Genomic DNA, 69,574 nt, shown 5'->3' with positions numbered 1-69,574 from the left:
CATGGCACAAAACCCACCCAAGGCCCCCTCCTGCTGCCAGCTGCCCCCCCCCAAGGGACACTTTAACACAGCATCACCTGACTAAGTGCTCTGATCTGTTCTTTGCTCTCACCCCTCCTACTGACAATATCTCCATCATTATGCAAGACCTTGTTTACACTTTTTAATCTTCGTAATTATACTCTGGCAAGGAGTGATGGTTAAACACCAAGCAGAAAGAAAGAGGGGAAGGGAAGCAAAAGAGGGAGAAAACAAAAAGGGGAAGAGAGGGAAAAGGTATAAAGGTGCTCTATTATCTCACTAGGAAACAAAACCTTTTTCATTTTGACTGGATTACACAGAGAGCAGGGGAGATGCAAGATGCTTTCTCCCTAGGAAAAAAAAAAAAAAAAAAGAGGGATAAGAGCCTAACTGGAATTGCTGTGTTTGGGAGAGAAGTGGATTGAGCCCAGCAGCAGTGCTCCAGGGAGCGTGAAGGGTGCAGAGGTGGGCTCTCAGCCTGAGGACCCCATCTCTTTTACTTCTGTTGATCTTCTCTAGATGATTAAAAATGCTTGGCCGAGCCTTATCTGAGCAGTCTCTATATGCAGAAAAATACCATGAAGCAGGTAAAACATACCAGTCCCCAGATATTCCAAATTGTCCAAAGGCACTGGGTCCTCTGCCCCAAAATCAAGTCTGACTCCCTGAAGACTATGGAGCTCCAATGAACAGTAACATCTATCCTGCATGCTGGCTTTGCCTGTCATCCCACGTCACGTTTAATTCATCTCCCAGCACAGTTCTGGTGCCAAGTCCCTCTCCACATCCTCCCCAAACTGAAATGTTCACAGTTCTGGGCTCTGGCTTGGTGCCAAAAGAGAAGGAAGCCAAATTCCCTGAGCCTTTAGTGAAAATTGGAAGTGATGCCCAGTCGTGGCAGATTCTGGCCCACGGAACTGAAAGCTGGATGTGACCAGGAGGGTCGGAGCGCTGAGTTGGGAGGCAGTGGAGGGAGGAAGGCCAGCAGCACCCAGCAGGATGGGGCTGTGACACTGGGACTGTGTCCACAGTGCTGCATCACCCTGCTGGAACCCACAGGAAGAATATTACACAGATGCACAGGGGAAAACAAGGGCTACGGAGAACAGGTAACATCTTTTATTAAACAAGTTTTCAACACCCAAGTCTCTTAAGCCCAGAGGCTGAGCCACCATTCCTACAAGCAGCAGCAGTCAAGTTAATAAAAGATGATCCTTCTGCAAACCTTTTTTTGCTCAGAGCCCAACAGCATCACAGCACTGCTGAACTGATGCTCAGCCGTGGGCATCCTCTTCCACAAAGGGGACCAGAGTGAACTCTCTTACTGATCAATGTTATATCACATGGAAAGCCCAGCTTTGGTTTCCAGCTGGCAAACTTGCCTGAACTCCCCAAGTTCTACAAAACCAAGAGCTGGGTGAGCTGGATCAGGGCTCCACAGTGAATTCGTGACTAAATGTGGCACCACGAAACACGCACGGAGAGATGTGCTCTCCCTTCCCTTCCCCTTTGCTGCAGGAGCTCTCGCAGCTCAGGGCTTTGCACTGCTTTGCTAAGCGTGTCTGGAGGGTGGTTAATGAAATGTTTTGGTGCAAAGGATCAGGTTTCCTGTTCGCTGTTTGTCGACAGCAGGGCTGCCAGGAGTCTACACCAGGCAGGGGATCGCACCCCGGGATTCCCCGGAGCAGCGAGGCTTTGCCCAGCCAGCAGCAAGGAACCGATTTACATCCTGATTGTCACAATCTACTCGCACTCCTGTAGGTGATCCACATCAGCTGAGAACGTGAGTGCTGATTTTAGGGCAGGGGGTGCTGATTTGTGCCAGGTTACTGCTGGAGCGGGGTAGTGCCAACACTTGCCCACGCTGGGCTGGGAGCAGGGTGACACAGGACTGTGGCATGGGGGGGGTGTCACACTCAGCATGACAGCAGCATGGAGGAGGTGCAGAGGTCCTGGACATTGTGGGACAGCAAAGAGATGGTCCTGAGAATTTCTCCTCTTACACAGGGAAAGCCTGATTTTTAACAAAGGCAACCCTACTGGTTCCCATGGAACCGATACTGGTCTGTAATGGTTTGAGAGTAGAAACTGGCCCAGGGCACACAGACAGGATGGTGCAGGTCCTCCACACTGCTACAGACACCAGGGACCCTCCAGCCACCACAGAACTCTCATCCACACACATCCTCATCTCCAGTGGGACCTTCTGATCACCTTGTGACACGCTCCCTGTGCTCCCCCATCCTGATTCCAGGTCTCTGCTGAAGAGGGGTTCCCCTGCTCCAGGGGTGATGTCCAGGGGACAGGGATGCCGCAGTCACTTCTTCATAATGGACTCCAAACACAGTTAAGAAAGCAAATAGCCAAGTGAAGAGCTCCGGGCATGTGCGTCCTTCCCATCTCTCTCACAATCGTTCCCCACTCCACACTCAGAGCAAACCTGAGCCGTGGGGACCCTTACACCTCTGCCACCGCTTTCTGACATCCCCTTGGCCAAGTTCCCCAGTCCCAGGGCACTGCTGCGGGATCCAGCAGCAGGAATCCCTCCAGGCAAGCACTGCAGAGCCAGGCAGCTCCCGGGGACAGGCAGTCAGCACCTCCAGAGCGCAAAAGAGAGGCACAGCCGGTCCTCCCTGAAGCTCCGGGCGATAGCCTGGGCTAAGGAAAAAGGCAGCGACCAGATCCCTCCAGTGATCCCAGACCTTCAAACACAGCGGGGAGCGCCGGCAACCGCCGGGCTGGGCTGACCCCACCTTGAGCTTCGTCCCACGGCACCAGCCCCTCTGTGGGTTTTTGGTGCCTCTCCCCATAGAAAAACTCAGGAACTACCAGCGTCTCCCATGTGTCTCCAGCCTGGGAGTAACCCAAGAGCATCTACAGCGAAGCAAAAAAGCTGGAGAGCAAGGACTGGAGAGCGGAAGCGAATGCATGACGGCAAACACGAGGAGTTACACCAAGAGGAAAAAAGCAATGGGTCGGTAACGGGTGTTCTGGAGCCGGAGGGTTTCAGGTTTGGATATCGACCCCAGCCCCGCTGCCCGTTCAGGGTGGGTTTCAAAATCCTCGTCCGCACCAGCAGGTTTAAACCAGAGGAACCAAAACCCCCGAGCGCCAACATCTCTGAGGACGGTATCAAAGAAGCCAGCGGCGAACAGCCCTGTGATAACCCCAAAGACACCGGCGGGAGGGGTGAACCGGGGGCCGCCAGCCTGCGAGAGCTGCAGGACCCGCAGGTTGACCCGCGGGCAAACCCGCCTGGATCCCTGACATCCTCCTCTGCGCCGAACCCACACGAACACCCCCCGTCCAGCCGCAGCCCCCCACGATCCTCCACCCGCTTCCCACCCGCAGGAGCCGGGCGAGGCGGGAGCAAGGGAGAGAAGGAAAACACACCAACTTTACCTAAAGGGTCTCAAGGTGACGAGGCATCTTCTGACCATTATCTTCCCATCCGCGTTGACTGTGATCATCGTTCAAAGTTGCGGGGAGCGGAGGGCGGCCCCCGCACACACCCCCCCCCCCCGACACGCTCCGAGGGGCTCAGCGGGCGGAGCGCGGGGCTCCGCGGGGGCGCATGGCGGGGTGCGGGTGGGGGGCACCTCCCCGCCCGCCCTACCCCTGCCCCTGCCCGGGGCCGGCCGAGCCCATGGCCGGGCCGCTCCGCTCCGCGCAGCCCCGCGCAGCGGCTCCGCTCCGCCCCGCACCGCCCCGCACCGCCCCGCGGAGCCTCCGCCGGGCGCCGCGTGCCATCTAGCGGCAACCCGGCCCCGCGGAGGGGGTGCCCGGGCCGGGGGGTGCCCGGGGAGGGGGTGCGGCAGCCCCTCGAGGAGCGGGGATGGCGCTCTGGGGGGAGGATGGCCGGTTTTCGGCGGAGAGCGCGGCCGCATCCCGGTGCGGGTGACCCCCGGCGTGGGGACCTCGGGCGGTGGGGATGGCCCTTTTTGGCAAAATGGGGTAGGGGAGTCAAACCAGAAATGCCACTCCCGCGGGTCCTGTTTGCTTTTGTAGGCTTTAGGAGCGGGGCAAACCTCTTTTCTTAGGAATGGGGGTTCTGGACTCTGGCTCTGACAGCATCAGCCTGCGGCTTTGCAGCCCCATCACCCTCTTTTTCTTTCCGGGGGGCAACAGTCACAGTCCATGATGTGGCTTCCCAAAGTCCCCAGACACTCCTGGTTGCTGCCAAAAGGAACAGGGTGGTGTCCTTGGGAAAGACAAAGGGGCCGTGAGAGCTGAGGCGGGAGGAGCAGCTGCTGAGCTCAGCAGAGGTGTTCCCAGCTCTCCCGTGAAAGGTGACAGGCACAAAAAGCTTCCCAAAGCTTGGGACTTAAAGGAGCAGAATGTGCCCAGAGCTTATAGAAACATCCCCGTCACCAGGGGTGAGGGAGGGGATGCAGCACCCTGGGGGGAGCACAGGATTGCAGAAAGCTGGGAGGACGACACGGTTCCTGGTGTGCTCATCTGGCCACGCTCCAGGACAGGACCGGAGGGAAGGCTGTGGTCTGGGGGGGCTGTGGTGCCAACAGGGCCCCCTCATGCCATGCTGACCCCATGGCTGGCTGTCCCTCTCTGCCCACCACCACAAAGCACAGGCTGACACTGAGGGAAAGCTGCCCCTTTGCCTTTCCTATTGCAGACACTCTCCTCCCGTGGTCTTTCCCAGCACTTCTCCATCTGTTCTTCCCAGGGCAAGAAACATTCCTCTCCAGCCCCACCTGCCTGGAATGGCTCAGCAATCTACCCCCCAAGTGCTGAGCAATTTCAACACCCTCCCGTCTCCAACAATCCCCTCCATGTAAACTAACCGTGGGCTCCTTTGCTTGTGCACAATCCTAGTGTTTTCCCATGAGGCTGATGAAGGGGAAATGCTGCCGTCATGCTCTGATTTCCATAGGGATCCCAGACACTCACACTGCTTCCTTCTCCCTGATGGAAACCGGGGGGGGCTTCGGTCATCAGGGCTCTGGGGAGCACATGCTTCAACATCATCAGCCACAGCTGGAAATGTACCACGAAACAGCACTTTCTCCTCATGAAACAGCAATTTTTTTTTCAAGCAGAAGTGAGAAGTAAAACCGTATTCTTTAGGGCTTCATAAATACAGAAGGATTTTTGTGTTCCCCCACATTGCCACGCTGGGTCTGAGCAGGATAATAGTGGATTGGCAGGAAATGTGGCTCAAGAACAGCAGCCAGCCAAATCCAAACCCTCAGGTCAGCTCTCCCTAAGCTTCAATATGGGCAGCCCAACCTCTTAGCAAGGACACCCTTCTCTGAAGCCCATCCTGTGTGGACCTGATGGATGCGACCACTGCATGGACAGATCCAGCTGGTGTGTTCAGTCCTTGCCATTTTAGGTGCAGTTGGGAGCATCTGGCCTTCTCTGCAAAAACCACCTGGTTTTCTTCACCCGGTCATTGGGCAAGGAGAGGAGCAGCAGGCTGATGAAGGGCTGTGGGGATCCTGCCACCCCTGATCTCCTTGCTCCTGACTGCTCCCCTGCTTTCCAGCTCCTGCTGCTCTGACAGGACACTGTTAGTCCCCATCTGAGCTGTAAATCACCTAAAACCTGGTGTTTCCTTACTTGCTGCCCTCGAGAGCCCAGCTCCAGCTGGCAGCAGGAGGCAGAGCCCTTCATTCTGAGATCAGCTCAGCTCAATGGGGCTGGAAACCTTCCAAATGCACATAAACACACTGCATGGAGTGGTCAATGGAGCAGCCAAATCGCTTCCCCCCGTGTGCCAGGAGCCAGCTGCACCTTCCCAAGAGGCTGAGAGGAAAAAATATCATCCCATCCCAGGGAATGCAGAGCAGGGGGCTACCAGAGTTCCAGCGTGGGATGAATTCTGTGGGGTGAGATCCCCCCCACTCAGCTCCTTAAGGATAATGCTGAGGTCCTTCTGTGCATCCCACAGGTTCTGGATCGTGCCAACCAGCAGCTCTTCCCCGAGGCAAATTGCAGGAAAAGGCTGGGCTGTGGCAAGTACTACACACAGATTTTTTAAGGTTTAGGGGCGAGTGATATTGAGGGGGAGAAGGGACCGTGGAGGAAATGGTGTCTCCCCATTCCTCCCTCCAGGGCTGATCCTGGGCTGGAAATGGCCCCCTGAGGGCTGTTTCTTGGCCAGCAGAAAGCATGTCAGCTACCTTGGCTTCCTCCAGGTGCCTCCTGCAGCATCAGCCAGGAAACAATATCAAATAAAGTAACATAACAAAAAAAAAAAGTAAAATACAGAAATATGCTCTTGGCAATCTCCAGGCACATCCTGGCAGGGTGCTGGGGCCAGCAGGGAGCAATGGCACTTGCAGTGCTGGCCAGGGAGCCAGGCAGGGTTACCTCTGCTGCTCCTGACACCTGCCAGAATCATCCATGCAGGATCCATCACCCATGGACGGGAATGTGGCATTTACTGCACCCCCAGGGCCCTCGTCCCTGAGGAGAAGTGCTGCAGCAGACAGTCCTTTCCCTGTGCTGCTGCTTGAAACAAAAGCTTAATTAACTACCAGCTCACTGTCTGTTTAGAGGGATAAATCTAAAATCCAAGGATGGTAATAAAGCAGTGAATTATCTTCTTCAGCAGCTGAGAAGCAATGGCCCCAAAAATCAATATGCTGAAGTTATACTACGCACACAAACACAACACACACACACACACTACACACACACACACATGTTTGTTATTCCAAATTCAGCAGCAGCAGGGAATGGAGAGAACCAGCTCAGCAGCCAGCTGGTACAAAAGAAACCAGTGTTCCACCAGTTAGAGCCCCTGCCCAGCCAGAGGTAGACCTGGAGCATCTCCAGTACGGGCTCCAGCACTGCCTGTAACTGGGGCAGGCCAGAGTTCCAGCTCTGACACTGGAGCACCCGCTGGCAGCCAGGACTCACCGGCACCACTGGCCCAGCAGAAGACCTGGGGAAATTTTCAACTGATCTTGAGTAGCCGTGTTACCATGAGTCCCAAAGCTCCCTAAGGAGACATCGCTGGGCAGAACACAAAGGCTGAGATCACCACAGCTGGAGAAAAGAGGTTATGAATGCAGGGTGGGCTGTAACCCATCAGAAATAAAGCTTAAAATATCATAGTCCTGCAAAGGGCACAGACAGACACTCGTTGCTGCTCAGCTGTGGGCACCTCCAGACAAACCACACTGACAGGATTTATGTTGGCTTTTGGTGAGTGATGCCCATGTGCCAGGGCTCCAAAGTCATCCTGGGACCCTCCAGAGACTCCCCACTCCAGCCTGGGAGTCCAGCTGGGGAGCACTTCTTCAGTGCTTTCCAAAGCCTGGGGGATGGATCTGCCCAAGTTTCTTCTTGGAGCCTCCTCTCAAGCCTCAAGGCACTTGGTCTTCGTGGAAAAATAATGATCCTGGAGGGGGAGAATCACAGCAAACCACCAACTGTAATGTGCTACGACAAGCCACTTCCTTAAGTTCTCCTCGCACACAATCTTGCCCTTGAGGTAAGAGATATAATTTGATTGCAGGAGCTGCAATGCCCAAATGCTCTGGGCGTAAGATGACTTAGTCACCACAACTTCTCCGTGCCCCTCGAGCGACATTGCTGGGGACAAGGAGCTCTTTATTGATATAGAGCAACTTCTCTCCGTCACTGGCTCACCCTCAATTCCTGCATTCATGCCTCTGCCCATCTCTGTAGCAACGAGGCGGAAAAGCTCCAAGTCTGGTACTGACCTCCCTCACTGCTGAGCATCACCAACCACTTTTGGCTGTGCTGGGGGCTCCCACAGGCACTGGAGGGCTGGTACAGGCAGCCCTGCTCCACCTCTGCTTTCTGCCTGTTCCCAGTGGCAGGAAAAACAGCCCTAAATTTGCTCATAGGTTGGGATTTGGAGAGAGCACCGAGCAAAGGGCAGGGAGGGGGTGGCAGTGTCCTGAAGCCACCTTTGCACCCCCATGCATGGGATAATCAGGAGCTCTCCAAGACTGCAGAAAGGGACCAAGAGAAACCAGGAGGGACTGTGGCTGATGGGGCATCTCCAGCAGAAAGCAGACAAATGGCCTTGCTGCTGCTAGAGCACTGAACCAGCAGGTAGTGAAGACCCATCCATGGGCTTGGAGTCCCTGTGACGGCAGCCTCCAGAAGATGCTAAAAGGCAGTGGTGAGAGGGCACTTGGCACTACACCGAGGAGTGTTTTACCCACTGTGAGGATCCCCAGGGCACTCCTCTGGTGCCTGGGGCTGTTTTCTGGTCCCTGGGGCTGTTCCCTAGTCCCCAGGGCTGTCTGCATGGCTGAGGTGTCAGCGGGCTACAAGGTAACCCCAAGCAGAACTGATCTCTACCCCCTCCTTCCCTGGGACAGCAGTTGGGGAGCCAGTGGTGATGTACAGCATGTCTGCACTGCCTGAAGGTCAGAGCCAGCAGCATCCCCTGGGTACAGGGTTAGAGGCTGGTTGCAGCCCTCAGAAGCCAGGCTGGATTCTCGGAGCTCACCGGATTGTCTGTGGCACTTGGGGAGCAGGAGGAGTGTTTCCAGCCCTCAGATCACCATGGATGCTGCAGCCCATGGTGCTGGCAGCACAGCACAGGATACATGGTTCCAGTGCTCAGGTACCTGCTGGAGGTGCACAGCCAGGTCAGGTGTCAAACATGGGACTCTACAGCTCCCATCAGCACAGGGCCATGTCAGCACAGCCTCTCATGGGGAATTTGGGAAGCTCTTGCCCTTGCAAGCCTGTCAGCACTGTGAATCCTTCGCTTCCATTAGCTGCTAATTCACTTAGAGCAAAGGAAAATACTCCTCAGCTCCCAATGGGACGATGTGAGAGCAGCGAGGAAGCTGAATTTCCCTTTCTCTTCTTGGTTAAAGAAACTGATGCATTTTTCTTACCGTGTTAATTAAACCCACTGACCACCCTGGCTTCACCAAGAAGAAAACACAAAAGGTGAAAGGAGAGCCTGAACCAGCTTTATCAGTCAGAAAGGGCTCCTGGCTGCCCTGCTGCAAAGGGAGATGCTCAGAGGAAACAAGAGCAGCAATTAAAAATTAAAGAGAGAGGAAGATCTGTGCAGCAGAGAATGGAGATGCATTTGTATTGCTGCAGTGCATTAAGGGGGGGAACTCCTGACCCCCTCAGCTCCTGATAACAGCTCCCTCCGTGGGCAGCTCTGCCCAGCTCAATCCAGGCAGGGAACAGGGAACAAAGAAGGGACCAAGCCCGGGGTAAAGGGCAGGGTGGGAGATGCTGAGCCATTCCTCCTGAAGGGAAGAGAGCATACTTTCTCCCTCTGGGTGAGGTTATTTGAGGCAAACCCTCCAGCGAGCCCCCACAGGGAAGGGCAGCGGGGGAAAAAATCAGGGAAGGAGTCAGCCCCGAGGGCTGGATCTGTCCCTTTGCCGGGCAGACTTCTCAGAGCTGCCAGTTCAGGTTTACCTCCCTCTCTGCCTCGCTGTCACACTCAGCTGAGCAGCAGTTCCCAGCCTGGCGCAGTCCCAGGAGGACACTCCGTTGCTCAGCCATTGAATTAGCATCGAAAGGGCAAGAAAATCCAGCTGGAGGAGACTTCCAGGCTTGTTACCACATTATTCTGAGCTCCTGCAACTGCCTCCCCAGACCGAGAGTGTCCCGGTGCTCCCTCATCCACCCCACTGGATGGATTTTGTATCCCCCGTGTCCCTCAGCTGAACAAGCTCACTGACCTGGTGGCATCACCGTGCACAGTGTGGAGACGTGTTTGAGCTCAAGATGAAAAGTGCTGCACCACAGGGCTGGGAAGAAGGGAGAGGTTATAACCCCCCTGACAGGCTCCCACATGCACACGGGGCACAGGGCTCATATCAGCATCCCAAAGTGAGCCTGGCAGGACATTTATACCCCCTGCAACATGTCTGGGAAGCACCAGAGCTGGGAGTCACCACAGTCAGCAGTGGGATGCTGGAGGAAGGCTTGCACCACCATTAGCCAAATTAAGAGGGAGAAGACATGTCAAGCTTCAGCTGTAATTAAAGAAAATCATGTCAGGGGTCAGAAGAGCAAGAACTCTCCAGCCTTTTAATTACTGCAGGAGAGCCGCCTCTGTTGCACGGCACTCACAGCCCTTCCTGGTGGGGTCTGTAAGGAGTTTGCTGCCTCAGCCCCACGTGCAGGGTGTCCCTGAGCCCAGCAGCCACAGCCCACGGGGAGCTGAGGGTCTGTGTGTCCCCCACCCCATCCCTTGCATCCCATCAGAGGGGACAGAAGTTGTCTCAGCTCCCCCCAAACTCTGGCATACCCCAGGCAAAGCCCTTCTGCTGACACACAAGCACATGATGGGAGCCACACATCTTCATCTCACGCTCCACAAACCCATCCAGCTCCTTCTCTTGGTCCTTGGCTAGCAAAGCTCCAGCTCTCCACCAGCGCTGCCTTGGCTGAGGGAATGCAATGCTGGGATGCCCCATGGCAGCTCCCATTCCTCTCACCTTGGCTGTCCCCAGGGAAGGAGCCAGGGAGGGCATAGAGCCCACCTCGTTATAACTGAGAGGTGGCACAGACCAGCTGGCAGCCAGGGCTCTGTAGGCTCATTTTGCAGCCCCACCTCCGCCAAAAGACTTCAAAAATCACCCAGGAAATCATATATTGTCCTGACTTATCCAAATTCATGACACAACAAATGGAAACCCTCCCAGCTATGGGTTGAGATCATGCAATTAGATTGTTAAAAAATAAACCTCTGAAACCCTCAGACGTTCAGACCTGAGAGGCCAGATGAAGAAAAATGTTTGCTTTTCACATACAATGAGTGGAAATAATTTTAGATTTTTATTATTATTATTATTTTAGAAGGGAAATAAGCATATTTCAATCCAGTCAAGAGTGAAATTGAGTTTAACAACAAAGCAATTTCTATTAGTGGAGACCCAGGGAAAAAAAGTACAGATGAATAGGAAACTCACAAAGAAATGTGTCAGACAATGGTGGAATTAGGAATTCAAAGCAACTTTGCTTTACTGCTGATAATATAAGCACATAATGATCTACCTCACCGCTAATGTGCTCCCTTCCCATATAAACACTGTAAAACCACAACAGTGGAAAAGATTGGGATTTAATTCTGCCCTCCATCCAGCAGGGAGGGGAAAGGGGTTTTGCAAAGGTGCTTTGCCGACATTAGGGCCGGTCCCCATCTCCTGGAGAGCACCTACTCGTCCCACCCTCCCCTTCTTCACCTGCTCTACTCACTGCTGATGCTCCTGGGGACAGGCAGCATCCGGCTCTCTCACGTCCCCCACCACCACTGGGCCGGGAGGGACCCTGAGGGTCCCCATCCAGGGCACACCGTGTCACCAGGGGTTCTCCCCAGGATGACAAGGTGTCACTGCTCCTCACCTCGCATCATCTGCATTGCCAAGGACCGAGATCCTTGGGTTAAAAATTTAAAGTCTGAATAGTCTTAAGTAGCAAACCTTAAAGCAATTACGCTGCCCTAAATCTTTACTTGTTTTGGAGATTAATTTCTCATCTCCAATGAGACAGCTCCGCTTGTTTCTCCTCAGCAGGATCTGAATAGGATTTGGGTATGGAGACAAAGGAATATTGATCACACCCTATAATGCTGAACAGAATTTTTTGTACCCTTTTCCTTCATTTTTCTTTTTTTTCTATTGTTCTTCTCCCACAGACAAGCCAGTGAAGGTGAACTACTGCAGGAGCTGAGGATGGAGCCACCAGGTGCTCTGTCACAGAGAAAGAGAGGAATGCAAAACTCAATTTTAAGTCCTGTTCCCTTTGAAATCAATTAGGTGACTCCCGAGGCCCTTGGATGAAAGGAGACAGACGGAGGCAATCAAGGGTAGAAGCACTTGAGTAAAAGAACAGTAAAAGCACGGAGCAATTCCCTAAAATGCTGCTGATCCATCAGCTAAGAGGGTCTATGAAGGAAGACAGGATTTTTAACAGCTGATTTTATACCAACCCTTCTTCCCAGAGCATGGCTGGAACACGGGGTCCCAATAGGTGGGACAGCTGTGACACAGCACACGGTGGGTTTCCCTGGGGTCAGATCCAGCCATGGATTAGGGACAGAAATGTGTCCATTAGGGAGACCTCAGCCAGCCTCAGAGGGCACTTGTCCCATTCCTGCCCTTGCCTCAGGCTCAGCATCCCCCTGGAATGATAGGCATCCAAAAAGTGACACCACAAGGCATTCGTGTGATCCAGAGGGGCCCTGGCAGGGATGGAAAGTCAAACAAGAACAGGCAGTTCCTCAGGGCAGGAGGGTTTACGTTTTTACCTCTGCATTTCCTTACTCAGGAGGGAAGAGCACGCTGCTGGCAGAGCTTGTTCCCACATTTACCCACATCAAAGCTGTCTTGGAGCCCTTCTCTTCTGAATTTCCAAAGTGAAGAGGAGAAAATCAGAATTAGCAAACTGAGGAGCAATCAGAGCTGCACTTGGCCTTCCTGAGGATTGATAAATCTCTTCCAACACCAGTAAATAACCAGACTTTGCTCCTTGCCTGGAGGAGGGAGCATCCCCCCTCCAAACACCTGCAATAAGACACTTGCAATTACTGCTTTGTCTCCTGGAAACTAGTAAATAATTCAAACAACTATCTTTTTTTTTTCCCTTTTGTTTTCCATTTTAATTAATCCACCTAGAATTTTGTCCTCCAAACACAATCACAGCAGCCCAGGAACAGCAGGTAGAGAATCTCATTACCCAGCTTCCCAGCCATATCCTAGAGCCATTATTAATAGAGACTTCACCAAGTGAGGAATTAATAAAACCCAATGGCAAGGGGGAAGGGAAACACTTCTGGAGCACATCACCCTCTCTACCTCGTCCCTGGGATGGGACCTCTGATGGTTAGAGGTGCCAGGGGCCTTAGGCAGAGCCAGCATCCTGACTCCTTCAGCCCCCAGGTGCTTGGTCCTGCAGCCAAGTGTTACCCTTCTGTCAGTTCTTGTGGTCCAGGAGGAGATGCTGGGTTCAGAACAAGGTGAAGAGATCAGGACAGCCACCTCAGCACACACAGGTCACTGCACAGCCTCTTGCCCAGCCGCTGGCAGGAGGCAGAGTCCAAGCATGTGTTTTCACAGTGCTCTGTTAATCCTTCCTTTTTCTCCTTACACCAGCAGCAGCATCTTCAGAGCACTGCCTTGGCACCAGGAATTGCTTTCAAGGAGGGGGTGGCATTATGGAATTCAAACACACAGGCCCCTCCAAGTACCTGCACTGGGAGGAGAGAGCAGGATCATGGCCCCCAGCACCCCAGTTTTGGGGGTAAAACCTTGTGTCAAGCTGATTTCAGGGGTTTGGATCCTGCCCCAGTGCTCAAACCCACACTCCCTGTGCTCGTGGGTGTCCTGCAGCAAGCACAAACCCACCCACCCACTCATCCCTCCCTCCACAGATGCTGGGTCCACTCTCTGGGTGACCCCACTGGGGGGGTGTTTCAGAAGAAGGAAACGTCTCCTCCTTGGATCACCCACTGTTCCAATGCAGTTTTCCTGACACAAGGCATTCCTGACAGGGCAACACTGACCACAGGACACAAGGGACACCCTTCTCCCGAGGGGTGCTGTACACACAGCACACTCACGTGAGGACCAGAGAGGAAAATGCCAGTACCTGGAGTCCCTTGCACAGAGACCAGGCAGGCAGCACACGCTTGTTCTGCACGGTTTTTTCCTATCTGGATGCTTTTCTCCTTGTTCCCTCAGACCCGGGAAGCGCCGTGCTGGGCGTGCAGGCTGCAGGGAGGTGCGATTTCACTTCGGCTCGGAGGCTTCCCTGCCTTGATCAGCTGCACTTAGATAAACAGCAGTACATCAATAAGCAGCTCTAATTAGAGGTGTTAATAGCGCTGGGAGCTGGGGGAAAGCACATCGAGGCAGGAGGGAGAGCAGTGGGCAATCTGAGGAGAGCGAGGGGAGGAGCTGGGAGACCTGGGGTGCTCAGGACCTTCCCTTTCTGCTCCGGGGGGGGGTTGCACACACCCCGCGGGTGGGACAATCAAGCTCCAGGAGCCCGCATGAAATTGCCGGGGAAATATCCCCCGTGCTGATTATCCTGAATAATTTATGCAGATGCTCTCGTGCATTCATATTTTATGGAAGTCTTGCAAAGCTGTGATCGTGGTTATTCACAGCTCACTCCCTTCCAGAAATCTCCATCGGTGGTGGGTGTGGGAAGCTGGAGGGCAAGTTACACCTCGGGGACCTCAGCTCTCCATGGCACTGGGGACAGGGCACGGAGCTGCATCAGGGCAGCAATGTTCCCAAGGCTGGCTTGTGCTCCTCCGTCCCAGCACCCATCCCCCCAGTACCTCCAGGGGACACTGACTCCCACCATGACCCTGCCCCTGCACCCACCACCTCACAGCACTCCCCAGCCTTGATCTTGCAAAGCAAAGAGAGTCAATGGCCCCAGGGAGGGACTCGGGACCGGCTCAGCTCCCACAGCACCATTCCCTCTGTGCAGAAAGTTATCCCACAGGAATGCAGGAGCTGGTCCCAGGGGTCCCTCTGTCCCCTGATGGGTGGGATACAGGCTGGGGCAGAGAAGACACTTGAGGTACCCGCTAGCTGGTGGTGGGCTGTGCATTCCTGCCAGCTCCAGCACTTCCACTGCTTTCCCAGTGGCTGTCTCCCTGGAAACTGGAGCAGAGGTGGGATGCAGGAAGGGACATTGCTTCCCTTTAGGGAAGGTGGGTGGACAAGCTGTGCAGGAATTCCTTCCAGCAAGGGGGTTGGATGAAAGACCATGGCTCCTCTGCTGCACAGCTCAAGGTGTGCCAGGCAGGATCCTTCCTTCCTGGTGCTCCCCAAGGCTGTGGAGGGACACGAGCCACCCACACACCTCCCCCTTGCTCCACATCTCTATCTGTTTTAGGGTCAGGAAGACTCAGTGCCTTGACTCAAAGCCACAGAGGGAAGGGGTGATGGTCACTGCAGGAAAGGCAAAGGCCTGTAGGGAGCCAAAAGAGCAGAAGGAGGAAGGGGCAGGTGATGGATAGAGTGGAGGAGAAAAGATGGGAGTAAGGGGAAAAATTTGAGGAAACCTAGAAGAGATGCTCAGAGCATACTGGAGGAGGATGTGGCCACAGGGAAGCCTGCCAGCACCCAGCAGAGCAGAAAGTCAACGATATTAAAGATAAGACACTGGATATTTTCATTCCCTGCAGTTCCCTCTCCTCAGAGGAGAGCGAGGATGTCTGAAACACAAGCAGAAATTAAACAAGAGGCGCCTCAGCCTGCTTGTTCAGCCTGTAAAAGGTTTGGGGAGCAGAGCAGAGACACAGCTCAGAGGGGGCAGAAAGGACTGGCCCCCGTGTCACACACCACCACACTCTGGGTTTTGCTGTTTTCTTTCCCTTTGGGGACACCCGGGGAAGCTTTTGCTCAAGCCTGGCTGCCTCTGCCTGCAGCAACATCCATCCATTTCAATTAGAGATTCTTCCCTAAAAAGGGACCAGAAACTCCAGCCCTTGTGAGGCAGAAAGGGGGGGGGACACAGACAAACAGCCTCTGCCACGCTTGGGCTGCTGCTCTGAGCCTCATTCATCATCTACTGACCCCACGGGCGTGTCCAGCTCGCTGGGCAGGGGACGAGCAGCACCCCATCACTGGCAGGTTAATCAAGTTTGGCCTCTGCCAGCAACATCCCCCAGCCCAGGGAAGGAGCATGCTGTGGATCTGAAGGCAAGGAGGCACCTGGGGACTCACCCAGAACCGAATTTCCTCCAGGAGTTTGCATCAAGCTCAGTTAGAGCACTAGTGATTTATTAGGAGAGCTGCTCCTGGGAGCAGCTGTGAGCTGTAAGGCTGTAGGACAGGAATCTGCTGCACCAGGGAGGGCTTGGGAGCAACACAGGGGGATTTCTGGGGCAAAACCTGCTGTTTTGGCACTGGGTTTGTAGCACAGGGTCACCCTCGGGGCAGGAGAGCTGCAAAGGAGGCTACAAGCCCTGCTGCCAGCAAGTTGAGAAACAGGAGGCAGGGAGACCACAGCTCAGCTCCAAACCTACAAATGAGCCTCTCTTTTTCATCTTTTCCATGGAAATGGCTTCTCCAGTTTTTGTCTAGAGCAGCCAATCAAACCCAAAGAGTTGCATCCGACTGTGAGGGGAAAAAAGAAATCCAGGTCAATTAAAATTGATGAAAGACACCTTGACAGTGTCCCCTTAATGTAATTAAAAACGTATTTAAAGGCATGCCAAATGTTTACTAATTAAACGAGCACTTCATTCTTTAGTCATAATGAAAAAAGTAATTGGGATACCTTGAGCAAATCCTGGGTTTTTAAAGAAATAATTACTTTATAGAAAATTAGTTACTAAATTAAACCATTCTTTACCTGCTGTTACTTTGGCTCTTTTTCTCCTTTTTGTGCAGTTGAATCCTGAAATTACCCGGGACAGATTTTTATCCTGGATAATGAGTATTTCAAGGGAAAGAGGAAAAAAGAAGGAAAGTAGGAACTGCTAGTGGGTCCCCAAACTTTAACGTGTGGCTGGTGGGGAAAACACAACAGGGTTGGAACAGACTGGAACGTGGGCACGTGGCTGCACACCTGGTGCTGTGCTGACAGGTCTCCCTCACACCGTCCCACTGCTGCTCCAGCACTGCCACCAAGGCAAATGAGGGTCACCAGCTGGGGCACAAAGGTGGGCCAGCCCTCTGAGCAGGCCTGCTGTGCTGCTCATGGAGTGTGCTCATCCCCTGAGGAGGGGGGAGGCGCTGGGTTTTCATCCTCGGAGATATCCAAAAGCCAACTGGAATAGACCTGGTCAGCCTGGTGGTCCTGCTTGAGCAGGGGGTTGGACCAGATGACATCCAGAGGTCCCTTCCACCCTCAGGCACTCTGGGACTCTCTGGTGACCAACCTGAGGAGCAGGAGAGTAGGAAAAGGTGGTCCTGTAGGACCATACCACAGCCCTGCCTGCAAATCTCAGCTCCATGCTCAGGTGCCACCAAGAAGTCAGGTCACATCTTTGTGCCCTCCCTGCAAAATAGGGTCCTCAGTTAGGCTGTGAGTTCTTCCAAGGCAGGACTCTCCCCTCAGGGACCATCTGCAGACCTGACATGCTGGAGCCACACATCCCAGGGCTCCCAGACACTGACAGTGTTCCAGCTCTGAACAGGTCTGAGGTCAACATGTTCAAGGCCAGGTTGGATGGGGCTCTGAACAGCCTGGTCTAGTGGAAGGTGTCCCTGCCCATGGCAGGGGGTTGGAACGAGATGATCTTTAAGGTCCTTTCCAAACCAAACCATTCTGTGATTCCATGATTCACACAGAGGGAGGGGGAGGGAAACCAAGCACTCCCACTCATGTCATTAATAAATACTCATCACAAGAGCTTCTCTCTGTCTCTTCCACCTGCAGACACTCTCCAGAGCAATCCTGGCCAAGACAGGGCTCTTATTTCCATACCAGAGCACACAGCACTCAATTTAACGTGGCTCTGTAAACCACTCAGTGCTTGCTTTGCAGCCAAGGTGTGTGTGCTTGCTTCATCCTGTCAGCTTTACCTGGCTCTTCTCGAGAGCAGACACAGACTCTGAACACGAACCCACTAATCTGAGATGACACCAGGCTGAATCCAGAGAGAGGCAGTGAAGGCACGTGGTGACCAAGCATCTGTGCAGGAGGCAGTGGGCGGCTGTGGCTCCCAGTTGTGGGGCTGCAGGGGCCTGTGATAGCAGATGGAGAGTCTGATTGCATTTGCTGATAATGGATTAGGAGGCTTTTCTTGGATCTCCACTTTCTCCTGCTTAGCCAGTTCCTTGAGGGGCTCTGCAGGGAGGTGTTACAGGAGATTTATTAACAAGATGAACTGCAATGCCAGGAGAAGTGACTCCTGAAAAATGCACTTTCCCTCTCACATGTACACAGGCTTAAACCCACCTCGTCTGAAAGCACTCAGCATCCTTCCTCCTCTCCTCAGGGAACTCCAGCAGATCTGCTCCTTCCCTCACAGCTGGCAGTTTCACCAATGCAATGGGAAGCTGCTGCACTCCTTGCCCATCCAACTTCCAAAATGTCCTTATTTGCCAACAACAGTAAATGTAAGCCCCTTAATAGCAAGGCACCCACGTCAGGAGAACCTGTGGGTAGAGGTGGTGTGTCCCCAGCAGCACCACAGCCTTTCCCCAGGGCCAAACTCCTCTTGGCTGCTCTTACAACAGGGCACAGCCCCCAGCTCTTCCCAAGGCTGGGGAACAGGCAGCTCCTCCAAACATGTCCTGGTAAGGTGAAAGGTTGGTTTAAACACCCACAGGGAAGTACTGGAGAGCTGGATCTGACTGGCAGGCCAGTTTCTTGGCTCAGCTTCTGCAGAAGAGATGGGTGCAAGGAGCTTACCTTACAGCCTCCAAAAAGAACTGAGTGCTTCCAGCAGCACCACCTGCTCCCAGCTGTCCTTCAGGCAGAGGGGACATAGACACACACTGCCCTCCTGGGTGCAAGGCAGCTTATTTGGGCTTCCTGAAGCCAGGTGTCACATCTGGAAGCCCTACCTGGCCCCCAGTGTGCCCATATACAGCCCAAAGCAGGGCTGTTCCTGCAGGGATGGCTCCCAGCCCAGGGAAGAGCGAACTGAAGGGACGTGTTGCTGGCCAGCAAGTCTGAGTAATTCTTTTTCACCTGCTTCCCCTTGGACCTGATCCACCAAGAACACTTCATGCTGCCCCAGATGTGGGCTGCTTTAGCAACAATCCCATCCTGCAGGTGAGGAAGCCAAGACCTGCCCTAAGGCACCTGTCTAAGGCCAGCAAAGGAGCCAGGATTAGAAATCCAAAGCTCAGCTCACTAGACTGGCTGACCTGTATCACACATGGACGTGGCCTGAAATGACACTGCTGAACCTTGGAGACAGAGGTGAGCACAGCTCCCTGCCAAGCAGGAGCTACAGGGGAAGGGGGGAGTGAGGAGAAATGAGATGCAGTGAAGGGGGAGGCAGACAAGAAGCAGGGAAAGTAAAGGAGAGAGAGGAAAGCAGGGAGCTAAGTGAGCACAGGGGTAGAGGAACAGGAGTCTCCCAGCTGCGTTGGTTCATCTTATGCTTCACTACAAGTGAAATAAATTGCCTTTTTCTGCAAAGATGGATGCAGTGCACACCATCACTGTGCCTGGGAGCCTGACAGCACCTCAGAACCAATGTCCAGGGTGAGCTGTGGGATTAACAAGTGCCAGATCAGAGCAGTTGTGCTGCCTTTTAGCAGCCTGATTGCTCCATGAGAATTAACCCCTTATCTCGTAACCCTGTCTCTCTGGGGAGTGATGTCAGACTGTCTGGTCCCTGAATGCCATTGCAACACCCCAGCACAGATAATCCCCAGGGATACAGCCCAACAAGCCTTGGCTCTCCATCAGCATGTGGGATATTTGCAACAAATGAGGCCACGGCCAGAGGGCTGTGGTAAGTTACAGCCCAGGCTGCACAGGAGCTATTCTTGTGTCTGCCTTCAGACCCAAAGATGAAAAATGAATTCAGCAACTCAGCCACAATTCATCTCAGCTGGCTGAGCTCTGCCTTTGCAGCTAGAATTCAAGCACAGGCACCACTTAGCCTGTCCAATTTCCTGTGTCTATGCTTCACCCAAGACCCTGGAAGAACAGAGCCATTAATTACAGAGGCTGGAATTGTCTCTCCTCCACATAAGAGGGAACCAAATACAGGTCAGGAGCTGGACGTGCCCAACAGAGGAATGAACTGCTACAAGCCAGCCCAGCAGGGATGACATGAGTGCTGAGTGCTCAGCTAAACCCCAGCCAGGGCTGCCCCAGCTACAGGTCCTGCCTGGTGGGTGGAATACAATGCCTTGGGGAGGAGATGCTGCCAGCTCAGGACTTTATTGCCAGCTGTAGCCAGTGAGAAGAGGCTTCTCCACTCCCCTCAGGCTCTTTGCAGCTGCTTGTTCCCACCCACTCAGCTGCAGGTGCTTTGCAAAAGAGGTCAGGAGATCCCAGAGGTGCCGTGTCCGTGGTCAGCCAGCAGCCACAGGGACAGGATTCATTCCCACCTCCCAGCTGTGACACATCCCCAAAACAGGGCAGGTAGGTGGGATCTCACCTCCTGCAGCCAAGCCCAGCACAGACCCTGTAACCCCTTTGCTCCAAGGCTGGCTGTGCCATCACACTGGAGAGTGAAGGGGCTATGGAGGTCACACACAACACCCACCCCAGCCAGGCTTCTGATGATTCCCTTAACTCCAAAACCATCACAGGGTGCCTCCCATTCCACACAATATCCTCAGAGGATAATACTCAGAGGCTCTTACCTTCCTGAACCAACAGGATGAAGCTGCCACAGCACAAAGAACAGAGGAATTTCCCAGGATGAGCCTCACCCTCAAATGCCCGACCAGACCAGCATCCCGTCCACCAGCTGGCTGTGAATTTCCCATCAGCACCACATCATCTCCCCCTCCTTTCCTGCGTTCTTCTTACACTTCCCCCTTCCAAGACTCCCTCCTCCACAGCTACAAGCATTTGCTCCAAAATCCAGCCCTTCCCAGTGGAGAGGTCAGCCCCACACTTCTCCCAGTTCCTCCCTTGATTTCCCACTGGAGCTGACCCTGCAGCCATTCAAGCAGGGGCAGTGGCTCCTGCTGACTCTCAGCTGGAGCAAGGAGTTACCTTTACACCTGGGTGCTGATGCAGCTGCACTTGTTGGTTTGCTCATCACAGGGGACCTGTCCCACCCCATCAGCAATGCCTGCTTTATGTCCTGTGACAGCAGGGCAACGGGGCTGCTCACATTCAGTGCCTCAAAGCAAACAACATCACTTCATTCCTTTCCTTTTGCTCTGTACAAAAGATGCTACAGAGGACTCAATTATAAGCTAAAAAGATCTTCCATCTGTGCTGCAGCACATCAAACAACTCCTTAATGAAGAACAGTTATAATTATTGACTTGGGGGTAACTGCAGAAACACCATCAGAGCAGCACTTATTTGGCAGCAGCTCTATGCTCCCAAACTCCCAACTCCTGAACCACAAAGCATCATGTTCTGGCAGCTTCAGGTGGATGCAAGACACCCTTTGCAAACACACAGGACAACCTGCCCTCACTCAGGTCTCTCTTCCTGGTTTCTAGTACTTAGAAATTGGCTCAAATCCACCAGCACAAGGTCTGAGAGCCCTTCTGCTATTTCTGTGGTCATTAATTATGACAACTGGGTCTCCATCAGGGTTTTACAAGCTGGAAGTGCTGCAGGTACAACACCTAATTAACATTATGCTCTTGGTCTGCATGACCTCCCAGCCGAGCCACAGCTCTGCCAAAGGACTTGCTACAGAGAAGGAAGGCAGAGAAAGAAAAAGAAAGAAAGAAAATGATCTTGGCTCCCAGCCCAAGCCTTTGTCTTTTTAAGATGCGTTTCAAGAATCTGCTGGCTGGTGACCTCCTCGAGTTACAAGGGAGGCTGCTTGTCAAAAGCTGACCTGAGCTGGATTTAATTGAAAGCCAGTTGCTGGTGGTGGGAACAAGATCCAAAGGGCACTTTGAGGAGGCTCCGTGGAGAGCAGGAGAGGACGGAACAGGCACCAGGCGAGCAGAGAGCACCCTCTGCAGCCACATCAAGGACAGCCAGAGCCTGGATGTGGAGAGGGTTTGGGTTGGAGAGCCCGGGGCTGTTTACAGCTACAAGCGGCTCCCTCAGGAAAGCAGTGCCGGCCGGGGATTTGCAAACTGGATTAGCTGGGAGCAACCAGCAGCTAATCTCAGCTCCTCCACTGAGGCTGCCTGTTGCCTTAGGCTTTCCGCTTCGAAATTCTCCTGTTTTGCAATATTTATCTCCTGCATGAAGTTTTTTGGAGAGGAAGAATATATTAATAGAGGGAAAAACAAATCAAATATTCTACAGCAGCACTTCCCAGTAGAAAATATTGACCAGTTTCCACATCTAAGTATTATCGATATCCTAAGCCTTTAATTCCACCAGAAACAAAACAAGTACACTTGAGGGTTTTGGTCAGTGACTCAGGAACATTATCATTCTTGCTAAATATTTCCCCTCAGGAAAATATTGACCATGAAACTGCACTTTCAGCCATTTAGAACTAGCCAGGGTATTCACACTCCTTTATTCCCCAGCCTAAGCACCTGCCACCTTAAGGCTTCATCACCATCTGGAAAGAAGTTTAATTTTTAATGGAGCAACATGACCTTTCATTCCCCTTAAAATGAAGTGACACATGTTCACACAGAGCAAAACCAAACCACGCCGCGACATGCTGTGAGTTCAAAAGGCAGTGAAGAGACACAGAGAGCTCTTTCTGTGCTCTGCACAAGGCTGGCTCACAGGTTCATCTTCACAGACAAGCAGAACCTGAGCCTTGCTGACCCCTTGCTGCCTTTCAACACATCATCATATTGAAACTCCCAGTTGCTTGAATATGAAAAATAATCCCGTTTTCCTTCTGCATATTTAATCACTCATCTCTGCTTCCCACCTGGCCACGTGTTGCTACAGCCTTTGGCTCCCTCACAAGCTGAAATCTTTGGCTTTGATCCTGCAGGGAATCCAGATCCACAGTGGGGATGAGCTGGTGCTGGAAAGCAAAGTGAGACCCATATAATATATATTTGTTCCCCAGAGTTTAGGGTGGGGTGTCTAAAGCTGCCCAAGTAGAAGAGGTTTATGCCCTGGGAACCCTTTCCCCAGCCCAGTCATGAAAGCCAAACAATACTTCTCCTGCCTGCTGAAAGGAAAATGCTCATAGTGGGTAAAAATCAAGGTCTGGTTGTCCATGGCCTTGTGAGAGTCCCAGGAATGCACCCCTGAGCCTGGAGCTCCATCCATAGCAGAGCCACTGGTCATCAAGGCAGACTGAGCTGCTCAATGTCCAGGAGCAGCAGAACTGACAACCCTGCAAGGCAAAGCAGTGCCATCCCCAGCAAGGGCACAGTACCCAAACAAAGACCTTTAGTAACAGCATTACACAACATGCCAGGATCTCCCCCAGCACAAAGGTGTTTTATCCCAGAAGCATGAAATCTTCAACATGAAGCAGCATTTCAAGCCCTCCTTCCCTCCCAGTCCCTGCAATTGGTGGTTTGTTTGCTGCAGAACAACATAAATATTTTTTTTTACCCACTAGCAAACTCTAAATCCAATTGCTGTCTGCATGAAATGAAAGCCAGTGTGCATAATGCCCTTTTTCTTCCCCTACAGTCTTTTTTTTTAATGTGTGTGTCAAATCACAGCAGCACTGGGATGAAAGCACAGAGCCTGGGCAAAGTGCTGTCCCACACTGAGCCCTGTCCTCTGCCACCCTCTGCAGAAGGGCAGCACTTCATGTCTTACCAACACATCTGAGGCTTCACAGAATTAAGCTCTCACAAAGTATAATTATTATAATTATTCATAAATGTCATTGAGATGTGCCTGTGATTGCTGCTCTGTTTCACTCTGCAATGAGGTGAGGGCAGCAGATGAATGTGAACGCTGGAACACTCATTTTTCAGGCTCACTCATGCCCTATTTTCGCCAGAACTTCCAATTACAGCACAAGTGGCTGTTGAATCCCAGCCCTGAGGGGAGGAAAGGGAGATATTTCCATGGCTGGGTCACCTGCACACAGAGAACACACCAAAAGGGAAGCACAGTGTTGGGTTTGCCCTGTGTCAAGCTGAGCACAGGAATACATGAGAGTGGTCATTTATACCCTATATAGGTGGGATATTTTACTTCCTGTCTTACAGAAATACATACAGTGGGAAAGAAAGGCAATTTTAGAAGTTTGGCCTGCAAGTTTTAGGTGAGCATTTATAGAAATCTCAGCAAGGGAAAAGGCTGAGCACTCACTGCTGTCCTCCACCTGTGCTTCCCTCCATCAGTCCCGCTGTGGGAGCAGGGCAAAGACACCCCAGTAGCTTCTGATTCTTTCTTTCCACTGCCCCTGCCTTCAGCACCCAACACTCAGTGCCATGGCAGAGGAGCTCAGCACAGATCCTGCTGCAGAGGAAATACTTCCTTAGCACCATCGCTCAGCTCTGGAGCTGTGAAGCAAATGCTCTCTGCCACAGTTACACTTTTGTGAGCACAAAACAAATAATGATGTATGGTGGTGAAGCTCTTTTAAACAGGTTATTATCTGTGTAATTGGCTGTTGACTTTTAGGTGTTTTGCGTTTTTTACACAGATTAATAATCATAAACTCTGCAGGTCAGGCATTACAAGATGAGTGGCTCTGACAATAAAGCAGTCACCACTACATTTACTAAAGATGCTTAATTGAAGCTAATTTCACTAAGTGACCTTAAATAGCAATTTCCCTTTCATATGACAGAATGACTAATTTTTTTTTTTCATTTAAGGCATAAGCCTTCTATTTTTTTCCCCCCTTCGTGATTAACTTTGAAGTGCAAACTCCTAAATGTCCTTTTATCCAAGATTTAAAGGGCTGTGTGCAGCAAAAGTTAACCTGCAAGGTTCTTTTCTATTTGTTCACATAAAGGACTGTACAGTCAGGTGTTGAATACAGATTCTTTCTCTCAGAAATCAGAATGCCAAGGCCATCCAAAGATCACACCAGCAGAACCACAGTGGAATTTGACAAATCTGCAAATTACCGAATCTCGAGGGAAAAAGTGCGGCAGGAAGAATTAGTCTGTACTGGCCTCCTTGTTCCCTTCCCTCAGCATTCTCACCTCTGCAATCGCATTCTTTCATGTATTATCCAGACAAAGGAGAGGCAGCAAAGCTGTTCCCTGCTGCTCCCTCCATGCCCTTCAATCATAGGATAAAGCCTGGACTGAATCCTGACTTTTAGCCTCGCAGTGTCTGCCTGGACAATGGCCCTCCACATCTGCATTTAATTTTAGACAAACAGGACCCAAGCACTCCACGACTCTGATTCATATTGTGGAGCCTTTCAGACATAAAACTCTTGAGTTAAGAAAAAAAAAAATAACTGAAATCATGGGAAAGGATACTGGAAAAGAAACCCCCCAAAAATCCCAAACTAAGATTAGAAACATTCTCCTCTCAACAGCAGCATCAGTTTTCTTAAGGTGGGCTTTCAAACAGAGAAAGAAAACAGGCTGAAGCAGCCACCCTGATTTCCCTGAGACACTTAATTAGTCTACACCACGACTAGAATTAAGCGGTTCCTAAGGGCTACTTAGCACTAAACCGAACATTTCCCTTTTCCTAAGCAGGCCCTTATAAAGCACTAACAAGAGCCATCAGTTCAGACTCTGTCTCTCTTTTCCAAAGCCTCTGGCATAACTGTTTAAAACACTGACAGGAGCAATTCCGACAGCTTAACAAGCCTATTAACAAAAACAATGTCTGTAATTCACTTTTATTTGCATGGCTGTGACCATGAAAAGAAAGTCAGTACACTCAGTTGAAAATAGTGTTTTCATTAGGGATAATCACTGTGTGAGCCTGCTCTCTGTTACCACCAATTCGAACCCAAAGACACCTTTTATTAAGGTAAAAAAGTTTCAATCATTTGGACTTCTGGCCAGTGTCAAAATGTAAACAAAAGGAGGGCTTGGGGGAACACACTCACCAGCTGAAATAACCAACTTAACAGAGACACTATGAACTAAATAGAAATTGAGCCACTGCCCAAACTCAATTGAGCAAAGCACCCTCTTCATGTGCCCACTGAGACTAATTCTCACTTCCAGATTTGCTCTCTACTGCACTTCCAAGGATATTTTCCCCCCTCTCCCATTAGTGCTTCTCTGTGGTACAACCTCTGGAGTCAAACTTATCAAGGCACCTTTCTGAATTTATCCATGAAAACTACAGGAGTCTCAACCTCACTTCTGAACCAGCCTGGTCATATCAGAAGGGCAAGGACCTCGTTAAGCAGCAAACTTCCCAATTTCAGCTCCATCTAAATTTTCCCATCTTTTAATATTTCTACCTGCATGTTAGCCAGGGATCAAGGAGAACATGGTACCAACTGCTGCTGCCACTCAATTTGCATTAGTGGGGCTGGAAGACTTCCAAGGAAAACAGTGCTGTGGACAAAGTCCCTGAGAACATGTTTTCCTAGAAAAATTAATGGTTGTGGTTGTAAAGTCCTGTCTTAACTAACACACTTGCACAAATGGAGTCCAAGTTGGATACTGTGTCTCCCAGCACAATGTGGAACATCATGTTTCCTGTTTACACTAACAGCAAACAATTAATCTTTGTCCTAAAACACAAACCTTGGGGTTCTCTTTATACACCCCTACTCCTCAGGAGCCAGCTGCCAGGGCACCTCTGTCACTTAGGTTGGACTCCAGGGAACCACATTCCCCATCTGAAGCAAACCTGTGGAATTAAAAAAAGTCTAGTGGGACTTTATCTGTCTGGTTAACTGACTTACGGGTTTCTACACTTCATTTTTCATAAAGTTACACCAAACACCACCAGGAGGTTCTCTCTCCAGTATACTTTAAAATGGTCACAAAAATTCTACAAACTTACCCACAGAAGGCTTTTTTAAAAAGTTTTTAATAACTGTACCACAGGAGGGTTTCTGCTAAGATAGGGACCTTGGTAAAGCTTAGGGGTTTTGGGAGGGTTTTGGTTGTTCTGTAGGTTTGGGGGTTTTTTTTATATCCCTGTTGAGTTTAGCACAATCTGCACAAAAATTATAGACTAGAATTATTTATAAATGACATTTTATAAATCATTCTCTTCCTTATCTCAACTTGACAACATTGATTGTGCAAAATGAAATTAACACACAGAAGGTCTACGGTTGTAGAAATTCTTTTTCCATACATTCATGTATCACAAATGAAACTCAACTGGCAAAAGAAAAATATAGATATGTTTATATGACATTCATGAAAGACTAATTTTTTAGCAGCTTCTTTGGCACTCAGTGTCAAGAATATCAGTTTTCATTTCCTCTTTAGCATTTGTTTGTAAAACTTGTGGGTGTGACATGTCAAGATATTAAACCTTAGTAACAACCCAAAAGAATGGGGAGGGGGGGAGGAAAGAGATCTTTTTAGTAAACCCAAACAAATGTGTCATTTTGCTTAAAAAGATAAAATCACTAATATAAAACAAACCCACAATACCACAGATACAGGAAAAAAACTATTTTCAAATCCCTCTTAATTTAACAGTAAGCTCCCAATTCAGATTAACATTAAAAGGCCACTGAGGTGAAATGAAGGGGGTGCAGCCTCATGGTTGGTAAATGCTGATAAGCAGATTCAGAGATGGAATCATAAATGGATGTCAGCATTCTTGTTCTTTATATTGCTGCACCAAAGATTTCAACCAAACTAACAACTGTGTATATGAGAGGATTTTTCACCTCTTGACAAATCAAAGAAACATGAATAAGTGAAAAGCAGTCACATCAGCAGCAGCTTGAATAACTGAAACCTGTCTCTTCAGATCAAATGTCAAAAGCAATAAAGTTAATAGTAAAAGAGAACAGTTATCCATGATACAGTTTTAAGAATTTCATGATTTCTTGTAAAACTTGTCACACTTCCCTTTAATGACCCAATAAATAGTTCTGAGCAGCCTTCCAACATTGCCTGACACTGAGTCAGGCCAGAAAGGAGAAAAGGAACAGGGGAAAAAAAAGTAAAGCATCAGATTCACAAAGGTACTAAAAACCCACATTCCTAGTTCATTACTATCCCTTTAAGTTGACTTCAAAATGGTTTTTGAAACCACAATAACTTAGCAATTTTTTAATTTCTAATAAAATAGTCCATATAATTTATATGGCAAATGAGCATCACAGAAGTTCATAATTAAAAGGAATCAATTCGAAAAGCAACCTCATGAGAGCCATAACCTACTTACAATTAAATGACATTATTTTAAAAGCATTTAATTACTCATCACCACAAGACCCAAGAATCATTTTTTCCCCAAATACACTGTAAGACAAAACTGTCCCTTGTGAACTTTCAAGTCTTTCTGCTCTCGTTGATATACAAGGAAAAACAGGTCCCAGAAAGCATTTGGAGGGAAAAAAAAAAGTCAGTAATTCCCTATCTGAAAAAGACCCTATTTATCCTGTTTGGTACTTTGGAGAAAATATAAATGTGGAGCAACAAGAGAGTTTTAATCACTGGCAGCATCCTATCATCTATACCTTTATAGTGCTCAGTATATTAAAAATAGTACTCTTCAAGTTACAGGATAACAGGAGTGGGTGAGAGAGAGGCTTCACTGTGCTGCTGGTCACATTAATCAGATATTGATTCAATCCTGAATGCCTTTTCAGTTTGCCTGACAAATTGGAGTGGCTTCAGCAACCCCTTGCTCCAATGTGTGTCCTGTCTCATTCTCTTTTACATCATTCATTAAATCTCCCAGGAATACACAAAGGCTTTCTCTCCTGCCTGCCCTCAAAGATTTCTTTTGCTTGCTGGATGTTCAGGTGCCCTCTCGTCCTCCCATTAACACCTTACTGATCTCACAGCAAAAAACCTGCAGTGAATTTAAAAATCCCTTTCTGTAGCCCTGTAAAATGATGCCCCCGGGCTGTTTTGCTGTGCTTCACAACTCTGTGCTTCACAGGAGTTGTGTCACTGCTCTTTGAGAGCAAAAGTGACAGCAAATGTCACAGGAGATGCCACTCTCCCTCACCAAGTTTAACCTTGGGTACACCTACCTAGTTATGACACAGGGGAGCTACTGACACATAATGAGTCGACTTTAACTTGTCTTTAAAGACATTAACATCCTGACTGTGCATAAAAAAAGGTTGGTGAGTGGTACTTTTCTAAAAATAGCTACATGGAGTGTCTAAAAACACCACCTCAGTGTTCCATCCCTGCTCTCAGGTGCATCTTATTGCCCACCAGACAGAAACATCACTGCAAGTACTACAGAGCCATGCAGACAAAGTCAAGGTGAGCTGCATTCACTGCCTGTTTTATCAACTATAACAGTTTTGGATTAAAATTTAGTTACTATGCTAGTAACCTTGTTTTCATATTTGGTGGAGTAAGATTACAGTACAATCTTCCCAAAAAACACTGAATAAAGCAACTTAGGACAAGCATTTCAGGTGTTTTCAGCCTATGCAGTAGAATAAACACTGCAAGATTATTCTGACCATTCACATTCTGAGTCTATTTGTACTTTTTGAAGTTATCTCAGACAATGCTCCCATCACAGATTTTCATCATTTTATGATAAAAACTCCACTGAACTCAAAAGAACTATTTGGGAGCCTGTGAGGGAAGCCATGGATTGTGGTCCTTCATATTGCACAGCCCTGAGGAAGTTTCAGCACCTTTCCCAACACAGTTCAATTCTGAGATACTGAGCCACAAGGCTGTTTTCAATTATCAATAATTCACAGGCCTTGGAATCCCATCCTTAAGATGGCTAAAGGTAATATCTTTAAATTCTTGTAAAAATCTTTCATGTCACACTATAACCTGATTCATTTTCTTACAAAAAACAAACAAACAAACAAACAAAAATGAAAAAGCATGAAACAAAAGAAAAAACAAACAAACAAAAAACCCCACGGATCTGAAAACTTAGGCACATGAAAGAGATTAATAAACAAATTGTTGGGAAACAAGAAGCTGAGTGATACAAAAAAAGGCAACGTTTCCCATGGAAATACTTGAGCATATCTAATTGTTGAAAAAGTCAATGCCAAATTGATTTCTCAGTTGTGCAGACAATCTGTGATATAATCTACCTTATAAAAACATCACTCATTCAATACCAGAACTCATGTGTCTGCAGAACTAGTGTGTAGGAAAAATAATTTAGGGGGCAAAAAACAAAACTAATCCTGTAGTGCATGGTAAAGTGAAATAAGGCAATTACATTCTGAAAGGTACATCTCAGAGCAGAATGGTTCAATACACGGATCTATACATCTCCTTCCAGTGCTAATATCAGGTTTTTAAGAACACTTATACCATGCTTGGTTGAGTAAAGCAAGAAAAAAAAAAAAGCCTTTCAAATTTGGCATTTTTTCCCCTCCTGTTTCACATCCAGTTGGACTGATGGTGATTTAGTAGCAGCTGCCTCCATCTCAACCTCTGCAGCAGCTTGACCTTTTCCACCTTTTCACATCACTTCCCAAAAACCATGCCTGTGCTGTTCCTTAAATCAGAGCAGCCATGGTTATCAGGATCAAATGCTGCTGTAGTCTGAGCCACGGGCAGCCAGGGCTGCTGCTGCTTCCCACTCCACTGCGAAGAAGGTGATTGTTCCAAAGAATCCCACGATCACCATGATCAGGAGCTGCCACTGCAGAAGGAAGTAGTTGCTGTAGAAATAGGCAACTGCAGCACAGATGGACTGAGAGGAAAAAAAAAAAAAACCACACCAAGTAAAAAAGACTATCAGTGGAGATTTCCAGGCTGATGTTGCTACACGAGGATTATCAAACTGACAGGAGTTTAATATGCAGCTCTCAGTAGAATCCTGCTGTAGGAGACAGGCAATCTTAAGGCTTCATTATACCTCAACATATGTCTTGATGTGATACACAACAGATTTAGTTTTCACTTGTTATTTAAACAGTGTTCACTGTAGAAAGTGAACACCAAACTCAAAAGTGTTTGGAGCATTGCAAGAGCAGCTCTCTGGTATTTCAAACCAGTTTGTCTAGAAACAACACAGCCAAAGCTTTAAGATCACAGTCCAGGAAATTGTTTCCAGCATCACAAACTACTCTACACCAAAATTCAGGATGAAATAATTTGCAGAAACATCATTTTTCTCAGCTCGTTAAAAAGGCCAACCCAGAATTTCAGTAACATCCCAACAGTTCAAAACATTTCGAAGGATTGTTAATTATTACCTGAACAAACTTAAAGATGGCAAAGGCAGGAGCACTGTCTTCTGAGTACAGGAATCCTAAAATACTGAGGAGCTGGGTGTTGAAGCAGCTGTCCCCCAGCCCCAGCAGGAAGCTGCAGAGCATGGCCACCTCTTTGCTGAAGGAGAAAGTGAATCCAGTTTAAAAGCCATTTGTTCAAACAGCTCACACATCTATAAACTAGTTTTGGCAGATTTATTTGGAACTTGAGAGTGGAAAGGTATCAAACTTTTAATTTCACTGGAAAAGAACTGGGAATGCCTGGCTTGGCAAAAAGAATAGTTTCATATGCTTTTACTTTCTGGAATGCTAAGACTTCTGTTACTGTTACCTGCAGTCAATTCTCACTGAATGAGAATCAGGAAAAGAACTCATTTTGGTGCTTGGAGCCACAAACCCCACAGAGCAGTGATTAAAAGCTGAGACACATGGTGAATTCTTGAGCTGCAGGAATATTAGAGAAATACCAATTCATTTTGCAGAAAAATACCCCAGTTAAGACCAGTCATCTGCACAGGCACAAATGCTTAGAATTCCAAGTTAGTTACTGGGTCTGCACAAAGTGAAAACGTCATATTTTCACACAAATTGGCAAGAATAAACCCCAAAAGACAGCTGAAATGGTGAGATAATAAAGTTCCCCATATTCTTCCCCAATTATTATAAAAGACAGGCATAGCATGGCTTCAGTTAGTTCAATAAGAATTTGGTAATAAGCATTGAAAGACTTTGGAAATGGGTGCAACAGTGCCAGGCTGGGGCTCCCTGATGTAGTAAAACTGAGCCCAAGATAGATTGATTTTTTAACACCTACTACAATAGTTGCTGGTCTCACTATTGTGCTACACCTCAAACATCAGCTGTTGAGTGACAGAACTGCTGCCAATCATCCTCAGGCTTTTTATTCTTATGCTATTTAAGTTCCTAAATTGGGTGCAGACTGGTAGAATGCCTATCTTTAATAAAAAGCCAATTTCCTGAAAGCTTCTTCTGTGGAGTTAGTCACTACACAGACAAACAACTTCAAGGGATTTTCTGTGGAGAAACAAGCTGTTTATGTACAACCAGCCAAAGGAGAAAGCTCACATACCTTGGAATCATATAAGCAACTCGATCTGTTCCTTCCATGGGAGCAATAGGGGCGTCATTTGGCATGTTGAAAAAAATTAAATAAAAGGCTATGAAGTGGACAAGGATGCCCAGCATCACCACTGGGTTCCTGCCAAAGCGACTGTTCTTGCTCAGCAAACCAAAGATTCCTCCACCTGCAGGAGCAGAAAAGATTGGATAACTGAACCAGAACTGAAGATTTAAAGAACAGAGCAAAACTTTAAATACTCACAGCTGGAATTATAGATATGCCCATACTGGATAACTGAAAGATCAAACATGAAAACGGCCCCAAGGATCTCCCAGCCCCGTTTGCCACATGAGATGAGCTCAGGGTTGTTACAGGTGTCTGAGAAATGGGGGCAGGAGATTTATCAGATGGTTGCTGATGAAAACACTTCACCTTTTAACAAGTACTTTACTCCAGTACTCCAACAGTACTAAGTGAAAAGGGACAACCTTCTGCTTAGCTCCTAATTGCAAAAGCCTGCAACTCTATGGCCCTAAGCTGCTGATGAACAGACAGTGGGTTTTTTGTTAAACACCATAGTTCTTGAGTTTACAGAAAAAAAGAGAAATATTTACTTGATGAGCCTTCCCTGTTTCCAATTTTATTTAAATATCACATCTTATTTAACACAAGTTCATTTTTTTAAAACAAAGAAATCCTTAGTGCAGTAATTTATTAAAAAAATTAGAAGTTACTACATCGCTCAAGGAATAAAAACGTAAACATAATACTGTTTAAAAACAACATTTAAATAGCAAAATGGTGTCAGCTCCCTAATAACACTGCAGCCTATTGTTCCTTGCATTTTGAGTCTTGTGTATTTCTCCACACTAATCCAAATAGAATGCAGAATGTTAGGATTCATAGGCAGCAGTATTTCACATGCTGGTCTACACTCACTTTACACAGTGCAAGGTATAATTCACAGTGCAATAAGGAACCACATTGCCAATTACATTTCTCCTATTTCATTTTTTGTTCACATAATCATTGCTGGAAGCTTGAAATACACTATTCAGTTAAATACAAAAAACCCATTTTGGACAATTACATCACTCTAATCCTTTTTCTTTTGTCAAAAGGTAGCAAATTTAGACTCACCCAAGATTTCTCCAACACCGATAAAAATACCAGAGAGACCAATTAGGCTTTTCTGTTCACTGCCAAATCTATTCACAGCACCAATGCATGTTCCATACACTCCAGAAAAGAATGTTAATTCCAAACCTTTGAAGGAAACCAAACAGAATTGACAGATGAACTATTATGGAAGTCATGAAAATATTCTTTATGTCTAAAGGGCTCTTTTCCCCTCAGGTATCTTTCAAATAATAAACTTAAATGAAGTCTGTGTAATAGAAGCAAACAGGAAATTTTAAACTATGTGATTATTATATTCTCCAATGCCAGTTTACAAAAACCACATTAGAAAAAACAGTTGCACTGATTGGTGTCACTCAGGTTCAGTAGCCAGTGCTGTTGACACAATCCCTATAAACAGTTTATATTTCCACTTTTCAAGAACTTTGGAATTTCATCCAGATGAGAAGTGCCATGTGAAATAACACTTCAGATAACTGAAGAGATAAAGCACAATTTCAGTATAAGATTTTTTCCCCCCCAAGTTATGACATTCCTAAGAAAGACCCTCTATCCCTAAAAACTAACAAGATGCTAAGATGCTTAAAATTGACTTTTCTACACATACATAATGAATTTAAACTGAGAAAGAACTTCTGCTATTTGTTTAAAATCCTTTCTTCTTTCTTTTTCCATTAATGTGAGGGAGGGTGACACAGCAGAGTCCAACTAACACAACTATAAGCAACCATCAGTATAAAAATACCAGCTCCTTAATAAAAGAAGTGTATTTAAAACAATGCAAAGTGTTCTGCCTAAACAGAGCAAAACAGCTCAAAATAAAACTGTTTCTAATTTATCTCCTTTGCCTTTTGCTACAGCAAAATGATGGCCCAGCACCTCCTGGTCTGCATTTCCAGGCCACCCAACGCAGCAGATGAACTGCACGGCTTCAAAATTCGGGTGGGCTTGAAGCAGCCTGAACCCAACCATCAATTCTGGAATAAAAGCCTTTGTTGGCCTTATGGGATTCTGTATTTTGCTACAAAAAGTGGCAATATTGGCAATATTGAGCCACCAGATGGCAGCAGCCATTTTTTTCCCAATCTGGAGTGATTTATTTTTATGCCACCTGTAGAATTGAATTGCAGAATACTCCAGGAAAACCTGACTGACTCCCTTCCTTTGTCATCCTGCTCCACATTCCCACTGCACTAAACACCCAAGAGGAACTCAAGTGGGTTAATCTGGCTTAACACAACTGTGTGAAGTAACTTGTAACTCAGATCAGTGGTTGGAGCGACCCAACTCCAGAGCTGCTGTTGCTATTTCTTCTCCAGGAGCTGACTGGAAACTTCAGCAGATGTTTGGGCACTGTTTGGTTTGTTCACATCTAAGTTTTTGTTTTCACCTACAAGATCTGACAATTTTTCATAATGGTGACTCAGAGATGAGGTTCTGAAAACGCATTTATTCTTCCAAAAACTTAATTTGATCGTGAACAAAACTATACCTGAAGCCAAATAAGGAGGAAGAAACCCCACAAAAATCTATTCAAGGATCTCAGAAACATTTTTGAACATTTGATGGCATTTTTGCAGAAGAATTGCTTTAGTTTACGGCAAAAATAACTTCATTTTTCATTTACAACTCATACCTTGGTCTAATAACAGGAGACCAAGTTTAACTAGAAGTTGCTAAAAAGAAGGAAGACCCTTGCCACAGCAAATACTAATGACAAAAATGGCTGAAAATGGCTAAGCTTGTTCCCAATAAAACCAAGACTAAAATGAAGGCCATCAGCAATCTCCCACATCTTAATGAAGGTGTGATGTACAAACATTATTTTAATACAGTTGTATTAAACAATCTATGAACCACTGGTAGTTGTAATATCAAATCACATAAAAGCCAGCTATGTAAATTTTCCCTAAAATTCCAGCCATGGTACACTGATGGCTTCATACCTGTGTAGGCTGTTGTGACACTGAGAAGCATCATCTCTTTGGTGAAGCTCAGTGTGATAGATTTCTCTGTAAAGAAACAATAATGGAAATTAGATTAACTTCTGATAATACTACTAAGATAATCTACACTTTCTTTTGCTCTTTGCTTAAAACAAAGATAGGTTAGAATTATATAAACTGTACATTATAATTTTATTTACTGCTTATTACAGTAATGAGAGTGCTAAATAAACCAACCCTGACATGCCATCTAGAAGAAACGTGTCATCCAGAAGTCATTTTTGTAAGAAATGCAATTGGGGAAACATTAAAGAGAAGATACAGTTTCCAATTAACAGGCAATTTTCTGCTCACTGTATTTCTGTATTCTCTCGGAGCTCACAGCAATTGTCTCCTGAAATAAATCCTCAGTGAACATCCCCACATTCTCCAAACAAACTTAACAGTCACAGGCAGAACACATCAAACTTCAAAGGAAACTACAGATGCTCTAGTTCTAAATTGTTAACTGGTATCAACCTGTGACAAAATAAAACAACCTGTAACTTTTTATCTTGTTATGTTTGTTGGTTTTTATTTTTTAATCTTTCACACAGTGGCTTTCCCTGTGGTGATCTGTTCTTTTTGTGTTTGTCTAGAGAAGGAAGCTGTTGAAAAGCAGCTTGGATCTGAAACTACATCAAAGGAACACTTCAGATCTTTCCTGGACTATACCAGTACATGATTGAAGTGAAGTCACCTCACTTTTTTTGCTTTCAGTCAAGCTTTGTTTGTCACATGGTCACCTGAAAAGAGGCTTTGCTGAAGTGCAGGGAGCCAGTTCACACCAACCCCACATCCACACTAATTTCCCCACATTAGTTCAGTGGTTCCCAAGCTTTTCCACTTCCAAGCTCCGTTTTGGATAGGTTCAAATTCACAAGATGCTCACTGAGAAATCTGAATTTCTGTCAGGCTCAGAACTCAGTCCTGTGTCCCTGTGTGACCTGTCATCCCTGGGCTGGAACCCAGTGCCATTTGGAAGTCCTTTTTCCAAGCAGACCATCCCTGAAAGTCCATATTCAAAGCAGAATAACTGAGATACACTCTCAAAACATTACTTGTTCACAAATTTTTGTTCCAAGTGATTTGTCCATGACCACATTATCAGCAGAACCACGGACAGCTGGGAAGTAGATGCCAGTATTTTATGTGGAAATGTACTTACTGAAGGCAGCCACTGCTCTCATCATTTTGTTTTGTGCAGACCTGGGTAAACAAATGACTTGGTCAAAATGGAGAAAGAATAACCACACAGTACTTCTATGCTGGAAGGCACCTTCATTTTTTTAAACCTTCTGTACATTTTCTAGTCCAGCACTGGAATATACCAATATATCCTTAAAAGTGTCTGAGATCTAAACTACTAACCACAAAATTTATTTGCTTTCTGCACTACTGAATGCCTGCTTAACAGAATCTTCCTTCTGAGCATTTTTAGCTTCCAACATTTTTTTCCATGGGCATACTTATTGATGTTTTTCTAACTTTTGCCTTCTTCTTTAAATAAAGCAAAATATTTAAGCTGATGCCTCAGGCAAAACTCCACAGGATCTGTCTGCATACTTGTCATTTTTAATGTATTTATTAGGGTGGCTTGTATATGTTTAGAGAAGACAGGAAAAACATGTTCCAGTTTGTCAAAGAACCCATAAAAAAAGGAGTAATTTCTGTTTATTCCAGACTTTAAAATGAGCTGATGAGGGCAAGACAAACTATGAAAGGCAGATAAATGTTTAATAATAATCAGTTGAGAAGTGAAAGGTATCTTTCCCAAGGCACTTACTTATTAAAGGAAAAACTTAATGTGCAGTACTGCACTCCACCCTCGAGAATACGCCATCTAAAGAAAAATAATCCTGACTTGTTAAAGAACAGACACTTTTCTAATAAATCTGTACATTCTACAGGTTGTTGATAACATTCATGTCTCCAGCACAGAGGGGGAAGTCATTGCACAGCGTCCCACTGCGGAGCAGGAGCACAAACAAGGAGATGTGACAACATGTTATTGCCGTAAGCACTTACGAGCTCTCCCCCAGGATTTCATTAGTAGAATCTTCATCCCCTGGAGCTTTTGTGTCCTCCTGTTTCCTAATCAGAAAGAACAGAACTGTGCCCACAAGACTGATAACAGTCAGAGCAATGAAGACAGTTCTGCGATCGCTCTCTGTGGGAAAACAAACAGGGGTCGTAACCAGACGTGCAGAAAGCAAATCAAACCAATTCAACTACCTTCAAACAACTAACACAGACATACTGCAGTGTTTAACACACACCCATTTTCTAACTCACCTTCAACGTGCAGCAAAAGGTACCCAGCTGCTGGCAAATTGCTGTCTCAGTTTTATGACGCTAATAAAGCATCAGCATATTAAAGTGTCCCTCGCATTTTCTGCCACGCAAAGGCTACGACCAAGGCAGGAGCCAATTAAAGGAAGTGCATCAATTATTAGCAGAAGAAAGCACATCTTTGAAGACTTACATAATTCAGAGTGGACATAAACAACCTAAAGCCCTTCAGATCTCTCAAAAAAAGCTCTTTACCAGCATCAGAAATAGCAGCCCCGTGATATCATAAACTGGTGGGCTTTGAAACTACAAAGGCCTTAAAGCCACCAAAACCTCAGTAACTGCCACAGCAGCTGCAGGGAGGCAACTGCTGCCCTGTGCACCAGCTGTGCTGCACCAGCCTACTTGTTTGGCACAGACACATTTAATACAGAAGTTACTCCCATTTACCAATATTGAGCAGGGGGAAAAAGCCAAGAAACAGCAAATACTTGTGATTTAACCACTATATGGCTCTGAAGATATTGCCTGTGCTTGTATTTATTTCCCCTTTAGCTTAGTGGCAAATGCAAAATTGATCAAAAAATAACTTGTGTGTGATTACAGATCAAAAAGAGGAAGTGCTTCACACCTTGAACAGTCTGTAGTATTTGTATGTAGGTGGTAAAAGGAAGAATTGATTTTTAAATGCTATTAAAACTTTTGATATCAATTTTTTCAATAAAGAGGAATCTCTAGACATTTAAAGATGGAGGAAAATGTAACAGCAGAACTGCTTTGTAGTTAATTGCCCTATTCTGTGGTTAGCAAGAGCAATGGAATGTAGAATGCACAGAATTTCAGGGCCTCCAGGTTCAAAGTGTTTCCAATACTTTCAATAACACTTAAACCTTTGTCCTAAAGGTGAAGGAATGCAGAAGATGACCTGTAAAATTAACCTTTGCTGCACTACTGTGCTACTTTTCAGGAGAACTTGAAAAGATGGATCTAAGAAAGAAGTGGACTATTCATCTCAACAGGGCAGTATTTCTGAAGCCTAATAAACATAATTTTAAAGCCAACATTTTGATGATTGACTAGAGCAGAAGCATCCTCATCTGTTAAAGGTTAAAAGAATTGACCATTCTAGTAGATATTTTACTTTAGGACTACAATAAGGAAAATTCTCAGTCATTATAGAACAGGACAATCAAAGTTCCTTGTTTACAGAACATTGTTTTCCTAAAAGTGCTCATCTTTGGTAATTAAAGTCTTAGCCTTTGCTCTATTTTCACCACTGCAATTTTCTCAGTGAATACCCACACATACCCTGCCTGGCTTAAACAGCTGCCAGAAATCTCTTCTTTAAAAACACTGAGTCTCAACCACTGTCCAGCTTCTTAACAGTATTACTTAAGACCTCTGTTCCCCAATTATTGCTCTTTACCAGTCTAGCACAATAACAAATGGAAAAACTAGAGTATTAATTACAATCCCATCAGGAAGTTAGTCTTCATAAACTATGCCAAGTAAGGAAGAGTTCTTTATTCCCTCTGCCACCAATGCTGCCAGTTTAGACAGCAGCAGCCCCTTCTCAGCCTCTGTCTTCCCTCACTGCTTTGTGCCAGCACAATGAAGCAAACTGGGATGGTTTGCCTTTATTTCATAGGTTAATCAATCTCCAATATGATTTAGAAGGACACCCTACACAAGGAACTTCCTTTAGAATGGGATAGCATGTATAATATTAAACATACAGCCAGAATAGCTTTCCTCCTAAATAGGTGTGTTTTGGCCTAAGTGTGCCTGCACAGGGAAAATCCCAGAGTGGCTATTGTGCAAAATCTTATTCTCAACTTGCCTTCTGAAGAATTCCATACACAATACCCTAAAAGAAAGTACTCAAAGTGCATTTCAGGCAGGAAAACAACATATATAGTACAAGGGCTGTGAACACTGAATCAAAATCATACTGCAAAAAGACACTAACAATAAACTGAGGGAAAGAAATGTCTGCTATTGTACAAGCTTTGTGCCACTTTCTAGATCATCATTTCATCTGTTTATTCATGCTACCATATTTTGAAGGATGGCTTCCCACATCAACAAGCAGTACTCACCTGATATGTGAGTTTTTCCTTGCCAGGCAAAGTATATATAGAGGTTTCCAAAAAACAAGCTGTGAACAAAAAGAACAACCAAGAGGTGCATTTTTTGTAGTAAGATTAAGGCTGGGTTTGTGGAAATTGCTACTTTGATAACATACCAATATGTTAACTCTGGAACAGAAAGCTTAAGGAACAGAACCAGCATGCCACTGGTTCAGGCTGGTGTCTTACAATCCAGGATTCTGTGCCCACAGCAGCATTAGCAATGCCATCTAGTGCAGGCTCACCAGCCTAAGCATTCCTGCAATTCATTTCCCTTGTTACTTCCCAATATCCAGAACTGCTGTATCACAGTGGGGTGGGTAAAAGGGATCCCTCTTCAGGAACCACTTGTGGACCTGTCTCCCACGAATTTGCTTGATTCCTTTTTGATCTTGCTGACACCATCCAACTCTACACCCTCCTGTGGCAGCCAGCTCCAGAAATTTAATCACCCATTGCACAAAGAAGCACTTTATCTGTTTCAAACCAATCCTCTTTAGTCTCACCAAGGCATAGGCTTGAGCACAACTGAGCTGAAGACCCCCCACTCGTCCATCCCAGCTCCAGAAGAGCTAAAACCCCAAGGCTGAGTTTAAATAGGGCTCCTGAGCCCATGGGAAGGGTGTGGTGGAGGTGCCAGGTGAGGCTGCTCAGGACCATTAGGGCTCATTAGTGAACTCAGGAACCTGACACAAATTAACACAGCTCTCCCCAATCAACAGGACTGCTGTTACAGATGTCAAATGCTCTCCTAACAGAAATGGATCTTTTCAGCACCTCAAGAGCAGAGACTTCCAATATCCAGCTTTCATTCACTGCTCTGTAATGCACGATAGCAATAGAAGTGCTCAGTTCACTGACTGCAAGGTACCCCTGGAGTATTTTTGGATGCAGTCTCCCACTTACAAAAAGATGTAGAAAGTAGAATGTGTACACAACCAAAAAAAAAAAGATTAATAAATAAACCTTACCTGGACTGTAGAAGTGCCCAAAACACTCCACTGTTCCTTCCAATGGTGTTTTCATCAGAATTTACAGTCAAGCAATTTCCCTGTGCTGTCCAGAGGACTGGAATAGACAGAATATATTGCTCAGGAAATAAAAATATTTTAGAGGTATATTCAAATACCATAAAAAATAGTCAGCAGAATAAGAACAGTGCTTACCAGCAGCTGCAATGCCAATAAAAACAGAAGCAGTGTAGAAAGCCCATGTAGTAGGCTGGATAAAGACTGCAATGTATAGGCTAGAATAGAACAAATCAGTTTTTTGAATACACACTTAAAGTGGACAGTGCACTTTAACAATCAGACACTGATCTGCTTCTAAATCAACTACTCTCTCCTAAGAGACACTGGAAAACAGGTTAGGTTGTATGTGAAAAATCTTACCCTACTAAGCACGTGGAGGTTTTTTTATGTAGTCATTAATCTGAGACCACAACCTGAACTCCACAGTCTGCAAAGTCTGGAAGTGCTGTGGAAAAAAATGTGCTGTTTCCAGTAGGCTGAAGTACTCTGCAGTTACAGATCTACAGTATCTCTGTGAGATGCTTTTCTTAGCCAGTACAATTTGATGTATGGCACAGTAGCACTAGGTGTGAGAAAAAAATTAAATATTTCAAAGGAAGCAGCTAAAAATTCAAAATTAATACTTACCTATAAAATATGCCACTAATAACCATGCAGAATTGAGGTCCTACTATTGCAACCACTGAAGGTGATATAAGATTTGATGCAGATAATACTCCATAAATAATGGACATGCTGCATAAATAAACAACAAAGATGATTAGGCACTTAAAATATAAGGTATTTAACTGCATTAAATCACTGCAACTGATTTAGGAGTGATCAGTGGATTTCAAAATATCCAGTTAAGCACATACACAACTCAAGTAACTCCATAAAACTTCCATGGCCAAACATTTCCTTCCCTTTCTTCTGTTCCCTTCACCCACCGTACTCCATATGGGAATACAGGAGTGCACAGTGTTTCCTGGATTGCTGAGTAGAGTCCCAAACTATTGCAGGCAAGCATGTCTGGTAATTTAAAACATGCATTTGTCAAACTGCCTTAACAACGGTTACTGTATTTTCTACCCTGTACTTCTAGAGGAGAATGTTCCAGAGCCTCATTTGTCCAGGAGTGAGGTTTTCATTTTCTGCCAAATACACCACAGAAATTCTATAGATCTATTTTGTGCCAATTGTATTTTCAGTTTAAAGTAAGACAGCAATCAGGTTTTTCTACATGACAGAATTAATTTGGCATACAAGAGGCTCCTGATCATGCTTGGCAAGTTTGGCTGTGCCAGTGCAACAAAGAGAATGGCTTTTTGTGGCTTTACTTCTGTCTCTGACTGCTCCTTTCACATTTACATTGCAGTGTTCCCCGGGAGCTGATTCACACCACCTGTTCTACACAAACACACAGAGGTGTACAAGGGCAAACAACCAAGGCCTGAGTTAGCAGGTTTTTTTATTTTTAAACTTCCAGCTTCTTCGTCTCCTAAGACAAAATGCCAAGAATGAGATGATGGTGGTTTTTCTCTCTACAAAGAGAACATGCAAACCAGATATATAGTTCAGCTAGAAATAATTCAGAGCGGGGCTGTGAGAAGCCTGTTTTATTTAAAGTGCTTTAAGTATGTCAATAAATTGTGAAGTCAGCAGAACGCTCCAATCTCTTGAGAGTGTATCTCTACTGGATGAAACTGTAACCAGCTTCACCCTGCAAGGAGCAAAGTAATAAGTAATAATTTACAATCTGTGGAAATTACCTTGTGTAGCCACTGCCATGGAAGTCCGTGTTGTTTAAATTTGTGATAACAGTTTGCTGTGAGGAGAAAACCATACACTGTAATATGTCAGAATCTGTCTTGTAGTTTGAGAACACTTGCATCAGTTTGAAGTCAGTAACAAACGTCAGACTTAATCATTAATAGACTCTACAAAGAACTTAAAAGAATTTAAAATGTTAGCTACAACTCACACCACCTCCACAACAAAGATGCAGGAGATATTTGGCAGGGAAACATCTCTGTGTGAAGCAGTAATTAGTACTTTACTATTAAATTGTTATTTCAGAGACCTTAAAATACTTCACAGAACTGCTGTTTCACTAAAGACCTCTCTTAGGTATGATAGTCATATGTATGACCATCTTAATTTAATAAGCAAAGAGGAAAAGGAGAAGTTTCAAAATACTCTTATCTTGACCTAACTATGAATTCCTAGTCAGAGTTTCCATTCTTTCTGGCTTCACGTTATTTCTCTGTTCCTTTTTTTTTCCCCTTGAATCAGCTTTAGTGATCATGAGACCATGTAATTAGCTGGACTGGCAGGCAGATCTGGTTGAAAGTAACTTCTAAAGACTTTTATGACAATAAACTACACGATTGCATGATCACAAAGTCCAATTCAGTGAGGTGCTGAATTCATCACAGAACTTCTAAGATCACTGGGCTGTACTTATGTGCTCACACACAGTATCACACTGCACTATGACTTACCAAAACCATCCCAAGTAGTTATTTATATTGTAGTGAAGGACATTTATGTGTCTGAACCCAGAAAGGATTCTTCTTCCACGCAAGAAAAGAGCTGTAAGACCTGGAGGCTCAAGAAGGATGTTGAAATCTAACTGCCTTCAGGCACAGAACTGAAAGCAATGTCAACACTCAGGAAGTTAAAGGGCTATGTCTCTTAGTAGCAGGAGTCTAAAAATTTAAGTAGTAACAGTAAATTTGGATTATGTTATGCTCAATTTTGCTTCTGCAGACAAAGATACACGATACTAAAACAGTAAATAACTTCTTCAGCTAGAAGGTGACTTGGCAGTTTAGCAATTGTGCAAGTCTGACTATTTGTCAGGTGTTATCCCCATACTCCCCCTCAATATCAAATTTGTCAGAACAGAAAAATATGTTAGATTAGGAAAAAACAGTTGATAATTGTGTGGTTAATAATAACTTAGGCAAATATCTTGAAAGGGACTACACAGAATATGGAATATAGACTATGGAAGATTCAATGTAATTCAACTGTTCAATATTGCAAGTGTCAAAGCAGACACTATGTTAAAGTTCAAACATTTGATAAGATTAATTTTCTGTTTTCCAAGCACTCTGGCACAGTTATATGTGTAGCTATGCTATCTTAAAGAAAAAAAGCTGCTTAATTATTTGGTTAACCAAGTTAATCTACTTAATACTAAACCAAAGGAAGACAAAATGCCAAAGTATCTCGCACATTAGAAAATCACAAGCAAAACAAGATTACAGTAGACAAAAGACAAGACAGGATAAATAACTGTAAGAGAAACGCAGCACATTTAGAAATTCACACCTACCGCAATATTTCCACATGTCTGGAAAGCAGTGAATATAAACATAAACGAGACTCCCAAAATAATGATGTTGAAAAGTTTTTTTCCTTCAGAAGACATTTTGTGTTTTCTCGCCAAGTCCTCACCTTCAGTCTGGAAAAACTTTTTTTTCTTTTAAAAGTTTCCTCTTAACCTCTGTTAAAAAAAATCAAAAAACAAACCAAAAAAGAGGCAAAAAGAATTAAAAAAAAGGTTTGAAAATTATGATTACTTGGGACTACTTCTTAGCTGCTAGAAAATAACCTTCAATAAATTAAGAAATCTAGTAACTTAAATAATGTACGGCAAAATTGGTAACTTGGAAAAAAAACCAGAAAGGTCTAGTACGAAATGTAAAGACCAAGATTTCCTCTACCTGTTCCCATTAAGTTAACAGAGCTGCCTGCAGCGTGTTATTTCATGACATCATCTTCCCACACACGAAGCAGTTTTCCCAATATCGAGCAGGTTAATCAGCTCAGCTTCTTGCCATTGTTGAAATCAGAATCTGGTCCAGGGCCCTTCAATCACCTGACGAAGGGAAGATGAGCCATTGGCACACACGAGTCATTTCCATGCACCGGACAGGAAATAAGGCACATTTCACCCTCTCGATCAGCTGACCCGGCTCTCAGAGCCCTTGTGCACTATGGGAAATGCAGTTTTATGAAAGCACCTTTTTCCCCCCCCTACTTAAAATGGTGAAAATCTCCCAGTTCTTAAAATAAAAACATTTGTACTACGTTTTTAAGAATTGTGATCTCTATCCACTAAATAAGATCTGGCAAGATTAAAAAGAAAAAAAAAAAAAAGGGCTTAGAAAGTCGTCGAAGAAAACTTTATTTAGCTGAACTCAAACACACAAAGTCATTTCCAAAGGGCAAATGAATCCCACCTTGGAGAAACTCCGGACTTCAGTGCCACCAACACACACACTCGGTGCTGTTGCTTCTGCCTTTCCTTGTCTCGGTGACTCAGGAGAGGAGAGAGTCTTCATAATCTTTCCCTGCTTTGTCTCAAGGAAAAGCTTTTGGGTTTAGCAATTACATAGAATTATAGAATCCTGGAATCACAGACTGGTTTGGGTTGCAAGGGACCTTAAAGCCTATCTTGTTCCATCCCCCTGCCATGGGGCAGGAACACCTTCCACTAGATCAGGTTGTTCCAAGCCCCGTCCAACCTGGCCTTGAACAATTGCAGGGGTGGAAGTGACACCCTTAATCTTTTATTTCACAGTATTTCTAAACAATAAACTCAAGATCAATTGATCTTTAGGTTGTGACGATCTCTGTTAGCACATCAGCTAAATTGGCAGAGGATCAGCCCAACCGAATGGTTGCTTTTTCCTCTTAACATCTTCTGTCCATTCTGTGGGGCCTCCAGGTTGGGATTGGAGTGTTCAGCTAAATCAGCTACACTTTAGTGCTGGCCAAAAAGACAGGGGAGGGAAATGCAGAATTGATTGAAGCAAATGACAAATCACCACATTTTACCTCTGCTGTCTGCAGTAAAAAGTTTAAACAAACAGAGGCCTCAAAGGGGAAAAGGGATCTTAGCCCAGGAGTTAGCAGGGCTCATTGGCAGAGCTTTAAACTTGAAAATTTGAAAGGGGACACCTTGACAGGTGGGATAGGTGGGCAGAGAAGAACTGTCTGAAGTTCAACAAAGGCAAGTGCAGGGTCCTGCACCTGGGAAGGAATAACCCCAGACTCCAGCACAGGCCGGGGCTGACCGGCTGGAAAAGCAGCTCTGTGGAGATGGAGTGGGGGGTCCTGGTGGACAACGAGCTGTCCATGGCTCAGCAGTGCCCAGGCAGTACAAGAACTGAGAGAAAGGGACACAGGAAACTTCCGCTGTCATTATAAGACAATTACTGTAAAGGTAAACTTCAAATTTCTAATTTGAAAAAGGGTTTTTAAGCAGAAGTCTCTGGAGGAAAAAAAAGGAACAAGCATGAAGCAATACAAAATGCGAAACTAAAACTATTTGATTTCTTAAGTCATTTAGCAGGAAACAAACAGCTGTTTCTGGTTTTGCACTTATGTCACTGCTTACTTTTATACTTCTTCAGTGCAAAATAAGATTAAATACAGTTACAGTAAGACTAAGACTTTAAATTCTAATACTGAAATTGCTTTCTCATATCAATACTGTGACTGAACAAATCAGAAGGAAATGGTCTTGTTTCTTTACTCTTTTTTTAACATTGTATCATGAAACAGATGGCTAGAAACTTTTAACACTGTTGTGCGATAAGAACTAGGTATTGCAGTTCATTCATGGGGTTTGGGCATTTTATTCAGTGCTTGAAGTGACATAGCAACAACTTTTGAGGCAGGGGAACAGCTTTCACAGAATTCCCCGGGCAAAACTGTGGGAGCCTGCTTGTCATCCTTACACAAGGGGTGTGCAAGTCTTCTCCTTTGCTCCAATTCCAGTGCATGCTGCCACAGCACGAGTTTGCAGAGCAGGCTGGGGTACGGAGGATTTTAATGTTTTCTCGCTCAGCTCCCACATGCACCGATAAGCTGCGTATCCATCGAGGCACATCCAGAGCTGGAGGGACCGAGGAGGCTTCACGGGGCACCGCTGCCGGCAGGAGGTGAAGAAGAGCCCGCGGAGAGCCCGCACCGGGCCGCCTGGTCCCTCACGGCGGCCACCGGAGCACAGCGGAGCGGGAGCAGGAATGGCACGGAGCTCCCACAGCAGCTGTCCCGGGAGAACCGCCCTCACAGAGCGCCGGACAAGCGCCCTGAACCGACTCCTCTCATGAGGCCGAGCCCCGACCCGCCACCGCCCCTCATGACTCTGCCCTCACAGCTCTCCCCGTCCGCCATTTTAAACCGTCCCCTCCCTCCCGCGCCACAACCGACTCCCTTCACCATCGCTTTTTTTTTTCCCCGCTGCGGCGGTTTCCCACCCCTCTGCCCCTTCACCACACGCGCACAGCCCTGCTCTTATTTCCTTTTCTTTTTATTATTGTTTTTCTTACGGTTTTCAACACATATTGTTCAAAAAAAAATAATTCCCCGCCTCCCCGGAGCTCTTCCGGGTCACAGCGGCGCCGTTTTCAGGGCCGCTTTCCAACGCAGGGGCGAATTATTAATTTAGGGGTGGATTCCCCGCGCTCCCCGCGGGACCACCTCGGAGAAAAGGGGTAAAAAGGGCTCCGGGCTCGGGGCGGCGGTGTCGTGGGCGGGGCGGCTCCGCGTTTCCCTTCCGGGGTCCCGCCGGCCATTTTGTGGCGTTAAGCCGCGCGCGCGGGCGGTTCCCCCTCATTTCCTCTCCGCGGCGGACGGGACGGGGCGGCTGCTCCTGGCGCTTCGCTCCGGCCTCGGGCCGCCCCTCGGACCCTGAGGTTGGTGCTGCTCCCTGCGGGCCCCGCGGGCTTTTCCCTATGCGCTGTAGTTCTCCTCGTTTCTGGGCTCTGCCGCGCCGCCGCCTCGGCGCTCGCCCCGCGGCGTGAGGCGCGTCGCCCTCAGGGCCGCGCCGGCTGCTGACCCCTCACATCGCCCTCAGGTTTATTCTCGTCGGCCGCCGCCGCCCCTCAGGGGCTCCAGCCCGCCATGAGTTACGGCCGCCCGCCGCCCGACGTGGAGGGCATGACGTCCCTCAAGGTGGACAACCTGACCTACCGCACCTCCCCGGACACCCTGCGGAGGGTCTTCGAGAAGTACGGCCGGGTGGGCGACGTCTACATCCCGCGGGACCGCTACACCAAGGAGAGCCGCGGCTTCGCCTTCGTGCGCTTCCACGACAAGCGGGACGCGGAGGACGCGATGGACGCGATGGACGGGGCGGTGCTGGACGGGCGGGAGCTCCGCGTGCAGATGGCCCGGTACGGCCGCCCGCCCGACTCGCACCACAGCCGCCGCGGGCCGCCGCCCCGCCGGTACAGCAGCAGCGGGTACGGCCGCCGCAGCCGCAGGTGAGCAGCGAACTTACGGCAGTAGATGGGGGGACGAGGCTTAGGTCCTAGCGGGCGTAGCGGGGGCCGCGTGTTTGTGTATTGGTTGCCTAGAGAGGTGGTGGAGTCTCCCGCACTGGGGATACTCGGGCAGCCGAGTACACGACATAATCATGTGCTCCGGGATGACCCTGCTTGAGGAGGGAGTGTAGACCAGATGACCCTCTGCGGTCCCTGCCAACCTGACCGGTTCTGTGATTCTTTAGCCTTTTCCCACTGAGTTTCGCGGCGGGGTTGGGCGGGGGGAGTAGGGGCTTAGTAGCGAAGGCACATATGGTCCCCTCGGAGTGGAAGGTTTTTGCCCGTAGTAAATTTAGCCCCCGGCCACTCGCTCTGAACAATGGCGCCCTCTTAACGCTCGTTTTCTTGCCCACGTGCGTCCTGTCCCGCCCTCCCTGTCCCGCGGCACTCGCTGGATTCTGCGCTGCCCGTGAGCAACTTTTAACGCGTCTTTTTTTTTTTTTCTTTTTCCTTCCCCTTCCTGGCATGTTTTAGCCCTAGAAGACGCCGTCGCAGCCGATCTAGAAGCAGGAGCCGCTCTAGATCCCGCAGTCGGTCCCGCTACAGCCGATCCAAATCCCGGTCTCGTACACGCTCTCGGTCTCGCTCCACCTCCAAGTCCAGGTCTGCCAGGAGATCCAAGTCAAAGTCCTCATCTGTCTCCAGATCTCGGTCCAGGTCAAGATCCCGGTCCAGATCTAGAAGCCCTCCCCCTGCTTCAAAGAGGGAATCCAACTCTAGATCCAGATCTAAGAGCCCTCCCAAGTCTCCGGAAGAAGAAGGAGCTGTATCCTCCTAGGAACATGGTAATGTACCTCGGGATCAGCACATGTTGCATGTTACTTTATTAGAGCACTTAGGTGGGGTGTTGGGTAGTTCTTAGAGCATTAATAGCCTGAACCAAGTGAATCCTAACGGGGCACACTGTTAGTTGTTGGTTTTGGTTTTTTTTTTCCTGAGCAGTGCTTTTTGGTTATTGGTTTAGGGAAGTTATTACTGAAGGGTTTTCTACGGAAATATTTTTTTTTTTCTACAGAGAAAATGTTTTATTGCGAGATTAATGCCTTGGTTTTATTAAAATATTGTATGAGACGCAACCTATGATGCAAATGACTATTTCTTACTGTATTTATCCAACATCTGCATTTTCCCCTTTAAAGCTGCGGTCTCCTGTTTGCTAAAAGAATATTGGCCAGTATTGCAGATTTTAACTGATTTGGCTGATCCTCCAGGGACCAGTTTCTGTGGGCGTGTGTTGGAGCAGGTTTGTCTTACACTGTTAAAGATACACTATCCTTTTAGAACGGAAGATCGGTTCAGTGGCCGTTGTACTGACTGGAGGTAATAAGTGTCCTAGAAAAGGGGCAAATTCCTTGGCAACGAGAAAACCACGGAAACTAGTTTTTCCTCAAGTCGACATCTTGGAAGAGGCATCTAAGGATACACTGGGTGGGGAAAGGATAGTGTGTCTTTAACCCTTCAAACTGTTTGGTCCTGTTTTTTAAAAGGAAAGGGCCTAAGCTAGCTCTGGAGTTAGATAATTGTAGCAAAACTAGTCACGTTTTCTGTTTTGAACGCTACTTAAGAGTTTAGTTAAGTCTTTATGAAGAAGTATTAGCTTTGTTAACTTTTATATAGCTTTTAATAATCGATTGTTGAACAGGCTGAATTGAAGTTAATGGTGGCTTGATCTACAGCCTGGTGCTTGTTCTCCTTTGTAACTAAATACTCTGACAGAACCTTACATTTGGCCTCTGAAGTAAAGCGACACAAGGGGGGGGAGGTGGAACACTGTGGAAATTCCTAAAACTTAAAATTAACTTAGGCAAAGCCAGTTGAAACACAACTAGAAGTATCCCTGAAGTCATCCACACCCAAAACAGACAAGGTAGAAACCTGGCTGAACTTTCTTTTCTTCAAACCTAGATGCTTCAGCTAAATGAGAACCCACATAAAGGACGCCTTTGGGGGGAAAAGATCGCTTGAGTCTTCAGCCCATTGGAGAGACCCTGGCCGAGCAACCAGCTGTTGAAAAGGTTATTTTGTAACATTTTGTCTAACTTTTTACTTGTTTAAGTTGCGCCTCAAGTGGCAGATTTTACATTTCTATGTGCCATTTTGTTGCTGTTATTCAAATTTCTTGTAATTTAGTGAAGTGAACGACTACCGATTTCATTATTGGCTTGGATATTTGAGGTAAAACTTCATTTTTGTTTATATAGTGCTGACTTCTATTGGAAATTAAAACCGATGGTAACTTGCTGCCTCCAGTTTCATACTGAGGAACCATGCAGCCATTATATGCCGAGTAGCTAACTGTCAGAAAGTATTCTCAATTTTGTTTTTATTCCTTAAAATTCTACAGAACTTCAATTTGAAACTTAACTGTAAATGCTTTTTTTTTTTTTTAAAGAAAAAACAACTTTGCATTAAAATAGTATCTTCAAATTCAAAATTGGTAGAAATCTTTTCAGGTGACAGTTGATATATGAAAGGATTGTTTTATCAGACTCAATTCTAATCTCTTCTCTTATGTATTTTTGTGCACTAGGCGCAGTTGTGTAGCAGTTGAGTAATGCTGGTTAGCTGTTAAGGTGGCGTGTTGCAGTGCAGAGTGCTTGGCTGTTTCCTGTTGTCTCCTGATTGCTCCTGTGTAACGATGCCTTGTCGTGCAGAAACAAATGGCTGTCCAGTTAATTAAAATGCCTGACAACTGCACTTCCAGTCACCCGGGCCTTGCGTAAAAAATATGGAGCATACAGTGAGCACATCTAGCTGATGATATACACACCTTATTATTTCCAGAATGGTAAAACTTACCAACCTACATATATGAACTTACATATGAGATATGTAATGTTAAGAACAGAAATGGTTCATTCCTTTGTAAGTACTGATTGGTGTATCTTTTGCTTAAGATATTCTGTACTATACCCACTGTCTCTGTAGTTAATATTAAACATTTTTCTGTGTTAACTTTTCTCAACTTAATGTCTTGGGTCAGCTTATTTTTAGCTTGAAAAGATTTCTGCAATTATACTGTCTATGTTTAACTTCTATATAGTAACTGAATGCATTCTACTGCTTATAAATTTTATCCACCGGGGTTGCTTTTAAATTACTGTGGGCAAACTCAAATTAGTATTGTGACTAACCCGACGTTGTGTGGCAAGTGTTGCACACCAGGCTGTGAACACTGACCCAGCCAGGTCCTGGGGTGTTGTGGAAGGTCCACACTGAGCAGTACTAATTGCATTGCTGTGTGCTTGCCCAGGCTGCTGCTTGATGGGGGCTGATCTTACAGTGATGATTTTTCTTGATTTGGTACCAAATGAATTGTAACTTCAACCATCCTGTGTCAAGGGTTATTGTAATGCCTTGTTAATTTTATGCATGTATGTTAAATGGGAATGGAAACATCTGAACGCTGGCAGTATGGCTTTTGTGGAGGATTAAAAGTACTTTTCTACAAACTGGGGAGTTTGTATGTTCCAGATTAGCACAGTCTACACACACTCATTTACAAAGGGGCTGGCTTTTGTATGTGGATCCCAGGATTCCCAGTCTGACGAATTCCTGGGGCTTGTTTTTAATTTGAAAGAGTGCAGTTACCTTTCCATTGCTGAAGTTGTGGATTTAGGTTGGATCTCATGGATTTCCAGGCTAAGCTGTGTTGTGTAGTGGCTTGACACAATGGAATTGAGTCTCTGAACTATTTCATGGGCTTTGGGGAGGAGCACAAATTTCTCATAAGCCATAGCTGGAAAAAAACAAACAGCTTTATTTTTACAATGCATGTTTTAAGAATTAACTGCTTCCCAGAAATAGACACAAGGTTTGCTGTAAACAGGACTGTTTTCTGCAGATCAGAACAGCTGAGTATCACCTTGTACTGGAACCTAAAGTGGAATAAACTGAAGTGCCCTCTGACTGTGCCAGTGAGATGATCATCATTTCGATTGTGTGCCTTCCTGGGAGAGACGAGCTGGCCAAGTGCTCCTTGTCTGCACCGAAGGAGTGTAGGGGAACGTGGATGCTCCTCAGGTTCCATTTGCAGAGCAGAGCCTCGATAGACCAGTCAGCACTGAGGGGAGGATATACAGCATGTGAAAATGTAACCCAAGGTTACAACTGCTGCAGTAACTAACAGGCTGTCAGCAAACTTCAGTACAGCACAGATGGGTTTGTAAGAGTTTTCTAGGCAACAGCAAATTGAGGGTTCTTGGATTACTTTCAGGTTTGGCTGCTTTTGCCTGCTACCCCCAGGATTTACTGGGCTAATAGCAGCCTCATGCACAGTAAGGAGCTTTTCTGAGTCAGAGCAGTGGTGCCTCTGAGAAGTTAACACTTGTCAAAAGCTGAGACAGGAATTAAGGTTTGAGTCCTAAATATGGAAAAGATTTTACCTTCGGACTTGATAAGTAGTCCAGAACTGAGCATGTGGATTCTTCTCCAGCAAGAAGTAAATTGTAGTTAAAATATCTTCAAAGTCTGTGCAGTTTGGGGAGATAAAGCAGTCTGGGTTAGCCTCTGGATTCCAGGTATAGAGAAATCTGTCTGGTTCTATGAAATGGGAATTAAAAAATTAAACAAGCAGATTACATCTGTATGGGAGAACTGAGATACAGGGTCTGAAGCATTTAGTTATTACTCCATTTTCTATTCCCCCTCAGTTGTATTTCTGACAGTTCAGAACTAGAATAACAAGGTCAGTAGCACAGTGTCACCCGATCCCTCCACAGTGTTCCCAGCATTACTTGGCCACCATCTCCTCGCCGCTTGTCACAAACCAAAGATACCTGAGAGAGCATTAACATACCTTTGGGGTCAAAAAAGACATCTGAGCCTAAAATAATGTCTACAGGAGCAAGAGCGAGCAGCTCTGGCGATACGCGGCCCCAGGTGAGCCCGATGACGGGCACGTGTGGCAGGCGGTTGCTGAGGCAGCTGCGGCGGCAGCTCTGCAGGCAGCAGGGCAGCTCCTCGCTGTCCGACAGGGTCACCTGCGCGCCGCACCGGGCGGCCACCACGCCCGGCAGGCTCACACCGGCTCCGATCTGCAACCACAGCGTGTCCGTGGGGTCGGGCCCGCGGGCACCCGCGAGGTGTCGGGGTGCGGGCAGGGCCGTACCTCCAGCACTCGCCTGCCGGGCAGGCTCCGCCGCTGCGCCCACACGTACTGCGCCAGGACCACGGCGCTGGGCCACGCGTACAGCCCGTACTGCGAGTCCAGCACCTGCAACACACGGGGCGGGGCGCTGGGCCGGTGTTCCCAGGTACCCCCGCTATTCCCGGGGATCCCCGGCATTCCCGGCTGTCCCCGGTACCTCGGGCACACGCACGGCCAGCGCCGCCGGACCCTCCTCGAAGCGGTACCGCCGCGCGCGCCGCCGCGGCTCCGCCATGGAACCAATGGCGGGCGGACACGTGAGGGCGCCGGGCTGCGCCGGCCAATCGGCGCCTCCTTTCGCCGTGACGTCACGCGGAGCGCCGCTGCGGGTGACGATGGCGGCGCCTGCCCCGGGCACCGCTGGCACACCGGGCCGCGCCCGCCCGCGCCGCCGCCCCGCCGGGACGCTGCGGGCGCCTCCGCGGGCCGGGGCTGGGAGAGCAGAGGAAGCCGGGTGATGCGCGGCCGGCCCGCCGCTGTCAGCAGAGCAGCAAGCGCGGAGCGCGGGCCCGCCGCGGGACGGGGAGCGGCGGCGGGGGATCCCCGGGGCTGCCAAGGGCGCCCGCGCTCCCTCCGCGCTGCCCTTCCTCAACATGGCGGCGCGGGGGCGCCGCTTCCCCGGCCCCGGCCAATTAACGTCGGGGCGTGGCGGAAACCGCGGCACAACCAACCAATGGGAGCGCGGCGGGGGCGGGGCCGCGGTCACAGCGGCGGCACCGGGTGAAATTTCTGGAAGGTGCGGCCGGAACGGGGCCGGCACCGGGAGCGGGATCCGGGGAAGGTGACGGCGGGTGGTGACGGCCCCCAGCACCGCCGCCGCCGTCATGAACCACAAGAGCAAGAAGCGGATCCGCGAGGCGAAGCGCAGCGCCCGCCCGGAGCTGAAGGACTCGCTGGACTGGACCCGCCACAACTACTGCGAGACCTTCCCCCTGAGCCCCGCCGCCTGCAAGGTCTGAGGGGAGAGAGAACGATGGGAATGGGATGGGGGAGAATAGGGAGGGGGGTACGACTGGAGGAGTCCTGAAGGGAACGGAGGGCGCCTAAGCGTCTTGGGGGGGACACGAGTGAGGAAATTGGAGGGAGTCCTGGGGGGAATAAGGAGGTCCTAAGGGAACGGGAAGGGGAAATGACCCTCCTGAGGGGGGACTGGGTGGCCTGAGAAGAATGAGGGTCAGAGGGTAAGGGTGCGGAAGGGGGGATGAAAGGATTGGAGTTGCCTGAAGGGGGGGTCTGAAGGGAAGGGGCCCTTTCCCGAGGCCGAGGTTGCCCCAGAGCTGGCGGGGCTCTCCGCTGGGAGGGAGAGGTTCGGGAGGGGGAGGACAAGCAGCACCCACGTTTTTTAATTCCCTCCACGTGGCGAGGGGTGCGGGGAGGTGCGGGCCCGCCGGGGTGGGATGGGCACCCATATAATTCCCTGGAGTCCTCCCTTGTGTCCTCAGGGGGTGGAATGCGGCAGTGGACGTGTCAGCCGAAAGGGCAGCGTGGCCTCGATGGGGAGCAGTGCCAAAGGCTTCAGGCTGCCCGTGACACTGGTGTGTGCGGGGAGCGGGCCAGGAGGAACAGGGCTGCAGCCTCGGGGAGCTTAAAATAACACGTAGGCAGCTCCGTCCCCTCGCGGTGTGTGAAGCTCCCCCACTGGGAAGCGCGGTCCTAGGACGTCAGCCTGTCCTGATATCTGTTCTGCTTCCCTCCCCGGTCTCACAGGATAACGTGGAGAGGGCAGATGCGCTCCAGCTGACGGTGGAGGAGTTTGTTGAGCGCTATGAAAAGCCTTACAAGCCCGTGGTGTTGCTGAACGCCCAGGTGGGCTGGTCTGCCCAGGAGAAGTGGACGCTGGAGCGGCTGAAACGCAAATACAGGAACCAGAAGTTCAAGTGTGGGGAGGACAATGACGGTTACTCTGTGAAGATGAAGATGAAGTACTACATAGAGTACATGGAAACCACACGTGATGACAGCCCCCTGTACATCTTTGACAGCAGTTATGGGGAGCACCCCAAGCGCAGGAAACTCCTGGAGGACTATAAAGTACCCAAATTCTTCACCGATGATCTCTTTCAGTATGCAGGGGAGAAACGGCGGCCACCCTACAGGTACAGTGCAGGGACAGCAAGACAAAAAGGGCTATTTCTCACCTCCTTGGCTATTCCTGAATAGCTGTGATTGTCTCACATTAAAAAAAAAAGTACAGCTTTAATTTGTCTCTTAAAATAAGAGTGTAAATCTGTAATCCAGAGGAAGAGAAGATTTGTGTGTAGCAAATTCTTGTTCTCCCACCAGAGCTGCTACAAGTTTATGGTATTTTTTCCTTTTTTTTTTTTCCTTTTTGTTAAGTCAGTTTACATCACTTCTTAGATTTTTTAAAATTTACATAGTTACTGAAAGATATGAAGATTGATTTCTTGCTCTGTGTGCCTTCTGGCTCTCAAATTTTAAGTACCTCAGGACTGGCTCCTGGGTTTTGCACCAGTGGCTTATGTACAGTGTGGAATTTTGTTTAATTATGAGTCAGTCCTTTTAAGGTAAAGATCTTAAACTAGATTAGGATCTAGTGTAGGACTAGTTCTTAGCTTTCCTTCAGATGATTTTGAGAGAGAACAATATTTTACATCCATGTAGTCTTTTCAACTCTATTTTTTCTTCAGATTGGAAAAGGATTGAAACAACTCTTCATTCATGAATTCAAACGCAACAACCTTGTATTTTCACTGTTAGATATAAAAGCCATTTCTCTCTATGTTGATGCAACACTTCATAGCAGTATGAGCGTGAGCTGAACCCTCCCAAGTAATTAAAGTCTTTATAGCAACATTATAATTGTCAGACAATGCCTTTTGCCCTCTGAGTGACATGAGGCTCTGATGTGGTTTATTTAAATAAAACAGAACAAGTCATGAATCATGTACTTCCCTCTGCACTCTCTCACGTGTCTGTAGTCCAGTTGTGCTTTTGCAGGAGTGAAGCAGGAGCTTAATTCCATTTAAGATCACTGAAGTGGGCTTTTTTACAGTGTTGTAGCAGATGCTTTTTATAAAGCTCTTCTAAGAACGTACTACTGTGGTTGAACACAAAAGCACAGTAGTCTGTAGTAGAAACTGAACACACAGGACTGGGAATCATTTATCTAAGTTACAGGTAAACAAGATAATCTGGTTGTGATTCATTTATATTGGTGTCTCTCTCCCCCACACCCTCCCCACCTACATGCACATGCTGAGCCTCTTTGTGATCTTGGTATTCACATTTCTTGTACTTTGTTCAGGAAAATGTGGGTTTGTTTCTGGCTGTTGCTGTTTTTTTGAGAGATGAGTGGTGCACGAGAGAGCACACTGATGCCTCCTGGAATTAGAGGGTTCATCTGGGTACAGAAATGGATGAAGAGTGCCCAGGACTTTCAGAGCATAATTGAAAATCTGACAGGAAATGGTACAAATCATATGATGAGGATATGACCTGTACAGGTTGGCCTCTGAATTGAGAGGTGTGTGATAGTGTGTAGACCTTAAAGTAAGAACTGGTGCTGTTCAAAGCATTTTTATTGGTGTTGTTCCTCTCTAAGATAAAGACAGTAATTTTTGGAAGCCATTGGCTGAAGCAGCTCTTTTAGTTTGGGGAGAGGGGTTGGGGTTTGCTTTCAGATCGAATTTAGGACACAAGAAGTTTTTAACGGTAAATTTGATGTCTTGTGGCAAATTGGGTTTTGTTCATTGTAAGTTAATTGCCTGTAGGAAGATGCTGGTAAATGACAGTGTTGCTAAATAAGGGTTTTAAAACCTGCATGTGTAGATTCGGGTTATTGTCAGGAAAATTGTATTGAGCAGTGCATCTGTCTGTGCCAGTCAGATCTCCATGAGTTTAATGTTTTCTGTCTTCTTAGTGAAAGCCTTGACTGTTCTGCTTGTGGTTTAACCAGCTTTCCAAGGCTAATATGAATCTGAAGAGCGAGCTGACAATAGAAATTATGAACACCTGCTTGTTTACAGCTCCTTTGTGAAGAAGGAAGAAAGCAGCTTGATAATCAAACTTACAGTCCTTGACGACCAGCTTGATTTACACCTGCACTGGAAAGGGCAGATGGAGAACTTGCTGATTTCCAATATTTTCTGAACCTCTGCACTCCTGTTGCTGGGCATCACCTGCCTGTCAGCCACACCGTGGAGGGATCTTGCTGTTGCTGTAATTTCTATACTCTCTGCTACCAATCAAGCGTTTATTGCCATTTTTATCTCTTGATGCCTGGTGTTAAGTCACCTCACGCTACTTTTTCTAGATTAGATCTTACTGCTCCGTTAAGGGGAAATGAGCAGTTGAAGGTGCTGCTGCAGTTGAACAGATAGAGTAGATAAAGTCCTTTTGGAGAAATAAACCTTAAAAGTGGGAAATGGGAATGTACACCACAAATCCTGAACGGTCGCTGGGGAACAAACTCCACGTAGTCAAATGTTGGAATGAAAAGCCTGTTGTGACCAGAAGGCGCAGAAAGAGGCCAGGGTTGCGTAACTTGTTCTGTTCCTTGTGTTGCCTTTTGTTTGTTCCTCATTGTTCTGCAGTTCTGGATCTGCTTGAACAGCAAATTTTAGAAAACTGTAGGAGAATCCCCCTGCCCTAGATCCTAACACAGGCTGTTGTGACCTAACAGCATTCATTACCCTTGAAATCACTATATGTTGTACCGAAGAAATGTTTAAACCAAAATGCAGCTATGAAATATAAGAAGTTATCTTTGCTTTCTTATCCTGCAGTCGTTCATGTTGGTTTTTAGGTTAAACTCCCGTTGTATCTTTTTGCTGTAGCGTGAATCTAACAAAATCAGGAATGTGAATGAAAGAATTGTAACTATTTTGATTTCTAACTGTTTAATGTGAAGGAAGGGAGCTACTTGCTTGCTCTGTGACTAAAGGACTTCCTTTATTCCCATGCAGATGGTTTGTGATGGGCCCACCTCGATCTGGAACAGGAATTCACATCGATCCCTTGGGAACTAGTGCGTGGAATGCCTTAGTCCAGGGACATAAACGTTGGTGCCTGTTCCCAACCAGCACTCCCAGAGAGCTCATCAAAGTGACTCGAGAAGAGGGAGGGAACCAGCAGGACGAGGCAATCACTTGGTTCAACGTCATCTATCCTCGGACACAGCTTCCCACCTGGCCCCCCGAATTCAAACCCCTGGAAGTCTTACAGAAACCAGGCGAGACAGTCTTTGTGCCAGGTGTGTACAAATCTCTCCAGCAGGGAAATCTGGGAGAGAAAAGTGTGTTTTTAATATATTCATGTGTTACAGAGGTGAAGAGAGTATTTCAGCTTTTTTTATACAGCCCATCTCTTACAAATAAACTCTCCTGAGCTCTTTCAAAAGGGATACATAGTGCAATGCTTGTTTTGAGGCTATCCAGTTATTTTTGGAATGTCCCAAAATGTGTATGGCCTGTGGCATGGGATTGCATGTGGTACAGATGACAAAACAAGAGGGACTTGAGTGGCAGCATCACAGAAATGTGATCCTGTACTAAATTGCAGTAACAGGAAACTGTCTGGGCATAAAATAAGAAGTATTTGAGTACTAATAACTGTTAGACAAAAATGTTTGAGTTCACATGCACTGTAGCAAATTCATGACTGAATTTTGTAGCCTGGTTAGTTTGACTGCATGTGAATTTTTCTTAGCTGTGGGAAACGAACTACTTAAAGGCACTGACACCTTCCACCCACCTCTCTGTGGTTATGTTTCATCTTGCATTTGAAATCAAAAGCTAAAGAAAGCTCTGCTAAAGATGCCCTTCTCTTTGAGTGGCTGCCCACTGTGTGCCCATTGTAGCTGGGGGGTGAGGTGGTGGTGGATGAACACGTGAGTTCAGTGCCAAATTCTGAGCTCTGAATCTTGCATCATTTTAGTGCAGCACGGCCCTTAGTTTCTGTCCACATTGCTTGTCTCTGACATACAGCTGACTTCACGTGTGAAGAGTGCCTTGTGATTGTCTTGGCACTTATTAGTGACTCCTCAGTGTACCTTCTGTTAAGAGTTTGTAGCTGTCGGGTTCCATTAAACTGTTCCCTTAGTCTTTTATGAGACTATAAGTGGGTTGTAAGAACTTCACTGTCTATTTTTATCCTGTGTGGGGAAACGATTTTGCGTCTATTTTTAAATGAAAGGTTAGTCTGTAGTCATAAGAACCTTAGAAAATCAGCGTGGAAAGTGCTCTCCAGCTGGGCAGAAAGGGCCTCTGTGCTGTCTGGGTTACAATGGCTCCTGCTGTTAAATAAACCATCAGTAGCCAGTGTGTTGCTGTCAAGTCAGATCTTTTTGTGAGCTGGGTAATTTGGTCAGAGTGTGGAGCAGCCTTCTGTAACAAAACCTGTCAAGCACTGGAGTGAGAGCTGAAATTAGCCTGAGGAAAGGTAACATGGTGGCAAACTTGCTTGGTTGGGGGAAAGTAATGTCCAGTTTCCACCTGCACTATGGGAAAAGTGTTCTTGGCTGTTCTTGAACTTGCTCTCTGCCATGTAGCAGCAGTGGTCATTGGTGCTGTGTTTTAGGTGGCTGGTGGCATGTTGTTCTCAACCTTGACACGACTATTGCCATCACACAAAACTTTGCCAGCTGTACCAACTTCCCCGTGGTGTGGCACAAGACGGTGAGAGGGAGACCCAAACTGTCACGGAAATGGTACAGGTGAGAGGTTTAGTGGCTTTCTTTTCATGTTCTCTATTTAAAACAAAACCTAAAAATACTCATTTACACGCGGTGTTACAGTTCAAAGGCTAACCCTGAAATTTCAACTGTGTTTAGGATCCTAAAGCAGGAACATCCTGACTTGGCAGCCTTGGCTGATTCAGTTGACCTGCAGGAATCTACTGGTATTGCTTCCGACAGTTCGAGTGATTCTTCCAGTTCCTCAAGTTCCAGCTCCTCAGACTCTGATTCAGAGGTAATGCTTTTTACTGCAATAAGTGATCCATATTCTGAAATTATATTGCTTTTTCCATACCTGATCATGTGTCCTGATCCTAATTTTCCTGTCTTATGGAAGAAATTAATGGAAAGCACCTAAACAAATCTACATTGTGGAGGAGCGTGTGGTCTTAGCAGATTCTGTTTGCTGAAGTCTCTCTGTGTTGCTAAATGGATTTGGTTTGTTTGATCTGTGTCTGCGTTATATATGAATCTGTCACTCATTTAGCTAAGCCATGCTTTGTAAAATGGCCACAAAATGAATGTTCTAAAAATGGGGAGGAGGAACAAGATCCAAAACAGATGAGTTATGACAAGGGACTCTTCTAGGCACCTAAATCTATCAGGAGCCTCTGAGTCTGCTCTTGGAAGATGAGATCCTTCAAGGATCCAAAAGGAACACATTCACATTGTCTTGCCCCAGTCAGCTTTAGTCAGTGATGAAATCTAAGAACGTTCCTGATCCCAATCTTTAAGCGCTTAATTTGAAATTTGTTTCACGTGTTTAACCTCAAATAGCACGTTCTTCGAACGTGGATTATTCGGGGTTGCTGAGGCAGCTCTGACGGTGAATTCCACAGCACAGATTCTGAATTCTGGTTTCATCTTTCCACTCTTCAGTGTGACTCTGGCTCCGAGACAGAGGGGATGATGCACCGGAGGAAAAAGCGGAGGACGTGCAGCATGATGGGGAACGGGGACACAACCTCCCAGGACGACTGTGTGAGCAAAGAGCGCAGCTCCTCCAGGTGACCCGATGGCATCTGTTGTTTTTAAACAAGCACAAGACAAAGGCAGAGCTGGCAGACTTCAGATAGGTGATTCCTCAGGACAGAGGGATGGAGAGCAAGGGATTCCTTACAGGACATAAAGCAGTTGGCCAGTGGTGGTATCTTCCCTCCATGAGTTATTTTAATTGCTCCAAATGGAAAACTAATATTCTTGATATTTTTTAAAACTAGGGGTTTTATTTAATAAACAGTTTGTTTCTTTTCCTAGTTGTCTGTTTTAATAGAGGTAAGGATTTGATTTTATTTTTGCTTAGTGGTCTGAGAGGTGGAATGTTTTAACTGTGCTCTTCAGAGAGCACAAATGAATAGTGAACAGTTAAAGATGAGGAATGGTCAGGCAGGAGTCAGATTTCCCTGCCTTGTTCAAACAGAAAACCTTCAAGTAGTTGTACGGTTTTTCTTATTGTTGCCTTGATTATTTCAATTTGATCCACTGTTTTATCTGTTAAAGGCAAAAACTCATCCAAAATTCCAAATGTCTGTGTTTATATTTCAAATTAATAAATAAATGACAAGCAAGTTTCAGTCAATCTGGAAGGAGGGAACATTAATATTGCAGAACCAAGAATAGATATGCTTAGGGTAAAGTTGCTGAAGAAGGCAGTTCTCTGGACTTGCCAGGTTAAAAACAGTGGGACACTGGGAATCTGGGGTTATGCTGCAGGGAAGAACTTAGACATTCTCTGCTGAATGAAGCATTTTTCTCATGTAGCAGAGGCTTGCCAAAATTCTTAAGCAAATTCCTTGTGGCTTGGTTGCTGGACTGGCTGCCTGCCTGCAGTAGGGTGCTGGCTAGTTCCTGAGCTGTTGGATGCTGCAGGTTTGGCATGGATGCAAGTGCTGTGGTGACTTACTGTGTGGCCTGCTAAAGGTGGTGTGCAGCAGTAATTTACCTGAGGAATTCCATATTCCCAGCATTATGCCTGAATTCCCAGTGTAGGGTCCTGCCTGAAGTCCTGTGTGCTCCTGTACTGCTCCCTTGTTTTCAGGAGTTGCTCGTAACTGAATACAATTGAATTACAAGTACAGAGCATCATTAAACGTTGGGGAGAACTGTACTGACTGCTTGTTTTGCCCTGGAGGTTTTCACAATTTGTTTGTTACGACATTGTCAAATCCCATTTCAGCAGCCAGTGTGACTCCAGGCAGGGAACAAGCAGCAGGAGAGAACAAACCTTACTGCAGACCCTGGTTTAGAAAAAAACCTGTAAAAACGCAGACCTGTTCTTCTGAAAACCCTGTGCATTTTTAAATTGTTTGCAGTTCAAATTTTAAACTGAATACCTTAAATATTAAAAATTAGCACGTTGTCTAGAACATTTGCTTTCTGGGTTTCACTGTTCTTCCTCCTGCGTGTTGATTGTGAGGCTGGGTGGGCGTTCTGTTCCAGCTGTGTGATGGATTAGTTGATAGAAACGCTTCCAAACATGAAACCTTACCCTGCTTGTACAATTCTGGAGGAAGAAATAAGCCTGAAATTAATCTGCATGCTGCGATCTCGTGCCCTGATATGAGGGGAATGCTCAAAGGCAGTTGTACCTTTTTTTGACAGGATTAGGGAATCTTGCGGAGGCCGCAGCTACCCCTGAGAGATAACACCACCCGATCGAAGCTCCGTTAGCAGCCAGCCAGCTCTGTTCTACCCCCTCCTGCTTCTGTTTCTCACAGTCCTTACGTTTTTGTCACTCTTCCTCGATCCAGACATCTGTCTTCGTTATGTGCTGTCCAAGGTTGGCTCCTGAGTAGCTTGTAGGGGAATGCCCCACCACGTCCTTGTGCAATGCTTTGTCCCCCCTGCGCCCCGGGTGAGTGCACTATAACCCAGCCGTGGGTAAGGACACGCCGAGTATTTAATGGGTCACGTAACTGGCAAGGAAGACAACGGTCAGTTTTTAAAGAACTGTTTTTAAAACCAGCAGGTAAATAAAAGCCTGCCTTGCTTTGACACTGTCATATGTTTACATGTTGTCCTGTACACTTGAGGAAAGGAACACCAGCCCTGTTGGCCTAATGGGAACGTCCGGCGGATCTTGCACCGGAATTTCGGGAAGAAGGAGAAAGAAATTAGCTTCTGCAAGAACTGAGCTGTGGAAAATGGGTCTTTGGATCTTATCCTACTGCAGGAGAACGTTGCTGTCGGGGCTGGTGCTTCCGACTGCGGGTCACATAAAATCACAGAATATGCTGAGTTGGAAGGGACCCATCAGGATCATCGAGTCCAACTCCCGGCCCAGCACAGGACACCCCAAGAGTCACACCATGTGCCTGAGAGCGTTGTCCAAACGCTTCTTGAACACAGACAGGCTTGGTTCTGTGACCACTTCCCTGGGGAGCCTGTTCCAGTGCTCAACCACCCTCTGGGTGAAAAACCTGGTTGTGATATCCAACCTAAACCTCCCCTGACTCAGCTCCAGCCGTTTCCTCGAATCCTGTCACTGGTCACAAGAGTGAAGAGATCGGTGCCTGCCTCTCTGCTGCCCCTCGAGAGGATGTTGAAGACCCCAGTGAGGTTTCCCCTCAGTCTCCCCCAGGCTGAACAAACCAAGTGACCTCAGCTGCTTCTCATAAGGCTTCTCCTCCAGTCCCTTCACCATCCTCATGGCCCTCCTTTGGATGCTCTAACAGCTTAACATCTTTTTTCTATTGTGTCCCCCAAACTGCCCCAATGTTGCAGGTGAGGCCGCCCCAGGGCAGAGCAAAGCAGGACAATCCCCTCCCTGGCCCAGCCGGGCGATGCTGGGCCTGATGCCCCCAGGACAGGGTTGGCCCTCCTGGCTGCCAGGGCACTGCTGACTCATGGCCAACTGGCCACTCACCAGGACCCCCAGGGCTGTTTCCCAGCACTGCTTTCCAGCCCCTCATTCCCCAGTCTATACACACAGCCAGGGTTGTTTGCCCTATCCCAGGTGCAGAATCCAACACTTCCCCTTGCTGGACTTCACTCGGTTGGTGATTGCCCAGCCCTCCAATTTGTCAAAGTCTGGTGTCATCAGCAAACTTGCTCAGTATTCTTTTGAGTCCTGTGTCCAGGTCATTAATGAAGATGCTGAAGAACACTGGGCTGAGAATGGAGCCCTGTGGAACCCCAGTAGTGACTGATGCCAGCCTGATGTCACCCCAGTCACTGTCCCCCTCTGTGCCCAACCAGTGAGCCAATTGCTCACCCATCCTGTAACACGGTTATCCAGCTGTGGGCTGGACAGTTTGTCCAGAAGGATCCTGGCAGAGACGGTCTCAAAAGCTTTGCTGAAGTCCAAAAAGATTCCATCTACATGCTTCCCTTGATCAACTAGGTGGGTTACCCTGTCGTACAAGGAAATCAGGTTCAACAAACAGGACTTTCCTCTCCTGAAGCCCTGCTGGCTGTGACCAATGACTGCGTTGTCTTTCAGGTGTTTTTCAATACCTTCCAGAATAATCTTCTCCATAACTTTACCAGGCACTGAAGTGAGACTGACAAGCCTGTAGTTTCTGGGGTCTTCCTTCTTGCCCTTCTAGAAAATTGGGACAACATTCACCAGCTTCCAGTCAGCTGAGACCTCTCCATATTCCAAAGGCTGCTCAAAAATCATCCAGAAAGGTTTTGTGATGACATCAGCAGTTCCTTGAGGAATCCCATCAGGCCCCATAGATTTGTAGGGATCCAGATGGAGCAGCAGATCCCACACAGTTTCAGGGTCAGCTGGGAGTTGATCATTCTCACAGTCATGGTCCTCCAGCTCAGGGCACTGAGACCCCCTTGGTCCGTCATCTGTGTTGAAGACAGAGGCAAAGAAAGTGTTAAACACCTCTGCCTTGTCCATGTCCCTATTTGGGAGGGGACCACCCCCATCCTGGAAGGGCTGATATTTCTCCACTGCCTTTTGCCATTAATGTATTTGAAAAAAACTTTTTATTGCCCCCCACATTTCCGGCAGTCTCAAACCTGGTTGAGCTTTGGCCACACGAGTTTTCTCCCTACAATGACAAGCAGCGTCTCTGTTCTTCCTGTGTCACCTGACCTTGCTTCCACTGGGCACACACCTTCCTTTTTCATGTTACTTCCAAGAGCAGATCCCTGTTCAGCCAAGGAATGGAGGGTGGTGTGAATGCTCCCAGCACTGAAGCATCTTCAGCGGAGGTGACCACCAACCTGAAGCATCTTTTGTGGTCTTTATGTGCTCCATGCACACACCTGAGGTGCAACACCTTAACCAGCACCTGGCCATTTACTTTTGCTCTGTGTCTGTTATGATGACAGGTAACAAAGCTGCACTAGCACCTCGTGACAGGAAACTCAGAGCAGGAGAATCCTGGAGTTTCTTGCACAACAAAAACTGGGGGAAAAGTCAGCATTTGCCAGTAATTACCATCCTTCAGGTGCAGGTGTAATATTTAGCACAAGGCAACTGCTGGCAAAGTCTGACTCTTACATGATCACAGCAGTTGCTGGGCTTTAAATACCCAGCAGTTCTGGGGCCATGGGCAGTTCACATCCCTAAATGGCTTTTCTTTGAGGTTATGGGTTCAGATGTTTCTGAAACTTGCAGTGCCAATTTTAAAGGACTGGGAGGAGGATGTATTGTTGTTTTATGCTTTTTGAAAATGCAGTGTGTTGCTTCAGTCTGTGTAGGTGCATTTGTGTTATGCCTGGTAAAGCTCTCGTCCCCAAGGGATCTGTGGGAGCTGCTGGTTTGGTTTTTTAGCAGGCATGTCTGTCTGGCTCAAGGTGTGCTGCAAGGAAATCTGAACAGCACAGGCAGAAGCTGTCTGAGTTGGGTGCTCTTCCAGGGGTGCTCTCCTGAGCCCTAGGAGGTGGTTATAGGATCTCACTTTACTGGGAGAGGAGACTTGACAGCAGAAGTGCCGTGTGTGTTGTAAACATGTAATAATGCCCAGGCACTGATTAAAGAGCAGATTGGCAGCCTCAGCTGTGACTTTCTTACACATGTTGGGTCTGATGGAACCTGGAGCAATGCTTGTCTGGGTTTTCTGATCTTTTTTAACCTTGTCTTTTCCTATTTAAACACTCGCTCCCTTCTTGGAGACCAGGCCATATCCTGTTGTACAAGGGAATCCTAAATATGTTTGTCAGGATCTCTGTTTTTGACTCTTCTGTGCCAGTCAGTTTGTGTAGGAGCAGCGTGGTGGCAGGGAAATGATGAGAGGGAAGTTTTTGTGGTACACTTGAGCTGTCCAGATTCACAAATTTTTTGTGATGACCAGACATAAGCGAGCACCGCTCTGTACACTGTGCACATTGTTCCACAAAATTACTTTATTTAAAAAAAAAAAACAATTTCTCAAACTACTGGTGTTTCTGGCCAGGGCAAAACAGCCTGGGAGCCTGCACAGTCTGTGTGTGTCTTCTCAGAGCAGGCTGCAGCTGCTGCCTTTTTGGAAGAATGTGGGGCCTGGAGAAGCAAAGGCTCTCAAGGATCAGCTCTGCCACGGCAAGGGGAGTCCTTGGAGAGCTGTCCCCTGCCCGCTGTGGTGGCTGGGCAGCACCTCAGTGAGAGGTGCATGCATTTGGCATGTGTGATTCAGTTCTGCAGTCTTAAAATCTTACATGTGTGTGAACACCTGAGCCCTGTGCTGGGAAAGCCACACGTCTGCCTCTGGAAGCACAGTGGGAAGACCAGAGTGCAGAGCATTCTTCCACGCCTGTGAACTCCTCCGTGGTGTGAAATAACACAATTTCGGATGAAGCCTGTGTTGGTCTGACACCCCTCACAGAAAAGCAGCATTTGCAATGGACTGCAAACATGATACCAGCAACACTCTCCTGAGTGCTCCACAGGGCGCTTCCTGCCGTGAAACAGTATTTGTTCAGGCTACCTGGGAATCAGGACCCTGGGATCTCCAGTTCTTCCACTTACGGCTTTTGTCTCGGCCAAGTTGGTGAGATTCTGTCTTTGAGCAGTGAGGAAAATCCCTACCTCACAGGGGTGTTGTGAGGCTGAACTGCAATTACTGTGTGAGATGCTTTGAAGTCATCCACCCACAAAAAGTGTTCCATTCATCCCGAGCAACCTGAGACTTCTGAGCCTCGTGGTGGCTCTTTACAGCGGAAAACATTGGGGATGTTGTTCAGCTCTCCTGGCCACGTGGTGTTCTCTGGTGGCCCTTCCAGAATTGCTGGTGGCACATAAACTGTAGCAGAACAAGGCTTTTTGTTTTCACCAGGGTTGAACTGTTGCTGTTTCATGGCCTGCTCTAAACAGCAGGTCCTGCTAGAGCAGGATTTGTTTTTAAATAGGACTAGATTAAATTCTCTCTCATCAGGGAGTCAGCCTCGCTGGCCTTACAGGAAGGGGGTGAGCTGGTGCTTCCCAGGCCCTCATTCCAGGCTGGATAAGTGAGGAATGAAGTTAAAAACTGTGCTCCCTTTGTGCCTAGCTCCGTGCTTGTGGGAGGCTGACTGGGGACAGTGGGGTTTGTGCTCTCACTTCTCCAGGCTTGTGCTTCTTGGGGCATCCATGTCTGTTGTTCCAAACCCTCTGCTTTTGTATCCTGTAGAGCCCCTGGATGCAGCTGGTCCAGCACCCAGACCCCGTGGGCCCCTCATTTCCTTGAGCCCCAGAGCAGCTCTGCCTCAGTGCCCTGGGCCTCAGGAGCCTGCCCTGTCCCCTGGGGATGGGCTGGGAGCCTTGGGCTGGGTTTGGACTGTGACCTTCGTCCTGCCTGCTCTGGGAAAGGTGGAGAGATTTGGGAGCTCTGGCCGTGCTGTTGGGTCTGGTGACCAACACAGGCTGTGACAGTTCAGGAGGAAACAAACACACACTCGGTCAGACCCGCAGATGTGAACAAGAGGCTCCAGTCCCAGCACCTGTTCCCTGCACAAGTGCTGTGGGAGCAGGTGACGCTGAGGAAGCGCTGGCAGACCTTCCTCCCCTTTCCAGCTCATGTGCACTTGCTCCAGTTTGTCTTCTCAGTTACATTAAACCTCTCCAAGTGCTTCGAAGAAAGACAGCAACCTCTTTCATAATTGACCCCGACCCTTCTCCTCCCTGAATCCCCAGCCATCGTGGGGTGGGAAGCAAGACTGTTGGCTGAATCCAGTCTGAAATGCCTGTGTGGGCTCATTGTACCAGGAGGTTTTTGGCATCCCCCTTGCAAAGGGGGGGAAGGAAAGTGTTACCCATTCATGTGACAGTCCCACTGTCAGCTCCAAGCCCTGCCACTGCCCTTTAGCTGCTTTTATCACCCATCCAGCAGAGCTGGGATACTTGTCTTGTTCGGATGATTGTGGTTTTGCTTTTTATTTTAAATAAAATCAATTATTTTGCATTATCCTGTCAACTAGTCACTTCTTTTCATATCATGAAAGTTACCAGACTGTACCACCTGCTCTTTGCCCCTGCCCTGCCCTCCCAGGGCTGTATAACAAGATGCTTTTGTGTTGTGTTTCTGGTGCCACCTCACACTGGCGAGAGGGGGATTCATGTTCCAGGTGTTGTGTGTTGATTTTGGAGGGCCACCAAGTTGATAAGAGGGATGGAGCACTTCCATGAGGAAAGGGTGAGAGAATTGGGATTGTTCAGCCTGGAGAAGAGAAGCTTCAGGGTGACCTAAATGCAGACTTCCAGTACCTGAAGGGAGCTACGAGAAAGATGGAGAGAAGCTATTTACAAGGGCCTGGAGTGACAGGACAAGGGAGAATGGCTTCAAACAAAGAGAGTAGGTTTAGATTGGATATTAGGATGAAATTCAAGACTGTGAGGGTGGTGAGGCCCTGCTGCACATTGCCCAGAGAAGCTGTGGCTGCCTCATCCCTGGAAGTGTTTAAGGTCAGGTTGGATGGGGCTCTGAGCAACCTGGGATAGTGGAAGGTGCCCCTGCCCATGTCAGGGGGGTTGGAATGAGATGGTTTTCAAGGTCTTTTCCAACCCAAACCATTCTATGATTCTAGATAAGCCACACAGTGCAGAGAGGCTCTGGAAGGGCTGGACTCCAAGCAGAGCTGACTGACTCACTCCCCATCCCTGGGGGTTGGGGGCAGAGCTGCCTCTGAGAGTGCTCCTTGTGTGCCAAAGCTGCCTCAACAAACCTGGCTGTGAGGTGGAACAAGGACTGGGAAAGTGGAAAATCTTGTATATATTTTGTCAGTGAGATCTGTCGAAGCTGGTAACTGTAGGTAAATCAGCTGGAACAGAGTGTGGGACAGCAGCCTGGAGGCTTTTGAAATATTTATAGCAATACATTGTAGAATGAAACACCTCAAAGAGTAAATGGCTTTGTGGCAGCAGACAGGCAGTTCGCTCATTTCCGCATAATCTAAACCTCTCTCCTCCCCTTCCCAAACACTGCTGGAAACATTCTTCTTGTTTACTGTCACCTATAAAACCAGGGTTTTTTCTCCCTTCACAGCTCTCTCCGCATGCCCTGCTCACCTCCCCTGCAAAATGCTTTTATAACTGATTTCTCCTGCTTTCCAGTCCTGAGAGAGGCAATTTTGGGTGCTTCAAGATAATCCTGTTGTTCTTCCTAATTTGCAGGTGCTGCTGGTACCTCCTTCAGTGCCTCTGTTGGCCTTGCAATCAGGCCTTGCAAAAATTATTTTTATTCCTCTTGATTTATCTGCACATCTTTCTTATTGTGACAGTTGCAACCTCATTTCAACAAGGAGGACAACATACTGATATTTTAGTTACTGCTGGGGAGCCGACAGTGCAGGGTTGGATTGTTGATGCTGCACCTTGCCAGTGTTCTTGCTCCTTTCCTCAAGTTTGATGAACAAGTAAATAACTCCTGCTTTTTCTTCTGTGGCAGTTGGAGAGCAAGTCACAGACAGGGCTGTGTTCCTACTGGAGTGTCAGGCACAGCACTAAGCAGCTGCATGTTTAAGGCTGGGGTTGAACTAACATTTGCAGCATGTTTTTTTTCTTCAAGGCACACAAAGGCTCCTCTGTGGTGCTGCACCCCCTCTGGTTCTGGAGCAGTGTGAATCAAGGCAGGTAGAG

The 69,574-nt window shown here is 47.2% G+C and overlaps 4 protein-coding genes across 11 annotated transcripts; 2 read left to right on the top strand and 2 right to left on the bottom strand.

Moving 5' to 3' along the window:
* Positions 1-26,427: 26,427 nt before the first annotated feature.
* On the bottom strand, positions 26,428-44,363 carry MFSD11 (major facilitator superfamily domain containing 11). The gene is made up of 14 exons (XM_017833077.1): positions 44,129-44,363; positions 43,738-43,908; positions 42,167-42,222; positions 41,043-41,150; positions 40,551-40,630; positions 40,356-40,452; positions 39,355-39,413; positions 36,992-37,133; positions 36,132-36,172; positions 34,925-34,990; positions 32,979-33,104; positions 31,848-32,022; positions 30,740-30,875; positions 26,428-30,234 (listed from the first exon to the last, which is right to left on the bottom strand). Exons 2-14 carry the CDS (start codon positions 43,831-43,833, stop codon positions 30,067-30,069), a joined length of 1,350 nt encoding a protein of 449 aa, XP_017688566.1. The 5' UTR covers positions 43,834-43,908; positions 44,129-44,363; the 3' UTR covers positions 26,428-30,066.
* A 2,611-nt stretch (positions 44,364-46,974) lies between these two features.
* Positions 46,975-51,192, top strand: SRSF2 (serine and arginine rich splicing factor 2). 8 transcript variants are annotated; one of them, XR_001877732.1, is made up of 6 exons: positions 46,975-47,110; positions 47,272-47,680; positions 48,215-48,525; positions 48,880-48,983; positions 49,646-49,755; positions 50,271-51,192. XR_001877732.1 is itself a non-coding variant. In XM_017833062.1 (4 exons), the coding sequence occupies exons 2-3, from the start codon at positions 47,319-47,321 to the stop codon at positions 48,516-48,518; spliced, it is 666 nt and encodes a 221-aa protein (XP_017688551.1). In that variant the 5' UTR covers positions 46,975-47,110; positions 47,272-47,318; the 3' UTR covers positions 48,519-48,525; positions 49,646-51,192. The 8 variants fall into 8 exon arrangements, 3 of the variants coding, with proteins under 3 accessions (XP_017688551.1, XP_017688550.1, XP_017688548.1); XR_001877731.1 differs by lacking the exon at positions 48,880-48,983; XR_001877730.1 differs by having other exon boundaries at positions 49,646-51,192.
* Positions 51,193-51,480: 288 nt separating this feature from the next.
* On the bottom strand, positions 51,481-53,124 carry METTL23 (methyltransferase like 23). The gene is made up of 5 exons (XM_017833058.1): positions 53,047-53,124; positions 52,851-52,955; positions 52,539-52,776; positions 52,126-52,210; positions 51,481-51,803 (listed from the first exon to the last, which is right to left on the bottom strand). Exons 1-5 carry the CDS (start codon positions 53,122-53,124, stop codon positions 51,602-51,604), a joined length of 708 nt encoding a protein of 235 aa, XP_017688547.1. The 3' UTR covers positions 51,481-51,601.
* Positions 53,125-53,582: 458 nt separating this feature from the next.
* On the top strand, positions 53,583-62,387 carry JMJD6 (arginine demethylase and lysine hydroxylase). Its single transcript, XM_017833080.1, has 7 exons — positions 53,583-53,842; positions 54,597-54,985; positions 57,815-58,101; positions 59,427-59,562; positions 59,680-59,818; positions 60,463-60,590; positions 62,185-62,387. Exons 1-7 carry the CDS (start codon positions 53,714-53,716, stop codon positions 62,219-62,221), a joined length of 1,245 nt encoding a protein of 414 aa, XP_017688569.1. The 5' UTR covers positions 53,583-53,713; the 3' UTR covers positions 62,222-62,387.
* Positions 62,388-69,574: the final 7,187 nt, after the last annotated feature.

Source organism: Lepidothrix coronata, unplaced genomic scaffold (assembly GCF_001604755.1).
Source record: "Lepidothrix coronata isolate B3197 unplaced genomic scaffold, Lepidothrix_coronata-1.0 Scaffold210, whole genome shotgun sequence".
Lineage (NCBI taxonomy): Eukaryota > Metazoa > Chordata > Aves > Passeriformes > Pipridae > Lepidothrix > Lepidothrix coronata.
This window is presented reverse-complemented; position numbering and strand designations above follow the sequence as displayed.

Bases quoted from the DNA above. Each gene is read 5' to 3' on its own strand.
- JMJD6 (XM_017833080.1), top strand. From the start codon at position 53,714: ATGAACCACAAGAGCAAGAAGCGGATCCGCGAGGCGAAGCGCAGCGCC. The intron at 53,843-54,596 runs GTCTGAGGGGAG...CCGGTCTCACAG, and splicing joins TGAGCCCCGCCGCCTGCAAG to GATAACGTGGAGAGGGCAGA. The intron at 58,102-59,426 runs GTGTGTACAAAT...GCTGTGTTTTAG, and splicing joins CGAGACAGTCTTTGTGCCAG to GTGGCTGGTGGCATGTTGTT.
- MFSD11 (XM_017833077.1), bottom strand. From the start codon at position 43,833: ATGTCTTCTGAAGGAAAAAAACTTTTCAACATCATTATTTTGGGAGTC. The intron at 42,223-43,737 runs GTAGGTGTGAAT...TTCTCCTCACAG, and splicing joins AGACATGTGGAAATATTGCG to CAAACTGTTATCACAAATTT. The intron at 36,173-36,991 runs GTAAGTGCTTAC...TTGTTTACCCAG, and splicing joins GAAATCCTGGGGGAGAGCTC to GTCTGCACAAAACAAAATGA.
- SRSF2 (XM_017833062.1), top strand. From the start codon at position 47,319: ATGAGTTACGGCCGCCCGCCGCCCGACGTGGAGGGCATGACGTCCCTC. The intron at 47,681-48,214 runs GTGAGCAGCGAA...GGCATGTTTTAG, and splicing joins TACGGCCGCCGCAGCCGCAG to CCCTAGAAGACGCCGTCGCA.
- METTL23 (XM_017833058.1), bottom strand. From the start codon at position 53,124: ATGGCGGAGCCGCGGCGGCGCGCGCGGCGGTACCGCTTCGAGGAGGGT. The intron at 52,956-53,046 runs GTACCGGGGACA...CGTGTGTTGCAG, and splicing joins TGGCCGTGCGTGTGCCCGAG to GTGCTGGACTCGCAGTACGG. The intron at 52,211-52,538 runs GTATGTTAATGC...CAAACTGCACAG, and splicing joins TGTCTTTTTTGACCCCAAAG to ACTTTGAAGATATTTTAACT.